Here is a 72,089-nt window from a genome sequence, read left to right on the forward strand (position 1 = left end):
ATGAACATTGACAGTGGGTGAATCCACAGTCATTAACTGATTACAAGCAGTCTAGGTCCCAAGGCCATAGTTAGGTGTTCCTTGTATCGTTATTTCTTACAGTAGTCTACAGACATGTGCACAACAACTCCTGCACCTGCCGTTGTTGGGTGCAAACTGCAATGCAGATCAAGAAATGAGTAATTTTGGAGAGGTGCGTTGTCTTTTCCAAAAGATATAGTTAACGGACAAATGTTCCTTTATGTTTATTTCACATTTATTTCAATGGTATCAAAATACAGGCTCCACCCAACGAGATTCGTTCAATTCGCATTGAACTTCATCAGGGCTGAAAATGACAATGCAAAAGACATAAAAATTCACAGAGACACAAAAATAAACATGACATGACAATAATCAAAACAACTTAAAAAACATGTTGCATGGTAAGACATACAAGATAATATGACATCACTCATATACACAACTGAAAAAGAGGCTGGCAAAAACAGAACAAGCCTACCCATAATACATAAATGATACATTCTTAAAAACAATCATGTAGTACTAAACATAAATATTTACATCACCAAAACAGAGCACCTAAAATATGCAAAGCAATTAAAAGGTATAGTGTATACCCCATGATGACTAATTAAAGATGAATATAAAGCGTCAAGCCAAACGCCCTATGGGGCCATTGACTATAGCCATGCCTGACCGCACCAACCTGACGGGAGGAGGCATCGCCATCATCCACAGGAACACCATTCGCATCACGACCAACACCGACGACACCCTGACAATCGCCGAACACCTGCACTTCCAGATCCACACCGACCCCAAGACCACCCTCAGAGGCACCCTCATCTACAGACCCCCGGGACCACGCACTCAATTCAGCGAAGACATCGCCGACTTCATCAGCCCGCACGCCCTTCCCTCCGCCGACTACATCCTCCTCGGGGACCTCAACTTCCACCTGGAGAACAACAACGACCGCAACACCACCACCCTGCTGGACAACCTCGCCAACCTCGGTCTCAAGCAGCTGGTGACCACCCCCACCCACTACGCCGGACACACACTCGACCCCGTCTTCTCATCCAGCAAGGACATCATCTTCAGCCACGCCACCGGACTCCACTGGACGGACCACAGCTGCATCTACTTCAGCTTCAGAAGAACCACGATCCACCACCACCAGCAACAGGCTGCACGAAGAAGCTGGAACAAGATCACAGCCGACCAACTCGCCACATCCCTGAGCCAGCACCCTCCCGCCAGCTCAGCGAACCCCAGCCAGGCCGCCGACAACCTCACAAAGTGGATCAGCGACTGCGCAGATGACCTCGCCCCACTGAGGACCCCGCCCAGCAGACCCGGCAGCAAGAAGGCCCCATGGTTCACCGACGAACTCAAGAACTCCAAGAAGAACTGCCGAGCCCTCGAGAGAGCCTGGCGAAGAGACCCAACACCGGACAACATGACCACCCTCAAGCTCACCACCCGAAAGCACCATCAACTGATCCACGCCCCCAAGAAAACGGCATTCAAGGAACGGCTGGACAACAATGCACACAACAGCAAGGAACTCTTCAACATCGTGAAAGAGCTCTCCAACCCCAACGCCGGAAACAACGACATCACCCCATCGCAATACCTCTGCAACTCCCTCGCCTCCTACTTCCACAACAAGATCGCGGACATACACAACAGCTTCAGCACACAACCAACGCTCCCCACGACCGCACCAACGCCCCCCCACCACCACCCTCAGCGCCTGGACCCCGATCAGCACCGACGACACCATCCGCACAATGAACTCCATCCTCTCGGGATCTCCTACCGACCCCTGTCCTCACCACGTCTTCAACAAGGCCGACGCTGTCATCGCACCCCATCTGCGGGACATCATCAACACCTCCTTCGACACCGCAACCTTCCCGGAGAGCTGGAAGCACGCCAAACTCAGCGCTCTACTAAAGAAACCATCAGCGGACCCCCCCGAACTCAAAAACTACCGACCCATCTCGCTCCTCCCGTTCCCAGCCAAAGTCATCGAGAAGACCGTCAACAAGCAACTGGCCGCCTTCCTCGAGATGAATGGCTCCCTCGACCTCTCACAGTCGGGCTTCAGGGCCAACCACAGCACCGAGACCGCCCTCATCGCTGCCACCGATGACATCCGAGCCCTGCTCAACAACGGAGTAACAGCGGCCCTCATCCTCCTAGACCTCTCCGCAGCATTCGACACCGTCTGCCACCGCACCCTAGTACAGCTCCTCAGCAACGTCGGAATCCAAGAGAAGGCACTGGAGTGGATCATCTCCTTCCTCGCTGGAAGGACACAGAGAGTCCGCCTACCCCTGTTCAGGTCAGAGGCCACCGGAGTCATCTGCGGCATTCCTCAGGGCTCTTCGCTCAGCCCCACCCTCTTCAATGTCTACATGAGCCCCCTTGCGGCCATCGCACGCCAACACAACCTCAACATCATCTCCTACGCCGACGACACACAGCTGATCCTCTCCCTCACCAACGACCCCGCCACCGCCAGAACCAACCTTCACAAAGGGATGAAAGACGTAGCCGAGTGGATGATGACCAGCCGCCTGAAACTGAACTCAGACAAGACGGAAGTTCTCATCCTGGGCTCCTCGCCCTCCGCCTGGGACGACTCCTGGTGGCCCCCCGCCCTGGGCACCGCACCCAAACCGACAGACCACGCACGCAACCTGGGCTTCATCCTGGACTCCTCCCTCTCCATGACCAGACAAGTCAACGCCGTCTCCTCGTCCTGCTTCAATATCCTGCGCATGCTACGTAAGATCTTCCGGTGGATCTCCACCGAGACCAGGAAGACGGTCACCCAGGCCCTCGTCACCAGCCGACTGGACTACGGCAACGCCCTCTACGCCGGAACCACCGTCAAGCTCCAGAAGAGACTCCAGCGCATCCAGAACGCCTCAGCCAGACTCATCCTCGACATCCCCCGACACAGCCACATCTCCGGACACCTGAGAGCTCTGCACTGGCTCCCGGTCAACAAGAGAATCACCTTCCGTCTCCTCACCCACGCACACAAAGCCCTACACGACCAAGGCCCGAGATACCTCAACAGCCGCATCAACTTCTACACTCCCACACGCCAGCTCCGACAAACCAGCCACGCCCTCGCCGCCGTCCCCCGCATCCGAAGAACCACAACAGGAGGAAGGTCCTTCTCCTACCTGGCCGCCAAGACCTGGAACTCCCTCCCGACCCACCTCCGCCTGACCCGGGACCACCTCGCCTTCAGGAAACAGCTCAAGACCTGGCTGTTCGAGCAGTAGCAGACCCCCCCCTCCCCAAGCGCCTTGAGACCCTCCGGGTGAGTAGTGCGCTATATAAATGCCTTGATTGATTGATTGATTGATTGATTGATCATAATGCCGTCAAACTTACAACTGTAAGCTAAACGTCCAACACCGACTCGCTTGTAGATTGCAAGTAAAGAAAACACAAAGTACAATATCATTTCTACCACTTTGTGTGCAATATTCATATTTGGGTTGGAAGTATTAGAATAATTGTAAATAATGCTACGTTTAGTGCTGAGTTAACAGAAAGCAAATGTTGGACCAACCCACCACCCTAGTGTGAAGACCTATACGGAAAAAAGAAAACATACTTTAAAAGTACAGATAATCAATGGTCCAATTGTGGGGGAGCGAGAATGATAAGTAAGTACAAGCACACAAAACTCGCAATATTTCCCCAGAGTTCCATGAGTAAGAACCACTCTTTGCTACAATCAAAATAGAAGGAGTTGCATGTTGGGGCTCAACTGTGTGGGCCCAACATCAATGCCCTGACATCAAAAACGAAAAGGAGGGACCATAAATAGAGGCACAGCCACATCAACACAAAAGGCGTTATATGCTTAGAATCCTATATAGTCTGCGCATAAAGAGCTTGGACCTCACTGCTTAGAATCGCACAAGATCAGACACTTAAATCTGAGTGCATACCCGTATATGACAAGGCATTGGTTGCATCTAGTAGGGAAGCAAGGGCAAAATACAACAAAGATGAAACAGTAATAAAAGCGATATGGAAAATCACCACACGATTACTAGAAAGGAAAAACAAGCATTTACAATGCAACGGTCTCTCCTTTGCAAAAGTTAGAGCTATTGGCTTTGTAAATGACAAAATATTTATTTATGTGTTGGTTTTGAAAACAGATAAATAAATGGCATTGTCATTTACAATGCCAATAGCCTAATCTCTTGCAAATGCCACACACAAACACACAGACCCACACACACACACACACACACACAGACCCACACACACACACAGAGCCCCACACACACAGAGCCCCACACACACACACAGAGCCCCACACACACACAGAGCCACACACACACACAGAGCCACACACACACACAGAGCCACACACAGAGCCACACACACACAGCCTCACTCACACACAGTGTCTCAAACACACACTGTGTCTCAAACACACGCTGTGTCTCACACACACTGTCTCACGCACACACTGTCTCACGCACACACTGTCTCACGCACACACTGTCTCACGCACACACTCTCACACACACACTGTTTCACACACACACACTGTCTCACACACACATAGTGACTCACACACACCCAGTGTCTCACACACACACACACACACACACAGTGTCTCACACACGACTCTCCACTCTTGTCCCCCACCCCCCTGTTCCTACCCTGCCCTGTCTCCAGCCTTGTCCCCTCCCTGGATCTCTCGCTGCCCGGTGCCAGCCTGCTCCGCCTTGCTTCACTGCCAGCCCCCCTCTCTCCCCTCGCAGCACCGCTATATATATATATATATATATATATATATATATATATAGAGAGAGAGAGAGAGAGAGAGAGAGAGCGTGAGAGAGCGTGAGAGAGAGGTGAATACTATAGGGAACTCTGGAAGAGCTGCTCCTTTATATAGACAGCATCTACACCAGGCTTCTCCAACGAGTAGCTTGTGAGCTACCAATAGCTCTTTGAGTACCCGTAAGAAGCTCTCCTGTGTGCAATCGGCCTACCAAATTAGATTTTTCTTGGTTGAATTAATATATGTATACAAAAATTGAAAAGTGTGTATTTGAGATGAAAATGTAAACATGTCTGATGTGGTCAGTATTAACATTCTAATAATATTAGAAACGGGAGACGATTTTCATTGATCTTAAGTAGCACTTACTACAGAAAAGGTTAGAGACCCTTGATCTACATCAACACAGACACTCGAAATCGGGTCACCGCAACATTTGAGTTGAGCAGATCTCCACATGTGCATAGTGCAATAGGTTATGTATTACCAGGACATATGGAATTATGCAGCAGGGGAGGACCAAATTCTGCAATAAGTTTGACAAAGTTATCCTGGCAGAAAAGGCAAAATATGCAGCATAATGCCGTACATTTTGTGATAATATTCAATATTTTGCTATTTTTACTCATAGTATCACTATCTGGGCAAAGATGTCCCCTCGTTAGTACTTGTTTAACAACCAAATGCCCCAATAAGCAACTGAATGATGACAGTCTTGTTTTGCGAAGGGCCTTCCATTCGCCGAAAACCCTTTACAAATGTTTTAAATAACTTTTGAATCATTTGAGCTAAGAACATTTTTGGGGGTTAAAATCTTCAGTTTATACAGTGAATGAAGTATTTATGTGACAAATGCAACAACTATACAGAAACGCAATTGATACAGAATCACATCATTTCATTGGCCCTATTTATTACCACTGTTGAGTGTTGGGAGGGGCCATGACAGTGGGTCATGATGTCATTCCCCTTACTCTCATGGACAACTGTTGGATGCTGGGATGTGGGACTACATTTATGTTCACCGGCATGGCATAAATATATGGAGAATAGAAAGAGAGAAGGGCGGATGTTAATACAATTAATTGGGAGGCTTAAAGAGAAGGTAATATGGAAATGTACACATAGATGGAGCTGTCAACTCAACTGCCCCTAAGTCTCTAGGGGCACGTCCAGAGGGTCCTGGTTTCTCATCCAGCAGCTTTACACGTGTTAGAACCCGTAGATCTATGGTCTATGGGAAAATCCAATCTACAAGACCCAGCTTACTGCTGCTGAAAAGTTAGAAGTGCCTGAAAGTCTCTAGTTGGGACCAGTTAACAGCTGTGGGAAGCAGGGAATGCCCCCCGGCACGGGGCTGGCTGACCTCTGACCTCGAGCTGGTTGGTGTGTCTGTGGCACTCAGAATGCGGCCACTCTCAGCTGTTGCGCTCACAGCAGGCGCCGGGCCTCTGCTTGAGCTGTGCCTGCCCTATGTTAAGAGCAAGGCTCCGCTCCCAGTTGGCCGCGCCTTGGGATGTCTTTAGTCTCAGCAGTGGGGTGACGGAAAATGAAGGGGCCCCCTGCGGAATTTGAAAGGGGCCCGAGTCTCCCATATCTCATAGATGTTCATCGGTCTTTAGCTGAATGGATGCCCGTAACTGGACGAGGGCCTCCCCTGTATCGAATGGGCTGCCGGGTCCTGCTTTACCCTTCTGAGTCTCAGATATGGTATATGCCAACCCAGAGCAGATGTTTGTCTTCGCTGCTGGTGGGTGCCCTATACTCATGGCCAGTGCGTGCCCTGGGCATGCCCTATACTCACGGCTGGTGCGTGCCCTGGGCATGCACTATGATCATGGCCGGTGCGTGCCCTAAACTCACGGGTGCATGCCCTATACTTGCCCTATACTCAAGGCCGGTGCGTGCCCTATACTCAAGGCTGGTCCCTGTCTCCTTCAGATACTGCCCATCACCCGATAGGCTGGCCTCAGCTTCCTCGCCATAGCAGCTCTCCCTCCATACCAAAGCGAGGTCCCTCTCTCCGGCCGCCGCCACCTGACCAGGAAGCTGCTTACGACGCACCCCATAAAGCCCCCACCTTAAAACCCCCGCAGCCCGTGCACACATTCCTCCTGCCTATGCTGCCAGCGACGCAAAGACAGACAACTTCCCCAGAAAGTTTCTACCCACAGTAGACAACAACAATGCCTATTAAAAAAGGCAACTGGTGCGGGGGCAGTGCCAGTCTGGCTCTTAGAGCAGGTGGGAGGTCAACAAGCACTTTCCCTTCAAGGCAGGTTTTGATAATATCAGGTAAGTCTAGGTTAGGGTTCGCCCATTCAGTGCGGTTTATGGAGCACGGTGTTTGTGGGCCCCCCCTCAAGATGCACAGACACAGAACAGGCAGGAGACACATTACTTACAAAAACAATCCACTCCCCTGAACCATCAGAGTCCACCCTTAAAAAGCTGGAGGTGACCACCCAGCAAGTAGCCAGAGGGGGACCCCGAAGCTTACCTTGGTCACAGTGCAGGTGGCTTAGAGTCGGGCCCCTTGAGGGGAGGGGCCAGGGTGCACCCCTCCTAAAGAGTCACTGCACTCCAAAGAATGATACAGATCCTATAAAGGGGTGCAAGGAATCCTGGGGTCTCCAGCAGCCGGGCCTCTCAGAGAGCCCAGGTGGGCAGGCAGCAGCGGATCATCGGTTCACAGGGAGGTGTGTGGGGGGTCCCCTGCCCTTTGTCCACCGCTCCCCTGCTGGGAATAGGGATCCTCCTCTGGCTTGGTGAGCTTTGATGGCCACATCTGCAGGGCCGGTGCGCCGGAGAGCAGCGCTGGCTCCGCTTGGATAAGGGGAGGGCGGGGGCTTCTGTCTGTGGGCTGGGGGGTACAGGGAAGAGGTGTCTGCCCCCCTCTGTATAGAGAGGAGGGGGTCCAGGGGGTACAGAGGAGAAGCAAAGCTGCAGAATCTGAGGTGCTGGCAGAGGCAGGAGGAAGAGGGGGCGGAGGGGGGCAGGGTGGAGAGTGGGAGGGAGGAGGGTGTGAGTGCGCGGGGTGATTGATGGCGGCCCTGCGGAGCTGTCTGAAAATGACCAGCTCTGATCGGTTTCAGACCAAATTCTTCATTTCAAGGCTGAACCGCGGCCCTGCCAGCTCAGCACATGCAGGCGGCTCCTCCTCCTGCCCCCCCACGGGCTGGGGCAGCCAGGGGAGGGAAGTGGGAGTGCACCGAGGGGTGAGGAGGTGGGGAGGAGTACAGAAGGGGCAGGGAGAGAGACAGAGGGAAAGAGAAGAGGTGGGAAGAGACGGGGCAGGAGGAGGACACCAGGGGAGGGATCGTGAAGGGAAGAATTCAGAGAGCAAAAGGAGAGAAGGGGAGGGTGACTGGGATGGGACAACGGTGGAGGGAAGAATGGAGAAAAGCATGGGCTGCCGGTGCCGGGAGAGACTGGAAGCTGCTGATCAGAGAGAGGAAAACAAGCGCTCGCCATGTCTGTAAGCCCTGTCATTTTCAGACTGGGGGGCGTGTTTACCTTTCTCCCCTCTTCGCCATTGGCTGGAATGTAAACAACGGGCGTGTTTTTGACTTGTTTACATTCCAGCCAATGGAAAGAGGAGAGAAAGAAACGTAAAAAACACGCCCCTCAATCCGAAAAAGACGGGGCTCAGAGCAACAAAATGACATCACTGAGCCCTCTTCTCCAATGGCTGGCCGCCGTTTAGGAGGGCCTCGCTACTAAGAAACATAAAATCTCACCAGCAAGACTGCGCATGTGCGCAGCCTATGCTAGCCGAGATCTAAAAACTAGTAGGCCCTGGGTTCAGTAAAACTGAGTGCATACATCTTGATTGATCACAATGGCAAAGTTAGTGAATAGTAATTAAATGGATTGAGATTAATCCATGTGTATGATGCCGCAGCAGGCTGTACATAGAAAGAGCAACAGGAAATCAGGACGAACACCAGGGGGTGTGACTGTCCTTGTCCGAGCGCTAATCTGGGTCGTGGCTGTTAGCACTCAGCCAGAAAGCAAAGCACAAGGTTAGTAAAGAGGACATGCACCTTATTTATAGGTGCCCTTTTCATAGTAAGGGCACCTAGAAAAATTCTGTGTTGATTGCATAAAATGAACATTGACAGTGGGTGAATCCACAGTCATTAACTGATTACAAGCAGTCTAGGTCCCAAGGCCATAGTTAGGTGTGCAGACACACATGGAAAGAATCTAGGCATAGGGAGACAAACCAGTCTGGCATGACCCAAATCAAGGAGACTGATGTAATGCTCAATTCTTACGAAGGACATTCAGTCTTTTGTCATTGAGAATTAGCAGTGGCAGGCATTTTAAGGCTTTTCCTGCAAGGGTACATTCAGGAGCAATGGAGGAGAAGCCTGTGACATAAACTGGCTTTCTTAAATGCAGCAAGGATAAATGCTCTACATGTCAATTAGGAGTGACAGAGGAGTAGCCCAAAATATTATAGGTCCTAGGCTGCCCAATAAATACCTCTTGAGTCCACTCAGAAGCAACATGGTAGAAGCCCACAGCATGCACTTGTTATAGACAGCCAGGTTACATGCCTTATTTGAGTTGCTGCTATATGTTTGTTGCCTTTATTGGGAAGGTGCTACATGACCGTACAGCATTTACAGGGCAAAACAGTCTGTGTGGTTCTGCACATTTAGTTAAGAAAGAACAATGCCTTTACTTCCTTTGTAATGTCCAGATAGTCTAGGATGCTTCTTGTCATTTCTGGGAGAAAGTTCCATGGTTTAGCCGTTTGTAGAGAGAACAAGTTCACATTCTGCAAAATATCCTCCTTATGACTTGATTCTCTTGAGGGATCACAGAAATGCTGGAGTGCATAATCACTCCAATATTTTATACTTTATTTCATGCAGATGGTGGGATGTCTATTTCCTTAGACCTGGTAGTTGTAGGTTGATGGATTCTCTATTGCCAACTTATGAGGATCTCAGTTTTGGAAGAGTTACGTTTATAATGATTGTTCATAATTTATCAATGTGCACAGAGGCAGTCTCTGTCAAATATGGACAATTCTAGCTTTTTAAGGTATAGTTCTGTGTGTCAACAGCATTATTGTAGTAGGTGAAGTTGAAATAATTAACAGGTGGATTCGATGTGTGAGATGCAGGTTAAATAGTTGTTGTCCAATGATCGAGTCTTGGAGTACTCTAGAGTGTGTGGGGAAATGAGTTGATATGAATGGGGTAGTGCCACAAGCCTCCTCCTGCCTTACTATAGCAGCTAGATATCCAGTTCAAGATACCTACTTGTATGCATAGCTTCTGTAGTCTCAGTACTAGAGTCTGGAGGTGGTGTCCCGTGGCCCGTAGGGACATTGTCGTCTTCACTAAGTTAGCATGAGCACGTTGCAGCCTGCCTGCTGCTTTGCGAACGTTACTACACGTCTTTATTTTTTGTAAAATTTGCTATGGCTGCTTTCACATGAGAATTCATTGCTGTGGTCACTCTCTGCATGCTCCTGGGATTTTGACTGAACATTTTGTGCAAGGTCGAACAACAATGCCCCTTGTTATTTTGTTCTGGCCAGACCTTAGCCCTTAGACAAAACATAACGATGCAGCTGTTGTTTGGGCAATGCACTTTGGTTTTCTAGTGGGATACACCAATAGGTAGCACACACTTGGGGAGAAGAGCGAGACAGCACCTATGATGTAGATCTACCATCTATAGGCTAAGACACAGCTTTCCAAACTTTTCATGTTGGGGACACACTTTTTGGACATGCATCATTTTGGGACACAGTAAGGCAGTGTAGCGAGCGAGCGTAGCATAGCGAGCCCGAACCATCTAAGGGGAGTTTGGGGGGTTCTCACTCACTCTGTCTATCTCAGTCTCTATATCTAACTGTCTCCCTTTCTCTGTCTTCCTCCCTCTCTCTCCCTCTGTCTCCCTCCGTCTGTATCCCTCTGTCTGTCTCCGTCTGTCTCCCTCTGTCTACCTCCCTCTGTCTCTCTCTGTCTGTCTCGCTCCCTCTATCTCCCTCCCTCTGTCTCCCGCTCTCTGTCTCCCTCTATTACCGTCCCTCTGTCTCTCTCCCTCTGTCTCTGTTCCTGTCTTCCTCCCTCCCTCTGTCTGTCTCCCTACCTCGCCCTCTCTCTCTCTCTCCCTCTGTCTGTCTGTCTCCCTCCTTTTGTCTCCCTCCTTTTGTCTCCCTCCTTTTGTCTCCCTCCTTTGTCTCCCTCCCTTTGTCTCCCTCCCTCTGTCTCCCTCTCTGTCTCTCTCTGTCTCCCTCCCTCTGTCTTTTTCCCTCTCCTTCCCTCTGTCTCCCCCTGACTGTCTCCCTCTGCCTCCCTCTCTCTGTCTCCCTCTCTCTCTGTCTCCCTCTCTCTCTGTCTCCATCCCTCTCCCTCCCTCTGTCACCCTCTGTCTCCCTCTCTCTCTCTCCCCCTGTCTCCCTCTCTGCCTCTGTCTCCCTCTCCATCTCTGCCTCTCTGTCTGTCTCAGTCTCTGCCTGTCCCTATCTGTCAGTCTGTCCCTGTCTCTGTCTGTCCCTGTCTCCCTCCCTCTGTCTCCCTCACCCTCTCTGTCTGTCTCTGCCTCTGTCTGTCTGCCCCTGTCTCAGCCTCTATTTGTCTCTGTCTGTCCCTGTCTCTGTCTCTATCTCTGTCTCCCTCCCTCTCTTTGTCTCCCTCCCTCTCTCGCTGTCTCCCTCCCTCTCTCTATCTCTCTACCTCTCTCTCTACCTCTGTCTCCCTTCCTCTGTCTCACTCACTCTGTCTGTCTCCCACTCTCTCTCTCTGTCTCCCTCACTCTCTCTCTCATTCTCTCTCTCTCTCTCTCTCCCTCTCTCTTTCTCTCTCCCTCTGTCTCCCTCCTTCTGTCTCTATCTGTCTCCCTCTTGTCTGTCTCCCTCCCCCTGTCTCCCTCCCTCTGTCTCCCTCCCTCTGTCTCCCTCCCTCCCTCCCTCTGTCTCGTCTCTCTGTCTCGTCCCTCTGTCTCAGTTCCTCTGTCTCCCTCCCTCTGTCTCCCTCCCTCTGTCTCCCTCCGTCTCCCTCCCTCTGTCTGTCTCCCTCTGTCTGTCTCTCTTTAACTGTCTCCCTCACTCTGTCTCCCTCTCTATCTCCCTCTGTCTCCCTCCCTCTGCCTGTCACCCTCTGCCTGTTACCCTCTGTCTGTCACCCTCTGTCCGTCTCACTCTGCCTGTCACCCTCTGTCACCTCACCCCAGCTTACAGGGCACACACACACAGCCGCAACTGAGTACTTCGCAAGACCATTTACTTGCTAATGGGGTTTTGTTGTGAATCGCCTGGCCCCCAGAGATCAGAGTGTCTCGGAGTTGCGCTGCTGTGGCAGACTCCGAGACACTCTTTCAAAGGATTGCCTCTTAATTAGCAGTAGTTATGTGCTAAGTGCCCTTAATACGAGTGTCATCCCGCGACACACCCACCATTTGCAGGTGACACAGTACTGTGTCGGGACACACAGTTTGGAAAGCTCTGGGCTAAGGTATGGGGTCTGCTGACAAAGCCAAAAGATCTTCTAACATATAATAATACTGCTTTGTAGCAAGGGAAGGGAGGTTAGGCTCTATTGTCTTTCCATGATGACATCTCCCTTCATGATCTATGGACTAGTTGCTACGCTGACTATATTTGTACTATGCATTTTCCTGCTTGTTGTGGCAGGCATACTGCATGTTAGTAAAATACATATTTTAAACTTTTTTGTGTCTCTGTCAGATCTTATTGTGGACAAGCACAAGAGTGCGAGTTAAAAAGTGTGTCTTGTGACTGCAATTCCTGAGAGATCTGGGGGGTCTAATCATTTATTTCTTTGTGAGTGAGTAGGAGAGCAAGTGAGAGACTATAGCTAGATGGTCCTGGGTTTGTGGGTACTAAGGAGGTAGGAAGACTCAGTCCCTATACACCAAGGCCTTATAATCCTGCGCATAGTTCTGTGTTTGTGCAGAATCCCTGCAACAGTGGAAGCGTCAAGAGTAGCAGACATGCAGCGGCAGTAGAAGTGCTACTCCATATCCACCCACTGACATTTTAAGTTTATCTAGATACCAGGGTGGATTCTGTGCTTGAGCATAACACTGACTGGTGGTCAGAGAGTATATGGTTGGTGATCTCGATGGAGCAATCTTTTCAGTTAATTTTCCTAAGAATGGGCCCTGGGACATTAATCAGTAGCTCACTAGATCTAATGGGATAAGGCTCTTTTTTGATGAACAAGCTGCTAAAGAAGTTCTTGAGATTGAAAGAAAATGTTCTTGTTGCCAGAAATTTGCCAAATATGTCTTTTGTTTAGGGGTAGCAAATTTGGTAAATAAGATGTCCTTACAGGTTTGTGCCAGAGAGGAGTTAGATGGCCTGCTTTCCGTGAGCTATTTGAAGATGGTCAAAGACTATGCCACTTGTTTTGTTTGTCACTTTAATCATAGGCTGAATGCTGGTCGTCTTGTAACTGAGGTAATCGTACAGGTTGTTTTGGAGGAAAACATATTTGCAGTGGCTTATGAGTCTGATATTTTGATGGCAGTGCACTTTGGATTGCAGAATTGTGAGAGGACTATCTACATTGGAGATCCACAGGAAATCATGAAGTCGTTTTGCATTCCTGGGTGCCTGATGGTTGCTAGAAATCATGTCACTAGTTGGCAGAGGTATGCACCCTGTCAAGATAGGGACCACAATTCTAGTCAGGGTAAGTCAGTCAAAACTTAAATCAGCCCATGCTCACCCTCTGGTAGATTGGTCAGCCTTAGCATAAGCAGTCAGACTTAGCATAAGATCTAATGTGTAAAGCTGTTGTTTATATGTGGGTACAGTAACACAGTAAAAACTCCACAAAAAAGACTCCACCATGAGGTAAGAAAACAGTATCTCTATTACTCTTCACAACAATATAAAAACAATAAGAATCCACGTAAACCATCCCAAGTTACGGATACTTCAAGAATGTACAATGCTGAAAGAGCCTTTGTACTTTCAGTAGGTTCCTTTTGGCTCCAATGGGGAAATGACAGCGATCCACACCTTGGTTCAGGAATAGACTTTCTCCCCAGGTTAGCGCGAAGTAATGCTTCCAAAGTTATTACAATTGAAATGCAATGTCAAGTTTGCGGGAGACTGATCTGCTTGCTCCGTTTGGGGCCATCTGTGAGAGCGCTGGTAGGTGGCAGGGACCTAATAAGTCCCGGAGGGCACAGTACCTTTCTCGGAGGATTGCGGCAGTGCCGTCTGCCTCGGGCTCGGGACCTACATTACTGGAGTCTCTCCTTGCTAGATACGATGCGGTGATTGGAGTCACGGAGGGCAAACATCAGTCTTTCCTTGATGGGTGCTGAGTCACGCTGGACTGCCTTTGGGTGCTTCATCGAAGTCGGCAAACACGATGGCCTGCACTTGTGCAGGCATACAAGGTGGTTCTTGATCGGTGCACCGCGCTGAAGCTGCGGAAGACCAAAAGTGTCTGACAACACTCTGCAGAGGACCAGGACTGGTTGAGGGCATGTCAGGTAGCGTCAAACTGCGAATTAGCAGAGCCTAGCAACGGTCGTTTGAGCAAATAAAATCTTTGATGGCCCGGAGATTTCCTGGACAGGGGGCGAGACAATAAGCTCTTGAAGTTACTTAGGTAAAAGGTTGGAGAGAGTAGGTCCAGTCCTTCTCGCTGCCCTGGTCAGAGGCAACAGGCAGAGCGGGTAGCAAAGTGGCAGTCCCTCCTGTAGCCCAGCAATCATCAGGCCAACACAGCAAAGCAGTTAGCAAAGTGGCAGTCCCTCCTGTGGCACAGCTGCTCTTCTTGGCAGAGTATTCCTAGGACCCCAAAGTGAACTAGTGAGAGGGGGTCGTAGACCCAATACCTATACCTATACCCACATGTGTCCTTGAAGTGGAGGTGACAATGATGCAAAGCCTTTGTGGTGCACAACTCTCCTTTCAGCCTAGCTCTGTCTGCCAACCTATCTATGGAGGGTAAATCAGTGATTTATGTGAGACCAGGCCACTACCTATTCAGGTGTATGTATCAGCTCCTCCCTCCCTCTTGCCCAGGAAGACCCATCAGTATGTAGATGCAGCCGAGTCACCTGTACTTGTGGCTGTCAAGAGGGAATGCACAAAGTGTAGCTGTCTCCCTACCCCAGAAGTGTATTGGAAACAGGCTGTAAGGTACACAAGAGAGCTAAGAGGATAGAAATGTCTACTTTCTAACTACCCTTAATGACATGTGGAACTTACCAGCCCTCACAGGTCACGCAAAATGTGGTAATTGCATCTTATGTAAGTCAACTGTTGAAGGCAAGACCTTCTCTTTTGGTACAATTAAATATGAGAGACACTACTTCACCAACTGCAATTCAACAAATGTAGTTTACGCAATTTTCTGTCCATGCATGCTAATATATGTAGGACGAACAAGTCAGAAGATCAAACTCCGGACGGGACCACACCGAAGTAGGATCCGTTGTCAAACAGCCAATGCGCCCCTTGTAGAACATTTCCTGGACAAAGTTCACACAGAAAATGAATTTACATGGACGGTGATCACACAGATAAAAGCCCCCCCTCGAGGAGCAGACATTCCCCAACTCCTAAACAAAGAGGAACTGCACTGGATCCTGAGAACGGACAGCATACGGAAAGGCCTGAACCGAGTGGAAGACTGGACCTCACTGCTGTAAACAGATCGAGTGACCCCACTCGTAAAAGAGACTTCCCAAAAATAATTTTACTCCTGCCTCGAGACCAAAATGTAACTTATGTATAATTATCCTTGTTGCTTATGAATATATATAAGTCGCTCTATGCACTGTAATTTTCCAATTGTCACAATTCACAAATCACCTGTTCGCCAGCCCCACTCCAATATGGCCGCCGCACCACCCTCCCAATCCGGTTCACTCATGACGGTTTACACTAACCTTCCGAGTCCTTCCTTTATCTTTATTGTTGCCGGTTTTCATAAAACAGTGTCCCGCGAGCACAAAGGCAGCGATCACCGCCAGAACCCCACCCTATCTGCCATCGAGCAAGATACTACAGAGTAAGTACCGCTGCACAGATGCACCTTTCCTCCGCGCTATTTGCCGCCAAGAATCCCCGTGTTTACTCTCATGCTCCTTTTTATCTCATAGAATCACTCCCGGCCCAAGCTAATTGCTGCCGCGATTTCTCCTTTGAACAATCACACCGCTAAGTAAGTACTGTTAGTCTGCATGCTTACCGCATGATCCCCTGTCGCTGCCCTTGATCTCCACCACACCAACTCCCCCTTCTTTTCCCACAGTGTTCCCCATTAGTGCCCCGCCGTGCCGCCCATCACGGCGACAGGCCGGATAAGTAAGTATCCGTTTCTCTAACCAAAATGCACACTACGCAGTCCTCCATAGAACCGTAATTCCCAACCCTTATCTCGCCCACCCACATAGAACTGTTCAATTCTGCACAGTGAGCAGAACGAAGTCTGCATTTTCACATTTCCACTCCGGAAAACGCGTGAATCTTACGCAGGTAGTTATCCGACCCTAACCGACTTTCCTTCCCACCCCATACCACCCTGCCTTGCACTTAAATTTCGAATCACTGCGCCGAAAAGTTTTTAATTGCCTGTCACATACACCTGCAAATTCTTCTACCAACCTTCGTTACTGCAGAAATCACGGCCACTTATCACTGCGCCGCATCAAATGTTTCAAGATCGAACTTTGTGTCAGCCCTAAATGCGTTGGTTATCGATCCGACAAACACACTTTTTGATGCACACTCACTACCGGTACCAGGCCCACCACTCCCACGTGGCAACTATAAATTGCACAAATCTCAGTTTAGTCACCTCGGCTTATTAGAGCTCATTTTTCGCCTTGTGGAAACACAGTGTGACAGTTTTCGCATGATGCAACATCTGTACTCAATTTATGCCTAGCAACTTAACGGAATCTGCATATGTTTCTCTTTTTCCCCCCGTCTTTTCTCCCACTACTCCTTTTAATGTTTTTTTGTTGTTGTTTTTTTTGGTTGCAAGACTTTTATTCACAGTTGCCAAAATAACACAGCATTATGCCTACAACCCTGAGGCCGGCAGCAAGACTTCAGATTCACTTCATAGGTATATTACACAGCTGTTTAGCCGACAACCTCCGGTCCGGCAGCGAAGTCAGTCAAAACGGCAACACATGCGTTCATCGTTTTCTCTGCACATACAAATGTTCCGTCTCACTTTTTCTCTTTCTTGTAGAAATACAAACATAACTCAACTTATGACTCAGTGAGATGTGTTAAACAGTATAGTACATCGCTACCGTTCCAGTAATCATGCTCTGTGGTGGTTCAGTGTGGACTCCTACAGTACCCATCCCTCCCCCAAGCTACTCGCTTTAAGCATATGTTCTGTCATGTTAGTAACCCCTATTGTATCCGTCTAGTGCCGTTATCTGCCGTTTAATGGAGCCACTCAGTCTATCTCTTCCTCATCCTCTGAACTCTCAATGTCCTCCTCCAACAGTGGCTCACATACTTCACACCGATACCGGTTCCAGGGCTGCCATACCTTATTCTATTTACGAGGGTTGGCTCTCATTTTATACACAGCTCGTTCAGTCAACATGAGCGCATCCATGTTCCTGCACCACTGCGCCAGACTCGGTGTTTCCACTGCCCCCCACTTCTGCGCTATATCTCTCTTTGCGACCATGACACCTAACCTGTTCCACTGCTGGCCCTGGCGTTTCAGATCATTCGGGCTCCATATACTTAGCAGGCACATACGGGAGTCAGGTGCAATTGGCACTTCTAGAGTCTGTGAATTGGTTCTCATCACCCGCCGCCAGTAGTCTGAAATGGCCGGGCATTCCCAGAGTGTGTGCAAGAAGGTGCCCTCCTCCCCACAGCCCCTGAGACAATACAAGTGTTCCGCCCTGTGTAGCTTATGTAATGTAGTCCTCGTAAAATAGATCCGGTGCAGTATCTTAAGCTGCACCAGTCGGAATCTTGCCGATATACTGGCTTCTCTCGGGAACGCCAATGCAGCATTCCAGTCCGCCTCATCCATTTCTCCCGCAATTTATCCAGTGGGTCAGGCAGGTTATTTAGCAACTTGCGGTATGTGAGGGAGGTCGCGCTAGTCTGTATGTAGTCCGTCAGGAGACGATCCTCCAACGGTGAGTATTTCGGGACCTCTGTACCTGCCGTGATGGCTGTTGTCAGTGCGTGTTTAATTTGGATATAGCGATAGGTTTCGCTGGGACCCAGGTTGTAGTGCTGCTGTAGGTGCGAGAACGGGACCACTCCCTCCTTTGACCACATGTCACCCACCGTGGAGATGCCTATATTGTCCCATTGAGTGAATCCCTTGCTGCGCCGTAGGTGACCCAGTGCTTTAGTGTCCCATAGTGGTGTAATCTTCGTTATGACTCCCCCCCATTTAAGCCGCGCCTGCGCCCTATGCCATAATGTCACTGTGTGTTTAGTCGGTCCCGATAACTTTGCTGCTAATCCCTTGTGGTAAAGTGGTGCCAGCAGGCTGTGTGTGCCCAGTTGTGCCCTGTCGCGAGGTAGGCCGGGTCGTCTTGCGGGGCGTGTATCCACTGGTTGAGAACTTTAAGTTGTGCTGCCCAGTAATACAATTGATTCAGAAAAGGGGGTGGTGATGAACAGAGTGCCTGAATTAAGCAGACCACTCTTACCCAGTCCAAAGATCAGGGCTTGATCCATCACCGTTTTTTAGCTCACTGCACCATCCCAGCTCAGAACTTGGCTATATGCAAATTAGTCTGTTCCTGTCCCAGTGCATGATGGGAACAGGGCAAACCAAACTACCAAGCCAATTCTTATACTGGGAAGGAAACAAGCTTCCGGGGACCGGTTTCTGCCATTTCAGGCGTCGTCGGCCCGGCTTGCTTGAATCCTGATGGTGCAATGAGCAAGGGACTCACATCTGAGTATACCCTTCCACGCTTATGGTGGACAAAATGATTCAGAAAAGGGGGTCGTGATGAACAGAGTGTCTGAATTAAGCAGACCACTCTTACCCAGTCCAAAGATCAGGGCTTGATCCATCACCATTATTTAGCTCACTGCACCATCCCAGCCAAGTTCTGAGCTGGGATGGTGCAGTGAGCTAAATATTGGTGATGGATCAAGCCCTGATCTTTGGACTGGGTAAGAGTGGTCTGCTTAATTCAGACACTCTGTTCATCACCACCCCCTTTTCTGAATCAGTAATACAATTGGATATTCGGCAGGGCTATACCACCGTCGTACCAGCTTCTGTTAAGCTTCAGATGTGCTATATGGGCCGGGCGATCGCCCCACAGCAGTCCAGTCACCATAGCCGTCACTTTTTGGAAATAGCGTGGCGTTACGATGCTTGGCGCGTTTTCGAGGACATACAGAGAACACGGCAGCGCCATAATTTTAAACAGCGCTGCCCTCCCTAACAGTGTCAGTGGAAGGGTCTTCCAGTGTCGCACATCGCTCCGTAGCCGAGCAAGCGGCGGCAGCAGGTTTTGCTAGTAGAAGTCTGTCGCGCTACGCGTGACGTGTATCCCTAGATATTTGAAGGAGGTGTCTGCTATGGCTAGTGGGCAGTCATTGGGGAGATTTGGAGAGGGACCCCTCAACTCATACATCACTGATTTCAACCAGTTGATCGTATATCCCGATGTCCTACCATGCACGTCACACAGCTTCAGCAGTTCCGGGACACCCCTCTCCGGGTCTGTCAAATATATCAGCATGTCATCAGCATAGAGGGAGACTCTGTCCTCCCAATTGTCCCCCCATCTGATCCCTTTCAGTAACGGAGTTGTCCTAATGACAGTGGCCAGTGGTTCCAAGACCAGTGCGAACAATAGCGGCGAGAGCGGGCACCCCTGCCTCGTTCCTCTAGTCAGTGGTATCTCGCGAGAGATGTGGCCATTTGCCGTCACATGCGCCACCGGTTCTGTATATAAGAGTCTGAGCCAGGAAATACATTTGGGACCAAAGCCCATGTGGGCCAACACTGCAAAGAGGTATTGCCATTCCACCATGTCAAATGCTATCTTGGCATCCAGAGATAGGATGGCAGTCGGTTCCGTCAACAGTGGTGCGTGCGCCACTGCTCCATGAACTCTACGAAGATTTAACGCTGTGCTCTTATGCGGCATAAAGCCCGATTGGTCTGGGTGGATCAAGTGTGTAAGGTGGGGCAGTAATCTGGTTGCTAAGAGCTTCGCCAGAATCTTGGCTTCTGCGTTCAGGAGTGATATCGGACGGTACGACCCACATTCAGTGGGCGGCTTGCCCGGCTTCGGGATCGCCACAATAGTCGCCATCCGTTGATCGAGAGGTAAGATCCCTCTTTCGAGGCTATCCTTATATATAGCCAACAGAGGTGTACTTAGTTTCTCCGATTCCGCCTTATACCACTCGATAGGGATTCCGTTGGGGCCCAGCGCCTTGCCAGAATGTATCGCGTTGATGGCCAATTGCACCTCCTCCGACGTCAACTCGGCCTCAAGTTCTTCCACCGCTTCTTGTGAGAGAGTCGGTGTTGGCACATCATGAAGCGCCATTTTCGCCACCCCTTCCGTCACTTCGAAGTCAGATGTGTAGACTTCTTGAAAGTGATCAGCTAGGATTTCTACTATCTCTGACGGTCGTGTATGCAACATCCCGTCACTATCGGTCAATTGCAATATAGTCCTACTTCCACCCTTCTTCTTGTCCAACCAGGCCAGGAGTTTACTATCCTTATTCCCCACATCATAAATTCTATGTGCGGTTGCCTCTATTTCACCTACCGCCTGTCGCCTTAGGTGGCCGTCGTGGAGTTGCTGACAAAGTTGAAGTGAGTGCAGTGTGTCCGCAGTCGGGTCTACCATTTGTGCTGCGTTCGCCGCACTACGTTTCAATTCCAGCTCTAATAGCTCCTGCCGTTGATTGCGCTTATGTCCAGCTATTGTCGAAATTGCTTGCCCTCTCAGGACTGTCTTGTAGGCCTCCCATAACACTGTGGGGGACTCAACCGAGGCCGTGTTTTCTGCAAAGTAGTGCCGGGTCATCTTTTTCAGATCTTTCCGTATGGATGGAACTTTTAAGTACCCTGGGCGAATCGGATATATTCTTTGGCGGGCCCTCTCCAGACAGGACAATGTTAGTGTCAATGGCGAATGATCTGAAATGCCCCGAGGTCTAATCTGTGCGTCATCTATGGTGAGAAAGCCTCCGCCTAGGGTAAGAAAATAGTCAATTCAATACGAGACAAACTATTATGTGTAGTGGTATATTGAAGTCCAGTGGGATGTGTAAGTCGCCATACGTCTATTAGACCCTGCGCCTCCAGAAAGTCACTGAACCGGGAGGGACCTGGTGTCTGCGATCGAGTAGGGAATCTATCCTGTGTGTTGTGTGCCACTGCATTGAAGTCCCCTCCTATAACCAGATCACCCTCCGGGAGCTCCAGAAGGAACTTCCCTAGGTCGGGAAAGGCGACCGAATGAAGTGCTGGTGGAATGTAAACAGACACGATAGTGAGTGGCTTGCCCTCCCACTGCCCATGTGCAGCCGCAAAACGGCCGTGGTCATCAATTTTGGTGGTTTGAAGGATGAACGGGGACAATTTCCGAAACAGTATGCCCGTCCCACGTGACCCCGAGGTGAATTCTGAGTGTGCTATCATATGGTACCCCCGTCTATCCAATGCCTTACAAGCATTGCCTGTCAGATGCGTCTCTTGGAGCAGAACTAATGCCGGACCCAGTCTTTTAATACTCTGCATAACCAGTCCCCGTTTAATCTTGTCCCCTAGACCTCGTACATTCCACGACAGTAGCTGTAGCGGTGTCACCGGAGTTATCCGATGGCCACCCTCTAATGCCGTGGTTCCCAAACTGTGCGCCGCGGCACCCCGGTGCGCCGTCATGAGTAGCCAGGGGCGCCGCGCTCACGTTAGGAAAAGCAAGCTTATTGCAGCTGATTTCTTTAGCGAGCTCCCTGGAGCCTGTCCTTTTACACTAAAACTAATGCAGGTGATAATGGGTGTAAAACGGAGGTTGGGCAGAAGATCGGCATGGCTTTCGATTATCATTAATTATTAATCAAATGCATTGTCATGCCGATCTTCTGGCCAACCTCCGTTTTACACCCATTATCACCTGCATTATTTTTAGTGTAAAAAACAGGCTCCACGGAGCTTGTTAAAGCTGCCAGATAGAAAGCCTTTGCTAATTGGCTTCGTTTGTCTGATTTCTTTAACAAGCTCTATCTGCACACTTCTGCCAGGTTTCCAGGATAAAGGACCCTCGTCACCCAGGGGCTGGGGCTGAATAAATCCATTTACATGTAAATCGCCACTCTTTCCCTGGTCCAGCAGAGTCTGACTTCCTGCGAATGTAGAAATAGTGAAAATGTTCAGTTACGCTGACAACAAACCACAGGGAAGACTGCCCCAGCCAGCTGGGTTGAAATGCACTTTAAATGAAACCTGCAGGAGAATGGAGAAAACCGCTCTGGCATTTGGTTCGGTGGCATTATAACATCATTTTCTCAGGCGCCAGATCAACGGAAACTCCCACCAGGCCACTTTTGCAGGTATTTTAAAAACCCAATGGCTCAATAGTTTGTCACAGAAATATGCCTTGGAGCTCAGCACTGCGCTGCTGTTTGGAATGACTTGGATGTGTTGTGTTATTGCACTTATTGATTCTCGCATTAACCCCCACAAATGTGCCTTTCCAGGCATACCTTTGTGAATGAGGAGGTCTGCCAGCATTGGGAACACAGACAGGTAAAGCAACAAAGTGATGGAAGGAATGCTTAACTTAATGCCAGCCATTGGCGATCGTTCAGGAACACATTCCAAACCATGGTTTTCCCCCCACTGTGCAACTCTGGACAGAGACCTGCCAAATGCAAAACAGGTTTGGTCCTATTCCAATGGGAACATTCAAGTTCAATCTGCCAGCCCAGGTACCTGCAAACGGGAACACAAAGACCCCAGACCAATTTCCACCTACTTTGACCTCACGGAACTGTTGTTGTTTTTATATTTCTGTCTTTTTATCTTTTATGGCTGTGATTACTGCCAGATAAAGATTTATGTACTACTATACTATACAACTCAGATCTCACCAGTGTGGCATACCGTGAGTCCTGTAGCACCATCAGCATGGGACCGACGTGTGACATAGCCCTTGCTTTTAACAGCACCTACTGATAATATGATAGAAGCAATACTTAAATAGCGGAGGGGTAAAAATTGCTATTCCCACTCCAGTGAGTGCAACAGTAGGGAAAATGTTGGATAGCGGAGGGGTAAAAATGACTAATCCCACTCCAGTGAGCGCAAAAGTAGGGAAAGTGTTGGATAGCGGAGGGATAAAATATACTATTCCCACTCCAGTGAGTGCAACCGTAAGGAAAGTGTTGGATAGCGGAGGGGTAAAAATTGCTATTCCCACCCCAGTGAGTGCAACAACAGGGAAAGTGTTGGATAGCGGAGGGGTAAAAATGACTATTCCCACTCCAGTTATTGCAACAGTAGGGGAAGCATCGTTTCTCACTTAACAAGTTTTTATTAAACAACGGTTATATTTTTGTTTTGTTACAAATATGATTATAATACCTTCATTCTTCGTTGCATCCCAATTAATTTATGGAAGACAACAGGAAGTACTCCCGAGGTCGGGCTTACATCCCCTCCCACCGGTAAGAAAATGGTGGGGAGCCACGGCCAACTGCCGATTAGGTTAAGGGAGCCGCAGGTCAAAAAAGTTTGGGAACCACTGCTCTAATGTGTTATTTGGTGTGCCGTGTGCCATTGCTGTCCTGGAGGAGCTCTAACATATGTGGTGGGCCTCCGTGCAGTCCACACCTAAACCTAGGATCCGTTATGTTGTTGATAAGGTATCGTATGTTACTGTAATGAGTCAAACGATTTGAAAACAGTACCTTGCCCTGCGAGATAAACAACCCAAAAACAACACCCCCCCCTGAACTCCCCCCCTCCCTGCCCTCCTGCTACACGGACATTGAATCGCCTGCCCCCCAACTTAGCAGAGCGCATTACCCATCCCCCACACAAAATACTTTCTCGTCGGGGCAGCCCCTCTTACCCTCCTCGGGGGCCCCTCGCCCAGTGTCCAGTGGCAGCCCATTCGGCACGAAATATTAACAACAATTGTCTTACTTTCCTCGGGTGTCTATTGCTCTGTGTCTGCGTCTTCGTCCACGCCTTCTCGTGCTGGTGATAGTTCCGCCTCATCACGACCTGAGTCTTGGGAGCCTGCACGGTCCTCTGCATGCTGATTTCTATTTCTCCTGTGTGAGCGACGAGGCTGGGTGGCTGGCCTCCATCCCTCCAACCAATCCTGAGCTATTTCAGGAGTGTCAAAAAACCAGGTCTTGTTGTCCGCCACAATCCGTTACCTGGCCGGGAACAGCATCGAATATGGAATCTCCCTCGCCTGCAACTCTCTTTTCACATCCATGAACGTTCTGCGGCAGCGCGCTACCTCCGCCGTATAGTCCGGAAAAAAGGCCAGCGTGGAATTCAGAATTTTGACAGGAGGGGACACCCGCGCCGCTTGCAGAATGGCGTCTCGCTAAAATGGGTCTTGGAGCCGCTCCAGGCTTCGGTCGGCCTCCCGGTACTCGGTGTGCTCTCTCAACCGAGAAGAAGGTGAAGAGACCCTTCGGTTGGAGCTCTTTCTTGACGAGGTCTTCCACGAAGAGATCCATCGCTCTAGTACCTTCGGATTCCGGAACCGCTATGATCCTGATGTTGTTTCTCCTGGAGCGCCCTTCCTGATCGTCCAGCCTCTCCTTCAGCGCTTTATTCTCAGCCGTAATGCGCTCCATCGCCGTTTGCAGCTCCAAGACATCCTCCACTAAAGGCTTCGTGACCACCTCCATCGAGCTCACTTTTTCAGACATTTTGTGGAAGTCCGCTCTTATCAGGGTGATCTCAGTGGAAATCGTGCCAACCGTCGCCTGTACCTGCGTCAATGCCCGCATAACGTCGCCTTCCAGTCACCGGGGGATGAAGTGCCTTTGTCGCAGGCATATTTGTCAATCCGGGTCTGCGTCGTGCCACCTTTCGATCCCCTGCCCGCCATGGTGGCTTCACAGTGTCGCACGACATTCACGATTGCCCTGTGCACCCAGGTGTTTTTGCCGTACAGGAGGTCACTGAAGGAACCCCCAACAAACTTATGCTTCTTCTGTTAGCTGCTGCTCTCTCACCTGTCTTGCAGACGGCTGTGCCCACAACAATGTGCCTACTGCACCGACCAGACCATTGGCACGGTTTGTCCTGCGGTGCCTTGTGGTACAATAAGTGTCTTGTCTGGGCCGGTAGATGTTCCCCTTCACTGCTGTGTTAGGCCCACGGGTAGCTCTTCTCCTCCAAGGGGGCACCCTGCCCAGAACGTGTTGCTGCCCCACGCTATTGGCTACATTCTTTCCCCCATAACTAGGGGTGGATTGGTATTTATGGAACTCCCTATGTTGCCCACTGACAGTGGCTGTCTTCCGCCACTACTTCTCACATCCCTTCCCCGTCTGAGCGCGTGTGGGACTCCCCAATGGTCACCAGGAGTCGTGCCCCTTCTGGTCTAAGTGCCGTTGATGTCCTCGTGGCCACTCACCGGCAGGCGGATGTGTCTCAGCACGCCAGATACCCCTCGTTGTTGCTGGTGCCTGTTGCCCACCTCGGTGGCGCCACCACTGTCTGTTTCTGTGCCCCAGGTCAGCGTGTACCTCAATGCGGCCGCCGTGTCCCAGCACTTATTCCCAGGTCACGCTTTGCTCAGACCTAATAGAGAGCCCGGGGGCCCTCCGTGTTCATCAAGAATTGCGTCTCCACTGGTTAAGGCGCCGCTGATGCTGTCCCGGCGATCATTCACAGGCACGGCAGGCTCTGTCTCAGTATGCCTAGTGCCCCTCGCTTTTGCCGGTATCTGCTTTCCCCCGCTTAAACACCGCCGTCTTACTCTGTGTCCCGGACAGCGCTGGTCTCTTATGCGGCTGCCGTGTCCCAGCGCCTGCTCCCGGGTCTTAGTGTGCTCCGATATATGATCGAGCCCTGGGGTCCCTAGCTCTCACCAGTCTTCCGGTGTGTTTGGCATACTTCGCCTGGCCTCCATTTATGTGTATTACTTTAGAGCTCACTCGCCCAGTCCTCTCAACCTAGGGGCATGCATGGGTTAGTAGGGTGAAGCAGCCCCCGGCCGGGTATTGCTCGGTTGATCGGAGCCGGCGCCTGGGGCAGTTGTTAACTCAGCTAGTGTTCCCGAGGGGATGTCGGCCACCTCGGTGCCTCAGTGATTGTCCACCTCCTCTCTGGCAATTAGAGACGCTGCATCTCCTGGCCGGCCGGTGCCCTTCAAAATGGCGGTGGTGCCTACTCTCGGCTGCTTCCGCAATTCCTGCCCGCAGTCCGGCTCCTACGAAGGGAAGTCGCGTCTTCTGTATAGCGGTGCAGACGTGTCCACACTCACCGCTTGTGCCGATGTACTTGGCTTGTCACCCGTCCGGTCGCCGCGATCTCCACTCAGCGGCCACCGGGCATTTCCGGCGAGTCGTATCCACGCAGTTGGCACTTCCGGTTGGGTTCGTCACGGACGTTGTCTTCACAGGCCGCTGAGGTGAACGGCAGTATCTTTTCCACCCGATCACGCTTCGCAGTCGGAGTTTCGGCCGCTGGTGCTGTCCGGTCCTAGGCTTCGGGACCCTCCGAAAGAGACCTTGGTATTGTCGGATAAGTTCACGGATCTAAGGAGAGGCCGCTCTACTCGCGGAGCTCGTCTCCTAAGCTGCCGCCATCATCGGCTGCTAGCCACGCCCCCTCCTTTTAATGTTTTTTATGTAAATGTCATATAGGCCAAGTTGAAAATGTTCTCAAAGACAAACATGATTAATATTTTTGTCCTGATGATGATGCCTTTTATTTGAGTGGTGGTATCGAAACGTCGTCGACCAATGAGCACCATATGTACCAAATAATCTCATATAATGTTACTTACAATGGTGTGTTAAAACAGAACCAAGTCTGTTAAACTGAATACTAGTACAGACCGCCTTGTGCGCCCTTGCATAAACCTTCTCTTCTTGTTTTGTCTTGTCTTTTGTGGGTCACGGGTCGTGCCCACTTGTTAATATATGTTGCTTATATGAACTATTTCACACACTGAAACTAATAAAATCCTGTCCGGCTAGACAAAGGACATACGTACTATCCAGTGTATGCCTATCATTTCCATGATCCTGATAAACTAGGGTCCACTGTTCCTTAAAATACACTTTCTAAAAGTGGCATTTTAGATTAGTAATACCAAATCCAACTTTACCACTAAAGAGGATTTGTCATTACCAATTCAATGATAATAAAACATAAAAGCAGATACTACTCCGCAATCAGGAATTACACTTAAAAAGTGTATTTAAGGAATTTTTTAGTCAATATTTAGTATTGCCATAGGGCGAAAGGAAGCAATAGCTAGAGGGTCTGTCCCAGGTTTTAATAAGGACACCAAGGAGGACTCCCTTAATGTGGAGCAGAGTCTCTGCTCTAACAGCGCAGTCTCATACAATGTAAGCAGTCTGGGAGCCAGCTTACCCTGAAATGTTTTATAAAATTCTGCTGGTAGCCCATCCGTCCCTGACGATTTGCCAGCGAACAAGATCGTCACTGCTGCTTTCACCTCTTGGATCCTAAGGGGGGCCTCGTGGTCCGCATGCAGAGAGTCTGGGAAGGGGCCTATGTGCTAAGAAGGTATCCAACACAGTGGGCAAAGCCCCTGCTTGGGATCTGTATAGATCCGCATGGTAGGGTGTAAAGGCCTCATGTATTGCCTGCTACAAATGGAGTAGACCCGTAGAGTAATCACTTGTGGTAGTTTGGGGTCTCCATTAGCCAACCATGCCAGCAATCCATCAGAACGATGAGCCTTCTCTCAGAGGAGATTCAAAGTGGGAAGGAGTTGGGGAGTCTGCGGCCACTTGTTGTTCGTCTTCTCTGTACTCCCGCTCAATGGCATTAAGTTCCCAGAGAAATGTGGGTTTTACCCCGACTAATCTTTGCATGCAGTCTCCCTGTGGTACCACCCTAAAGGCCTCCCACTCCACCGCCAGGGAAGGAAGCTGTGCCCTCACTGCAGGAAGAGAAGTCCTGGATTGTACGTGCCAAGGTGTCTCTAAAGGGTGGATCCCACAGGGTTGAGGGCTGTAGCCTCCAGGTCACAATTAGGGAGGCCTTCTCTCCCACTGCAAACCAAGCCATAAGGGATTGTGATCAGAGAGCTCTCTGTTGAGGTTATCTGGGGAGATAATTAAGGGACAGATAGATTGTGAGCAGACCACTCAGTTCAAGCTCGCATAGGTCAAATTGGACTCACCTGCTGCCCCTCTCAGGCCAGACCTATTTCTGAAACTACAGGACTGCCTCGCTACACTTTTGCCATTCCTTGCAAACGTAAAAGAGACTCGTGGTAACCAACTTCTTAGATGAAAACCACATTCTGGGCATTTCACAAAATTGTTTTAGGTAACAGCGCAGTACTGAGTCAGCTCCTCTCGCAGTCACCAAACAACTCTGCGGTATCTTGGCTGAAGGCAGTTCCTCTGTACTGATTCTACATGACCTAAGTGCTGTTTTTGAAACTGTTTGTCACAACATCTTGCTCCAGCGCCTGGAAGAGATTAGGGTCGGTGGCTCTGCTTTTACCTGGTTTTCTATTTTCCTTGCTGAGTGCTTTTTTCAGATGGTGTCTCCACCTTTTAGCTCCAACTGGCACACTTTACACCAAACATGTCCCCTAGGGCTCCTCCCTGAGCCCCACGTTGTTTAATAGCTACATTCGCCCATTGGCTCAGGTGGTGAAAGCTCTGGGGTTCACGTTGGTGTCTTATTCTGATGACACCCAGCTTGTGTTCTCTTTTTCCGACACTCCTTCATCAGGTCTGGTCAACTTCCAAAAAGGTATGAAGGCTGTTGCAAAATGAATGGCGGCTAATTGTTTGCAGCTAGAATACCACTAAGTCGGAAATTCTTCTCGTAGGCACGGATGTTCACGCTTGGGTTAGACTACTGGCAGCCCTCTTCCATTGGGACTCCCCCCTGTCTCAAGTCGGTTATTAACAATCTAGGCGTTTGGGTCGATGATGCCCTAACATTTGAAGCACAGACGAAAGCGCTGACAGGCACATGTTTTGGGTTGCTACGTGGGCTCAAACCCATTCTGGGTTTTTTCGATCCCCACACTCGTCAAGTCATCATTCAGGCTGTTAATATCTCCCAGTTGGACTATTGCAACATTCTATACCAGGGAGCAAATAAGCCTGTGATTAGTAGGCTCCAGTTGGCTCAAAATGCAGCTGTAAGGTTGCTGTTTTCCCTTTCTAAATACTGCTCAGCTGTGGATGCCATTAATAAATAACACTTGCTCCAGGTGGATAAGCGTATTCAGTTTAAGGCATTGTGCGTGGCTCATAAGATCTTCTGTTCTCAGGGGGCTCTCATCTTATCTAATTTGTTGACTCGATACCTCCTTTCTCGGTCTTTGCACTCTGCTGATCATAATTTAGCTTGTGTGCCACGTGTTAGAAGAGCAAGGGCAGTCGGCCGGTCCTTTTGCACCAAAGCCCCTGCCCTCTGGACTGCCCTCCCTCTTCCTTTAATGTGCTCTCGGAATCACTTGTCTTTAGGAAATTGCTGAAGACCTGGCTGCTTACCATCTAAATGTCCTGCTGGTCATTTTCATTTCCCCAGGTCTCTCTTTTACAGTTGTGGCTTTCTGACGAAACTAGTGCTGGGAAGCCCCATTGCTGAGGCAGCCACGCGCTTTACAAATCACATAATGAAACATTACATAGACCTGATGGCCTGGAGAGTAAAAAGAGTAGAGACTCACGCCCAGGTTAAGGTAACACCATGCACAGGTCAAGGCCCATTGTTGTAGCCATAGCTGTAAATTTCTAGCCTCAGTAGTTGTTGAGGGAGTGGCGGTTGAGATCGGTCCAGTATTGGGTCAAGAACCTGTTGAAGTCTGCCCCAGTAGCCATGGGCGGTGCACCATTTAGCTAGACTAAGGGATAGTTGCTGCATGAATTGAGACTGCTCTGTGTTTGGGGTGTATGTTCTTCCAATTAGTACAGGATAACCATTTAGTCTTATTTCGAGGAAAACGTGTCTGCGCTCTGGATCTATTTCTTGCAACAGTATGTCGACTGCAGGCCCTGCGTTTTTCCATATGAGTGCGCCCCTGGCAGAAGCCAGTTAGTTAGTCATGTAAACCTTACCCCGTCATCTCTTCTGCAGTCAGGTCCCCTCGGTTTGCGTGATATGTGACACCTGGATCAAGGCGATGTGCACCCCTTCTCACTTGAGACAGGCATGGACGCTGTAATGTTTAGCTGGCGTGTGCATACCACAGATATTCCAAGACATTAAAGTATAAGACTGACGTGTCATGGATGTAAGATGAAACACCCTCCCAACTTGCCCCATGAGAAGGTGATTATAACAGGAAGCTGGGAAAGAGGGGGAGGAAAGGAAGGGTGCCCCTCTAACCGTAAATGACAGGAGAGTGATAGTGGAAGCTTCATAATCTTGAGCGTCAAGGTAACATAACACACAACAAGATAACAACACTGTGGGCAAATTCCTACCGCCCAAACAACCAGTCCAGTCCATTTTGTGAGAGGGGTAAAATGAGGGGAAAGTCAGCCAGACCTGCTTCGTGGCCGGACCCCTGGAAGAATCACAGGGAAAAATTGAGCGTCCACCATATCTTATGGGGAGGCTGTTGGTCCTGAACTGGCATCAAGAGTGGGCTCCAGCGGGACTTGTGGGTAACTCATATACATAATATTGTCTGTTGGTGGGTCACCCTCATCGTTAAATCTGTGGCCAGGATGTAGGAAGTGTGAGAGCTACCTTCCTTGTGTTCGACAAGGAATCAGAGTGGTGCCCTGGGGCATCCCGAAGGGACGCCGCCACTTCCAACGCTGACTGACGGCTATTATGAACCTGCTCAGGTGACTGTGCCCTCGGGCCGCTGAGCATCTGGGGTGACGTCGTCTGGGATATCTGCAATGGTCAATCCCACAGTTCTGAGTCTCTCAACTATCCCCTAGTTTGATAGCCCTTGGTTTCACAGCTTCCAGCCAATCCCAGACCTGCCCTCGGGAAGACCAATGATACGAATGTTACTGCGTCTGGCTCTGCACTCCATGTCCTCAGCTCAGGCTTCCAGGAGTTGCGCTTGCTGCTTGAGATCCCACAGCTGTCTCAGAAAATTGGACGTCTGGGATTGGAGCTCCGCCAAAGTCTCTTTGGTGAGGGTGACTCGCTCAGACAGTTTCTTATGGTCTTGTCAGATCAGACTAATGTTCTGTGCGACAGCATCTACTTTAGATTCCAGGCGGACCCTAGAAGTCTCAATTGCTGCCAAAATGGTATCCAGTTTATCTTGTCTGTGAAGGTCCCCCAGATACTCCAAGTGGTGTTCCGGGGGCCTAGCAGGCAGTTTCTTTGATTTAGTGGGCTGCGTGCACCCCATCGCTTAGGCTAGAGGCCTAATAGTGTTCAAGTTCTGGCGTGGCTTCCCCACTTGGCGGGGCAGTATTCATAAGATAATTTGGGCAGCTGACCAGTTCCTCAAGGGATAGCCTCAAGTGGCCAAGCAAACTCTTGTAGGGGGTCATTCCACTTTGCACCTCCCCTCCCTGCCTTGGTATAGGGCCTGCTTACCTCGCCCCCAAAAGGGAGGGAGGGGGTCCCCCGGAAAGGGCAGCTCATGCAGCCTCAATGGAGTGGGTCAAGTGACGACCACCCTTGTGGACCACTCTAACTCTCCCTCAGCTTTCTGGTGACTCAGTATGCAGGGAGACCGACTGTGTGCAGACTCAGGACTCCAGGGGGGCTCTGAAAGTAAATGCAGCTCACCGCTGTTGGTTATTCCCCCAGGGCTGCGTAAAGCCAGAGCACCCAACACTTTAGATAGACAAACCTCGGGCAGCTCCCCACTCTCTGGGCCGCCCCGTGAAAAGTCGATGGGGACCCAAGGCCCTCTCCTCACCGCTTTCGACTATTCTTCCGGGTCTATCTCCATCCAGGTACTTTATCTCAGTGGAGAATGAAGACCTGCTGATCTCCAAGGCCTGGACGACACGCACAGACGCCTCAGCGGCCGCCGCATAAAGCCAGTACTCCCCAATCTCGAGGCCGGCGGTTCTCTGGTAGCCCTCTTTTCCCAGAATCATCACTAGTGAAAAAAATCAGTCGGAGACCCATGGCTCACACCACGCCGTTGTCTGCTATTCCCCCCGGGGCGTAATCAATTTGAATCCTGAAAATAAGATTGGTGCAGAACAATGGCCAGTATTTTTTAACTGGTATGAAGAACCTAAGAAGCATAAGCCAGAGTCATGAAAAACTCCAATACCAAATAAGTCATTTGGGGAACAGAGCAAGGGCATATGTCTTCCTCCTATCTCCAAATCCCTGAACCACCTCAGACAGATTAAGAAAATGAGGATGTTTTGGAAATTCTAAGCTTCCCCATGCCGACAGGAGATTGCAGGGGTGCAGTAATGACTGTATATGAAAACATGGCAACACAGGCAGTACATGCAATGAGACGGGCACAAGGAAACATGCAAGCTGGCACCACGAGTACGACAAGACAGTGAAGCACTAGAGAACGATGTGCAATGTGTTAAGACGTGAGGCTGCCTCCACCATCCTGCTTACCTAATCCAGGCTTAGACTGCTCCTTTTCCTCTAGGCATGGGATGGTCTGGATCAGTTGTCTGACTATTACCAGAGGCAGCTTGAGACTTATTGTACAATCTATGGGCCACTGACTAGATAGAAACAACCATGATGATCAACACATCTCATCTTCCAGTCATGCTTAGATGAGGAACTCCTCTCAGAATCATCCAATGCTGATATCTCTTTAAGAGACGATCGTGCCCCAGTGGCATAGTAACTGTCCATGTCCTTTGGTGCCCTATTGACCTGCCTGATTGAGGAAACAGTTCCCTAGCATACATAACAATCCTGAAAAGTTCTGTGAAGAATTGCAAATGGGTTTTGAAGTATATAAGCCACATTTGGCATATGTGAAACAGTTGTTGAGATTGGTGTGCCAAGAGAAGAGCAAGTCCGTTTGATAGAAAAAAGTGACTGGCTGCGATAAGTCCTTCAGGATCATGCAAGTTTCACATTGGAAAATTATAGGTTTGTGAATCCTGTGATGGAAGTTTGCCCAGTCAAGGCAGACTGGATGAAAATTTCTAACTGTAAACAGAATCGAGGCGAATGACTGGTATAATATTTAGACAGGCCCAAGGATTGTTTTAATTATAATCAGGCATTGTCCTACAGAACAAGGTCAGGAAGCTGTAGGTGCTACCATAGTACATGGATTATTACTTAGCATATTGAATCAGCCGTGCATCCCTTTTGGAAAACTAAGAATTTAGCAGAGTTGGTTTGAGTGGTCCGGTACTGTAATGAAGGAGTCAAACAAATCTAAACTAATGTCTTTACAAATGCAAATGTTTCAACAGTTATGTAGAAGGAACGAGTGGGGGACCTCTCAACCTGAGGGGGGAACTGGGTGATCAAGGAGGAGGGTGGTCAGGTCAAAGCAACAGAATGGTGTGAGGAGAGCAAACCACCTCAGAAGGGTCACATTTTAACTGTGGTCAATTAGGACATTATAAAGAGAGTGCCCCAACCTAACCTCAGGGTTTCCTTCTCAATTGAACCATCCTGGGTTTACTCAGGTCAAGCAAAATCATATATTTAAAAATATATATATTTATTGATTTTCCAAAACACAATTGAAATAAAGCAGCAGTGCAAAATCAAATATTTGACATTGTATGTCATGCAAAGTCATTATCCAGATAGATAGATAGATATGTTTATTTGCACAATTAATTAAAATCATTGCAATTCATACAAAAAGGACATAAAAAGCACTTTCCACTCTCAATTAAAAAGTTCAGCTTAAAAAAGAAGAAGGTCATAGTTAACACAGCGGAGGTTCGTTGGGGACATCTACTGATAAAATTGAGTTTAACTTGGTCATGAATTTTACAAATCGGGAGGACATCTGAGCTGAGTCCCCCTTCATACACTCCTCTAGGGCTTCTTGGCCTGTCCGCACATTGAGAGTTCTCCAGATGGGGCACAACCAGGAAATTTGAAAGGGGAGTAGGATTCTACAGATGCACAAAACGTGTATTACATTTTCGACACTGAGAGGGCGTATCTGCCTTATACCTCCGTCCATACTTATACGCCATCAGGGGGATTAGGCCACAACGTAGTCCCATTAGATGATGTTTCACCGATGGATGACAGATAATGCAGTAAGATTTTAAGGTCATAAAGTTTTGATGTCCAGCTACCATGGGATAGATTTTTCAGGGCTGATGCATCGTGTTCCACAGAGAGGATCTTTGCTTGTTTAGTCAAAACTTTAGCGATCACCCCTATGGGCAGGGAGCTTGCCCATAATTCATGAGCTTCTAGTGCGTCCAAGCAGAATATTAAATATGTAGTCCAGGAAGTCCTGGAGTTATTTAACAGTGACCATATACAGCTCTTTAGTGTGGAGTCACAAGCCATTTTAGTTTTTACACAATAGGCATTAAATCTTGCTTTCATAATCCAGTGTTGGGAAGACAGGCAGCACTCCAAACGGATTTGGGCATGAGAGGTCGAGTTGGGTGAGTGAAACACTCTGTGAAAACAAGCTGATTGCACTCTATCCAACCAGATGAACATTTGATCTTTAAAAGTAATGGCACCAAAAGCTATAGTGGGTAGTAATTTGGCACCTATAACCCTGATTAATGGAGTGAAGTCTGGAGAATGGAGCGCTTTCTTCGTTCCTAAGAAGGCCCCCTCCAGGATGCGAGCCATACCTTGCATTGCTGCGATTTGCAGACCGGGACTCCCTCTGTGGTCTATCCAGACTCCAAGATATTTGTATATGGCAACTACCTCTATAGGTTTCCCAGCGATGTACCAGGGGCGCAGTCTTGCCTGACGCCTCGAGACTATCATCACCTTAGTTTTAGAAATATTAATCTCCAAAGCATTTGTTTTACAGTACGATGCCAAGGAATCAAAAAGCCGTTGAAGGCACACCTGGGTTTGATCAAGGAGAATCGTGTCATCTGCATATTGCATTGACAGGATTTTAACAGATGCGATTCTTGGTGGGAAAGCTCGAGAACGGGCCAGCCACTCAGGCAAGTCTGAAAGGTACAAATTAAAAAGTAGAGGGGCCAAAATGCATCCCTGCTTTAGGCCTCTGTTGGTCATGATTGTATTAGTTGTAGACCAATCAGAGGAAACTTTTATTTTTACACAGGTATCGGTGTAGAGAGCGATAAGGGCATTCAATAGAAACTGAGGAATGCCCCATTTGATTAGTTTTTCCCAAAGCCTGGGGAGGACAACGCTATCAAATGCCTTCCGAAAATCAATAAATCCCAAGAATAGCGATTTTCCCTTTGTTGCAAGGGTACCCTCAATCATGTGGGCTAAGCAGATCAGATTGTCCTCTGTGGCAGCCCTTTTGGAAACTAGTTTGAGTAAAAGGTATTAGTTTATGGTCTTCCACCCAGCTGGTCAATTCTTGTAACAAGTCCTTGCATAGGCTTTCCCAGCGACGTCAAGGAGGACAATCATCCGATAGATGTCAGGATTAGACGGCTGATCTTTTTTGTAGATTGGGACGAGGAGAGAGCCTTGCCAAGAATCAGGAATAGGCCCGCCCATTCTAAATGCCTCAAATAGGGGGGCAAAGAGTGCTGCCCACTTATGAGTAGAAGCTTTATATATCTTTGTTGGTAAACAATTTGGGCCCAGTGCCCCACCAGGGCGAATTTGCTTTATAATTAGTGCAACTTGTTTAGGGATGATCTTAATAGTGGGTGGCGTTCCAATATGGGGATTAAGGAGAGTAGAGCTGTGATAATTAGGCCAGTTGTTTCAACGTAAAGTGCTTCAATATGAGCCTCCCAATCAGTGGGGGAGATATTTTTTATGGTAGATGGTTGATCCGATCTAACAGCCTTATTTACCCATCTCCAGAATCTCCTTTGATCCTTTGATTTTATAATTTCATAGGCAATTGTCCAATGATGTCCTTCTTTTATCCTCTGAGAGGTGAACCTTGCCTTCCTATACTCTTCACTAGTAATCAATAACTTCTCTCGTAAGGATTTGTAATCTTTGTTATTGTAGGCGCATTTGCGCAATAAGTTATCAATTTGTGTTCGATACTCAACATAGTTTGTTTGTGTTCACTGGAGTGGGGTATAGTTGAGGGGGAATTGTTTGAACTTGAAAATTTCTTTATAGATAAAAAAAATTTGAGGCCCTCCACTACCTGTTCCGACGATAGTGCTGTCAGCTGGTCGCTAGACTCATGGTTCAGGTTTTCCAAGAAGTTGTCCACCTTCTCTTCAATTGTTTTTTGTTGGTCCAGGGTCCACTGTAGTTTTCTAACAGGTTCCAATATAGATTCTTTCCCAATCAAATAATTGTTTGGGTGTTAAGTCTGCCAAGATAGAACTTTGCACGCTAGGACGACGGGATCACTTTCCAATGAGGGGGTTACCACAAATTCCTGAGCAAGATGAAAGTGGGAAACCGAGTTCCATATGTAATCCAAGGTAGCCATTCTGAAGGGGGATACATGGGTATAAGCAGCGGGCGAGTCTAAATCGAGTTTTCCATTTAAAATGTGGAGCCCTAGTTGGTTTAAGCACTGTGCCACCTGTGTCCCTTGATTATCCTTCCGTTGGTACTGGTACCTTATGTCCGGGATGGCCCACATTTAATTGTCCAATGAGGAGAGGAGAGGAGAATCCAAGCCTGTCTCCATTAGGTTAGCATTAAAATCTCCCATTACTAGCCACATATCGTTTGGGAAGTACACAAGAAGATCTCTCAAGATAGGAAGAATTTTATTCAGGGTTGACTATCGCTTGATTTTGGAGGGATGTAGATAGATACAGCCGAGGATCATAGTTTGTTGTTTCAAATTATTTTTCCCAAGAGGCTGTGTCCGGATATTAATGAAAATATAATCGCCTTGCCCTTTACAGAGTGGGGAGACCTTTAGGGCCAGGTTGTTCTTCAGAGCAATTAATACTCCTCCTGACGCATGGCCGCCTACTTGAGATGCTATTGCACGAGATTCATAAACAGTATAGTCCTCCCAGGCAATGGTTTGCAAGGACCAAGTTTCTTGCAAAACAATAATGTCATGTTTTTTCACAAAAGAGGTAGTTAGTCTTTCAGCTTTTTCCTTGGTTAGTCCTCGAATGTTCCAAGAAGAGATTCTAAGGTGATAAGCAGCATCCTTACTGGTTTGATATCCTGCAGATGTCTTTTTTGCCTCACCCCAAGGCCTGAGAGAGCCAAGACCAATCTTGAAAGTTCTGTCGTTTGAGAGCACACTGGCAGGAACCTGCTGCTTTGGATGTTTTTATTAGTAGCACGTTCTTTTTCCAGGGTACTATTTGGGTACCCGCTAGGGAACCACACAGAACTGAGGTAGGCAACTGCCTGGTTATGTTACTCTTAGACAAAGTTGGAATGATGAAAACCATTAAGGCATTAGGAACTCTGTCATTTAGAAAAGTAGGGTACTTAACTTTGGTCACAAGACTAATCTGAATACCCCATTCACCCAAACGATCTTTATTCTTCAGTAGGGCAGAGGCCATATCTTTGCTGTGGAGGGTTGCTACCATGGTCTCATTTATTTGGCCCTAATCTGGGGCGACAAAAGTCACACTTTCAATGTCTGTTGTTTTTATATTTTTCTAGTCCTGGAAGGTACGAACACAGCTTTAGGAGGTTTCCTCTATTGAGGAAGTCCCATTTCCCTTGGGATACATACTCTGGATACAGCGTTAATTTTTTGCCTTCTTGGGATGATTGGATTGTTTCAGCATTGTTCAATGCAGCTTTATTTTTCTGATGTAAGAGTTTTATTACTGAGTCATCTTCGGGCATCTCGATCTTAAGAGGTTGATTTATTGGTTTGTTCACGTTAGAACAGTGCAGACTGACCTCATAGGGTGCTTCTTCCTCTTTTGTACGCCCTTGGGGGAACTACCGCCTCTGGTCCACTATTTCGACCGTATTCAATGCCTTCTCGTTTCGTTTCTTTCTGGGCCCATCTATAAGAATAACTGGTATGGCTATCTCCTCTGTGAGTTTTCTTATGTTATAGCCCTCTTTCTCAATTTCACGTAGCTGTGATGAGTCGTGGCGGCCTGTGGGCTCGTGAGGGGAATCCAAGTACATGGGCTTTTTCACACCATGCTGAAGGGAGGGTCGATTGCTTGATGGCTTTGTAGGTTTATCCAAAGTCTTTAGGAATTCTCCACAGTGGCTATTGGGTTCTGTTTTTTTTCCTTACATTTCCCAATAGTTTCCTTTGGGCTGAGTACAGTGCATTAGGCGAGTTCGGGCTTGCATTGACCCACAATTTACACTCCGATAGTTTGTTCTGGAGAGCAGGTGGCTAAAATTCCTCCTCCATGGATGGTATTACTAGATGCAGGGGCTGTATTGGCTTTCGATTCAGTGTCATCGGCTGTGAGCTAGCGTAATAGCACTCCATTCTTTTTCCTGGCATTGTTAAATTTCTGTAATCTCTTCTTGTTTTTCCTGGAGAGCGGTTGTCCTTCAGCCTTGCAGTAGCCACCTTCAATGGTTCGATGGAATAGGGCAGATTATCAATGTCTGTTGCAGTTTTAGGTTGGGTGGTGTTGACATGAATTACATTTTCTTGAATGGAGTTATCAGCGCCATTTATTGTGTATATTTTGTTTAGAGTGGGCTTGTGATCTTGTTTGTCGACGATTTTCGAGCATTTGACCGGCTGCTCTTGTGTAACAATGGTCTGCTGCTCTAGGCAATCAAGAGGGTCATTGACGTAAACTGGATTCTTGTTTTAGGGTCAGTCTTGTTGTCCCCTGGGTGCTCCACACTGTGAGATTGTTGTTTTCTTAAAGTGGCCAGTGTAAGTGCTGGCCCAATGGTGGCTGGGAAGGAGCAATTTTCGGCGTACGTCTACATCCTCATTCTTCAGGTCCTCTATTAAAGTGGACATTATTTCCGGGAGAGTTTCTAATTTTTTTAAATATCGGATTGCAGCTACACATGCTGTTGCTTTGACTTAACGCTATATTATTTTAGGCTATGCATATCAGGGAGTTTAATTGGTCTAGTTTGGTGTCAATTTTGGTTATTAAATCAGCTATCAGCTGTAAGATATTTATTTGGGCATCCAGTTTGTCTGCGTGCATATGGGCAGCACTAGCCATTGAATTCAGGGCTTGGTTGGTATCCGAGAGTAGCACCTCGACCTTCTGTGTAGTAGGAGTGTAAAATGGCTCCCTGAGCCGAGGTTCTATTTTTGGAATATCACTGACCTTACTTTGACAATGTAGAGGAGTTGGATTTGAATTTAGGAAGCTACTAGTTGAACACGATTGCTTCCTTCTGTGAGTTTTATTTACGTTTTGTTGTAAATGTTGCTGTTGGTTGAAAGCTTCTTGGCTGGCTCTACTATTGTTTGTAACCATAAGAGGGGTGTTAAATAAGCAACCCCTAGTATCAAACCGATATAAATCTTTAAGATTTTTTTTAGGAAATTGCCCACAAGGTGCTGAGGTTGGTGTAGAGGCAGGCAAGGGAAAATCAAACTTGAGCTTTTGAGTACCAATCTTCAATGCGCTATTGGATTGTATTGCTTCTGTTTCTGGAGGCGATGGACTCGATAGGCTTATGATCTGGGATACAGGGCTCACTAGGCTTTTAGACGAAATCCAAAATTGGTGATTTTAATGATTTCTAAGCTGAATCGTGGGTTGAGGCAAGGTCATTGTCCTCTTGAGGGTCCAGAGACACCATCCACCCTGTTGTTTCTTGCCCTGGCTAACTTCAAATTGTCGGGGCTACTACCAGAGTGTCTGGACAAACTCGGAATTGGCTTATTATTTTGCAAGTCATCCTGATGATTTTCTTGAAATGATCTTCGGGGGAGAAGTGGAGCTAGTTGTAGAGGGACTGAATCCCTCCCATGAAGGATGATTTCTGGGTAAAGAGCAACCTGGGGAGATGTACTTATTCGAGTGTCCTCACGTTGATAATGGGAACTTAAGCTCGCAAATCTCATGGAGAGGGTTTCTTGCTTGTGACTTTGGGGTTCTTTATCAGGCCACTTAATATAGTCTTTTATATCACCAGTGTCTCTGGTGGCCACAAATATTCTGATTGACTGACACCAGGACGTGTCTTGCTGCACTTTCTTGTAGGGTTCTTGATTTCCTTCAATCGGGTGTACCGGGGAGTTACAGGACCTGCCCGATATGGTCATCTCAGACACTTCGTGCGCCTCCAGCTTTCCCACATATTGGGATAGTGTCTGGTTCTCTCGCCTTCCTACTTGGGAATACAAAATCTTGGCTTTCTGTCGTTTGGCGGTCTTATGGGGCAGATGGGAATTTTGCAACTGCGTAGAGTTTCTTGTTCGCATTTCTCCCCCCTAGTTATAACTGGAGGTTTTCTTTTACAGAGGAGCTACTGTTTTCAGGCGGTGATTCCACCTGGCCACTCCTCTTCACTCTTCTTCAAGCTATGGGCTGGGTAACAGTTAGGCTCTGAAGTCCATGGGCCACAAGTTCAAGAGTTCACAAAATCTCTGAGGTCACCCAATATCGCTTGGGCTTAGTTTCTAGGTTAGAAATTGTGGTGGCTAGCGGCGATGATGGAGCGATTATGCAGTGAAACAAAGAGTAGGTGACACAATGAGGAAAACAAATATCTGGCAGGCAGACTGGCTATAAGTAGGCAGTAGATGGCAGTAAATAGCGGGAAATAAAAACTGGCTAAGTGTTTCACACCAGAGCAATAAGAACAGTAGGCAAGACTACCGAGAGCAGAGCACTCTGATGAGCCGCAAGCTGCGTCCAACCTAGTTGGGCTGCTTCTGCAGACTCACCGGGCACGCACTCAGCAGCTGCCTCCAAGGCGACCACGCTCAATTGCAAGCGTTGACTCACTGGTGTTACTACTGTCCTCTGCTGGATCCTGCGTCTTCGGTGGTCTTTACGAATTCCAAGCAGCAGGGAGCCTGCAGCCTACAACTCCCACAATCCAGCTGATGCCAATGCAACGCTGATACTTGCTGCAATTTGAATATTGTGTCCTCCATCTAAGGGCACCTTACGGCCCTTTGTTACTGCTTATTCTCACCAGTTTTCACTTATTGCTTGCAATCGAGCGCGTTGACCGCGCTGACTCCTGCCCCGGCTCCCGTAATCACAGAGTCCAGTGCGGTGCGGGGCCGGGCAGGACAGGCGTGCATGCAGTGTTCAATCGCAGACACGATTGCTTGTACTGGTGGGGGTGCCTAAGTTCTCACCGATCTGACCTCCCAGCCTCCGCTTGCTCCTCCTCCGCTCCTCCGAGTCTGCTGCTTGCTGCTGCGCCAAAAAATGGAACTTGCTGAGGTAAGAGAAGTATCAACCGTGCGTTATCCAGATTACTAGGACAGTCCAAGAAGTCCTGACTCTACTATAAGTACTCTAAATCCTTTGATACAAGATTAATGCTAAGCCTAATTCATACCTCATTGACACCGGCCCTTTAAAACCTCAGGGTTCCCTTGAGTACCGCTGTGAGACTTGTCTGCCAATGCAGTCAGCATCTAATATCTAAACGTTCCCTATGACAATACTGATCCATTTCCGTTACACTGGGTGTCATCGCTGACAAACATGGCTTCTTGTTAAGCCCTCCTTCACCTGTAGATCTAAATTTAAACTCTGTAGATCTATTGGATGGAGACTTACTGTGTAAACCGAACTGTACTATTTTATGTACGAGTAGTGCAGTGTTCTTAAACATTCTGCAAGCAAAAATGAGGTTCTAGCTGTGTTGTGTAAACCGGATATTGAGGACGTTAAACGTGAATCTAAAATGTTTGAAGATTTAACTGAGTAGCTTGCACAAGTTCCCTTCCCTTTGTGGTCTGCCCCTGCAATCGACATGGAATGCATTCTCTCCATTAACCGGTTAAGAGTGAGGTAAATCCAACAAAGAGATTACCCCCACATTCCACAGTATAAAGCACTCCTAAATTACAAAAAGACTTTTACGTTTTATCTTCATGAACAAAATGGGAATTCTCTTGCAGTATTAGTGCAGGATTGTGGGGACAAGAAAAAAACCTACTGCCATTTATTCCTGTTCTCTCCCCTTCGGGGCTCTTACCTTGCTTGTACTCTGTTGCCACTTCTGCACTCGGAATATTATGTTAGGTTTAAACTACCAAAAAAACTGTGTAACTTCCCACCTCTAGATTGTCCTGATATATTTTACGGATGTATCCTTCCCACATACTTTATTGTACTGTTGTTGTATTTCTATCTAGGACCCTAATTCAATATTCCTAATTTATGCCCTTGTATGGCTATAATAAATAATATCCTTATAAAGGCATACGAATCATATCCATATTTAGTCGTAGCCCATGCAGCCAAATTAAGCAAGGCTACTTCCCCAGACTCCTAGAGAGTACAACGCGTTCTTTAAACAAAGCAAACCTCCAGCAACCTGGGAAATCCCCATGCTTCTGTTTTGATTTGTCCTAGAACTCCTGTGAGCACTGAAAGAACGGCCAGTTCTTAGTGACATCTTTATTGACATCTTATGTCCAACCTTACGTCAAACCCGGCACCTTTCAGGTATAAATATACCAACGTTGCCTTAAGCAAACACACAGTGGTTTGGAGCAGAGCGACTATCTACTTGCCCGAGAGCCCAGCTGATGCGAGAGCCCACGGACGCCGCCCCTCCCCTTTGACGCACTGAGAGAGACGCTGTCTTTTTCTCCAGCCGAGAAAATCCAGCTCCGGTGTTTTCAGCCGCCCTTGCGGGTTGCTGGGATATCGAGTCCTGAGAGAGAGATACCAGACCTCCTGCTTTCTATTACCCAGGTACGGAGCTGACTAAACCCTTAAAGAGAATTCTTGACTCAGATTCTTGGCAAAACCAACTTAACTTAAACTGCTACTTACTTACTCCTTCCCACGTATTAGGCTTAGGTCAGGTACACCGGGGTAGGCGTAGATTAGAAGCACCAGTTGAGTACGTTAGTCAATGTATTTATGTATGTATATATTTTATCCATTTTAAAGTATCATATGGCTTAGAAACCATATCAATGCTTTTACAGTATTCTTTCATAATACTCCTTTTACTGTACGCACTTTACTTCATGTTAAGTATTGCAATTGTGGCAATTCATTTCTCTTGCACGAGAAAGAAGACTGCTCAATAAATAACACCTTTTATTGAAAACGCCCGTCTCTCTATTTCTCTGCACTCTGGTGAAACTAAGTATGCACAATTGACTGAGTGAAATAGCTGTCTATTGTTTTCACATGACTCTAGAGATACACTCTTATTCTGAGGGAGCAACGTTGTCATGTTTATGGTTGTCAGAAGCTAATCCCTTCTTGTCTATCCAGGGAAGTTAAACTCCTCCTTGTTTAGTCGAGAAAGTGTCTAGTGACCTCTGAGCTAGCTGGCAAAACTAATTAAGTCTAATATAGTCAGTAGAGACCTAGTCGACCTCAGTCCTACGTCGACACCGCTGTTTATATTATTCCAATGCGCAGAGCCTATTGGGAATATAGGAACTACACTACATGGCGCCCAACGTTTGGTAAGGCGATAAATCTAACGCAAGACGTTAGAGTAACTCAGTCGTGCTTTTTCACACAGACCCTTTTCCCGTAAAAACTCCAATAGACGTCTGGAGTGGGTAAAAGGTTAAAATCCACCGGGACTTTGTAGGAAGAGATTCCTATGTATAGTTTTTGGTTTAGTCAACGTTGAAGGATACAGTGTTCCAAAATATTGTGCACCTAATCTTTGTTTCCTTGAAACTTGCTCTGCAACAAAAAACTTTCTGTCAGTAAAATGCCGGACGGTGACGAAGAAAGAGATGCTACAGCGTCTCAACTGTTGTTAGATGACACAACTCTCCAACAGAATGACCCGAATGCTATAATCATTCCGGTAAATGTAAGAAAAACTATAACTATTAAACTTATAGAAAATGGACTGACATCACGAGGTGGTACAGTCATATTCGTGGTAAACGCCCATGAATATTGGCAGACAGAGGTATTCTATTCATGGATACAGTTTCCAGCAGCAAACGCTGTAACAAAAGAATTCCACTATTACAAAATAGAGGTACCTCCGGATGAATACACTCCTTTCGAGGAGGTTGAAATCCCACTAAATTACCAAGAGCACCTGCTCTGGTTTAAAGGTGCCCTAAAACATCAAAATCACATCACCAGGCTCGGTCCACTAGGTAGACCAGGAGCAACGTGGCCGGTTCTAACCAGCTACACACCACATCCAGACATTGACAAAATGTCAGTCCCGGAACTTTTAGCTCAACTAAAAATACTAATTAAGATACATAGACAATTGGTCCAATATGTAATGCGGACTTCAACAGTCCAACCAGCAATTAACATTCCACAGCTGACCCCTCATCAGGGGAACACAAACAAAATTACACCACAGAACATACAATCATGTCTTGGTAAAACACTAGCAAAACGGGAACAAATTCCATTCTGGTTAGCACAAAAAATTACTCAAATAGAGGCAGTATTTCCTGATACTACAGCCAATGAGAAACACAGAATTCTGACTATCTGTCTTCCAATGGGGATCGCACCACATGTGGAGGACTGTGACACTTGGGGCACAGTCTTTGCTTCCATCTACACAAAAACACATGGTGTTCCGTCCATGGCGGTTATACCAGATGTGCTAAGACAAATTCAAAATGAATACGGTCCAGAACCTGCTTTAACTCTGGGTATGAAATTACTGAAAGACTTCAAGCAGGTCTCGGCTATATTATTAGCCAACATAAAAGGAGAAGCAGCATCTGTGGTGATCCGCCAGAAATTGAAAGAAACAGATATAGCAGAACAACCATTTGAACTTGCCAGAATCATAGAGAAATCCTATGAAGAACTAGGTAGAGATAGTTTGGGTGGGAAACCAGTAAAACCCCAACTACTTGAAAATCCTGAAAAAACTTTTATTACAAATAATCTAAATACTCCAAAAAAGAATTGGGATGGTAATAAACAATCCACTCCCAAAGAAAAACGATTCCAGTCCAGAGGAAGGTCTCCTGAACGGAGAGAAAGATCTCCGGACCAAGGAAACAAGTCTCCCCAGAGGGAGCCCTCTGAGAAAAGATACAACCTTAGAGATAGGGATAAATTAAGAAAACCTGATAGATATCAAGATATTGATACACGTCCCTCTCGATCTTTTCAGACTTTCTCACAGAAATCGGAAAGAAGAGGACGTTCAGAACACAAGGAAGAGCACGCCAAGTCCAAAGACAAGGAACCTGCTCATCAAAGTAAAAAATTACAATTTCCAAGAAAGAAGGTAGCCAGTATTAAAATAATTAAACATGCAGAGGATACTGAAGACACAACTGAAAAATGGAGAGTGGGCCCAGACAATGCTAGACAGCGCAGCAGAAGTGACAATAGCTCGCAAGATCTTGATGAATCTTCTGGAGACAGTGGACACGAATGAATACATTCAAGTGGAAACTGCAGATACCAGAGTTAGCAAACTTCATAAAATATACGAAATAACACTACGTATAGAGGGGGACAAGACCAGGTAAGTAAGGGGTCTCTTTTGGGATAACCTTTCGAAAGGCTATGACATCCTGTTAGCTGAGAAAGACTGGCCACCAGAGTGCCCTCATGGCGAAGAAATGATTATGCCTGCCTTCTCAAATCATATTCCAATTCATAAAAAATATACACTTGCAAGAAAATGGGCAGTAGCCCAAGCTCCTGCATTATATAAAAATCATGTAGGATGGGATGAGGACTCTCCTCACAAAATCCAGTTAAAAAGTCAACCCACTGCACAAAGGCAGTATCCTGTTAAACAAGGAGCTAAAAAGCAAGTCAAGGAGATCTTGGATCAACTTGAATATCAGGGGGTGATTGAAACATGCACCTCACAAATGAACAATCCTTTGTTTCCTGTCTCCAAGCCAGACGATTCATATCGTCTAGTTTTGGACTACAGACACCTAAACTCCTGTTGCAAAACATTTGCAGTACAAAACTCACACAGTGCAGCACTAATGAATAACATTGAGCGCAAAAAATACAAAACGACATTAGACATCTCTAATGGATTCTTTTGTCAAAACATTGCACCTGAAAGCATGTATTTGACCGCTTTCTCAATAATGGGATCGCAAAAACACTTCTGTCGACTCCCACAGGGATTCAAGAATAGCCCAGGATTATTCTCAGCAAGAGTAACAGAGTTACTACAAATATATGATGATGAAGCATTATCTTATGTCGATGACATCTATCTAACAGATGATGACCTGGAGACTCACTTGAAAAGAGTGAACACCATAATACTTGGTTTCACAGCTGAGGGTTACAAATTCAACTTTAAAAAATCAAGAATTGCCCATCTAACTGTCCTATTTCTAGGATATGAATTATCAAGTGAAGGCAAAAGCCTAGCAGACAACTTCTTAGAGAAGTGTGCTGTACTCCAAGCACCTAAAACGCTGAAGAACTTACAATCAATACTAGGTTTCCAGAATTTCGGAAGAACATACATTCTAAATTATGCAGAGAGGGTTAAACCTCTCTATGAATTAATAAAACCTGATTTCAAACCAATCAATTGGACTCAGAAACACACAGAAATTTTAAGATCATTGCAAACAGACATGTTAGCTAAAACAAAATTGCAAACTCGCGAAAACATACGCAACCTTGTAATCCGAGTCATCACAGGAAGACGCGGATTCACATACCTAACCTCTAATGAGGGAGAAACGGTACCAATAGCGTACAAATCACACTTGTACACACAAGCTGAAATTAAATTCAGTTCTAATGAAAAAATTCTAATAGCGGTTCAAACTGCTGTAGCAAAAGAAAGAGCCCAAGCCCAAGGCAGAAGAATAATTGTTTTAACAGCAGAATCAGCCCTTGAGGCATTAACAAGCCCACGCAATTTGACTGCTGTGGCATTAGATCCAAAATGGATGCAATGAGAAAATTCTCTTGCTGCAGAAGACGTGAAATACTATTTTGACCCGAAAATGAAAAAACTTTCTTTAGCCCACTCCGCCACCCCAGTTCAGACATGGCTATATGCAAATCAGTCTGACCCTGTGCCTCATGGGAACAGTCCAGCCCGAACTGCCAAGCCATGTCTTGCCGGGATCAGAAAGAACTGCCAAGCCATGTCTTCCCTGGATCGGAAACAAGCTTCCGAGGACCGGTTTCTAGCATTCCAGCCTTCTTCAGCCCGGCTTGCTTGAATCCAGTGGCAAAGTGAGCAAGGGACTCACGTCTGAGCATACCCTGCCACACTCATGGTGGCCAAAAGCGGTACAAAAGGGGGTGGTGATGGACGGAGCATCTGAATCATTCAAACACTCACACCCAGTCAAAAGATCTGGGTTTAATCCATCACCGTTCTTTAGCCTACTCCGCCACCCCAGTTCAGACATGGCTATATGCAAATCAGTCTGACCCTGTGCCTCATGGTAACAGTCCAGCCCGAACTGCCAAGCCATGTCTTCCCTGGACCGGAAACAAGCATCCTGGGACCGGTTTCGGATTCATAATCCTCATCAGCCAGGCTATCTTGAATCCAGTGGCCAAGTGAGCAAGGGACTCACGTCTGAGCATACCCTGCCACACTTAGGGCGAACAAAGCGATACAAAAGGGGATGATGGACGGAGCGTTTGAATAAATCAAACACTCACCCCCAGTCAACTGATCTGGGTTTAATCCATCACCATTCTTTAGCCCACTCCGCCACCCCAGTTTAGACATGGCCATATGCAAATCAGTCTGACCCTGTGCCTCATGGGAACAGTCCAGCCCGAACTGCCAAGCCATGTCTTCCCTGGACCGGAAACAAGCATCCTGGGACCGGTTTCGGATTCATAATCCTCATCAGCCAGGCTTTCTTGAATCCAGTGGCCAAGTGAGCAAGGGACTCACGTCTGAGCATACCCTGCCACACTTAGGGCGAACAAAGCGATACAAAAGGGGATGATGACGGAGCGTTTGAGCAAATCAAACACTCACCCCCAGTCAACTGATCTGGGTTTATTCCATCACCATTCTTTAGCCGTTTAGCTGCTAGCGCGTATGTCTGATGATTTTTAACATTGCACGGAACATTTTTAAAACTTGTGGCATTTATTTGTGAATCCTGCACTGCTGTTGGGTAACTTGTCAGCTTACCGGCACCAAGCGCTTTGTTTCCAGGCTCGTGTGCTCCGACCCCGGTCCACCACAGCTGACGCTGCTTGAGTGGAGGGCGGACACACACGGCCTGACACTCCCCCTGGCACGCCTGACGCCTCGGCTAGGCGGCAGGCGGAGCATTACTCAACCAGCAAACAGTAAGCGCGCTGTCGATTGTGAGGGCTGCTAGCACGTATGTCTGTTGGTTTTTAACATTGCACGGAACCTTTTTAAAACTTGTGGCATTTATTTGTGAATCCTGCACTGCTGTTGGGTAACTTGTCAGCTTACCGGCACCAACCGCTTTGTTTCCAGGCTCGTGTGCTCCGACCCCGGTCCACCACAGCTGACGCTGCTTGAGTGGAGGGCGGACACACACGGCCTGACACTCCCCCTGGCACGCCCGACGCCTTGGCTAGGCGGCAGGCGGAGCATTACTTAACCAGCAAACAGTAAGCGCGCAGTCGATTGTGAGGGCTGCTAGCGCGTATGTCTGTTGATTTTTAACATTGCACGGAACCTTTTTAAAACTTGTGGCATTTATTTGTGAATCCTGCACTGCTGTTGGGTAACTTGTCAGCTTACCGGCACCAAGCGCTTTGTTTCCCGGCTCGTGTACTCCGACCCCGGTACACCACAGCTGACGCTGCTTGAGTGGAGGGCGGACACACACGGCCTGACACTCCCCCTGGCACGCCCGACGCCTCGGCTAGGCGGCAGGCGGAGCATTACTTACACCACCATGTACCGACCGAGCAGCGGGCGCGCCGTAGGCGTGCCGGAGGTGCGCCAGAGGTAAGCCCGTCTGCGCCAGTCAAAGCCCAGGGCCCAGCACGATCGTCTATAGTCCTGTGGTCCCCCCAGATACACCAGGGAATCTCTCCTCCAACTCAGACCTACCGCCCAGGCCCCCTGTGCACATTCCTTCATTGTGACAGACCCCTGTATTTCCTGCTGCCCCTGCTCTTTCGATCTCATGAATCCGAAGCCCCCCGAGCCCCCCAAGCCCCCACACGCCTTCCTTAACATGGCTCTGCTCAATTGCAGATCCCTGCCCAAGCACGCTGTCGAGATGTCTTTGCTTCTCCAGGAATTCTGTTTTGAAGTTTTGTTTCTAACTGAAACCTGGCTCTCACCTGACTCTAACTCAGATGTAGTCCAAGCCCTCCCCCCCGGCTTTCTCATTCAACGCCTTGATAGACCATCTGGGAGGGGAGGAGGACTAGCAATCATTTTTAAAGATCACCTGACCTGCCGTCTTTCTGACAGCCCGTTGTTAGATTGTGAAAATGTCTCCTTTCTTATTCAAATTTCCCCCCTTAAATCGCTATCAGGGATCCTCATCTACCGTCCTCCAGGCCCCCTGGGACAATTTTGTAGTTCTCTCTTAGAATCCTCTCTTGCCCGTTCCAGTACCTCCCCCAATTTCACCATTTTTTTTAGGTGATCTGAACCTCCATTTTGATAATCTTGGAGACACATCTGCCACTGAGCTGGCTTCTGACCTGGCGGCCTACCACCTTCACCCTTTGAGCTGCCAGCCTACCCACATAAAAGGCCATCTTCTGGATCCCATATTCTCGAACATTTCCAACCTGGTAACACTCAACCCAGTTCTGCTACTCTGGTCCGACCACTTTCTCATCCCCTTCAGCTGGCATATTCCTGCCACCATCCCCCCTAAACCACAGCCTAACACCTTAGAGCGTCGCTGGTCCAAACTTGACAAAGATGAATGGAGACATCTCTTGGAACTCACCACCCCTGACCCTGACCCTGACCCTGACATCACAGTAGCAGACATTACATTCTCGGATTGGATTAAGAACTCCCTTGACTCAACTCTTCCCAAGAAACCGGCCTCTACCCATAGGGGCAAACCCAAATCCCCTTGGTTCAACAACGACCTGCGCCTCCTAAAAAAACTTTGCAAAAAAAACTGAAAGAGCGCGGAGAAAAGAATTTGCACCGCAAAAAAAGAAAGAATACAACTATACGATTCAAACCTATAAAAAGGCTCTCAAAGCCACCCAAGCCGCCTTTTTCGAGGAGAAAATTCGACCCTCCACCAGCTCACCTAGGGAAACGTTCCGTATTGTAAAAAAGCTCCTTAAAATTCCAGACCCTCCCCCTCCTCCGTAACCCTCAGGCAACCGCTGCAACGAGCTGGCCAAATATTTCAACGACAAAATAGAAAATATTCTAAAACTCCTCCCCCCCAACCCGCCTGTACGCCCTTCAGAACCGATATCTGGCCCATATCAACATGGTGGCTCTCTTCTTGTATTCCCTCCCATTACAGAGGACTCCCTCCTCCCCATCTTGCAATCTATTAAAAGCGGCTCTTTAATGCCCACCTCCTGTGAAGGCGAACCCCATGAGATTATCTTCTGGATTCCCCATCACTTGACTAAAGCAATTGGGTAGTAAGGTATTCCTGCGCAATGTCTGATGGTTTAGGTGTCTTGAGTGTGATGATTTGCACTGTGCTACCAAGGGAGTCTAGACAGCCACCACCCTATACTGCCTGATTGCAATCTGTTATAATTGCATAAAATACGTCTTTTTTGGTTGGTCTCCCTGAGCAAACAAATATATAATTTCTCTCATATAAATTCACAAAGTTCATAGATCAATCAATTCAAACAACGACAATTATCCAAATAGAATGTCCGTGGTCTGTTTTATTCTTCCTTGATTGTTTTACTTTTCTCCACATGGACTTGTAAGACAGATTTCTCCAAAGCATATATCTTGTATTTAGATCACAACACTACAGCCAACATGCATGTTTCGTCTTTGGTACATCCCCAAAAAGACTTCATCAGGGCTGTGAATACAAAATACAAACAATACCCAATAAGTTACCTCCCCATTCTTGATGGAAGCTAAGCCTAAACTCCACCATACGGGAGCCATGTGTGAGACTTATACCCCAAGGGGAAAATGGTAAAATATTTTTTTCTTTTCTTCCGACATGAAAAAAGGACAACAAAGAAGTCAATGAAAAAGGGAAAGAAAGAGATAATCACCCATACATGTGATATAATGTAAACACAGTTCAACCCATGTGGTAAGAATTAAAATTAAAACTCAAGAAAAAAGAGGGTTAATTCATATTTTCAGCCATGATAGGCAATCTACAAATTCACCGATTCAGCATGCAATGCAGCGTGGATACCAGCCTATTATAAAAATTATTAGGTCCACTCACCTACAACAACAATTTCTGCACTATTAGTTTCCGTATTTGTATAGAAGCGAGTAGGAACAACTAAAAACAAAGATCATATATGTCAAAAAGTCTTTCCATACAAACTATCCGCTTATACACCAAAGAGTCATTGGGCACAGTGTCCCATGCTTATTCCCTTACCTTATCGGTAAATCAAAAAGACACACATCGCTTATTCGCCCAACATCTTATTCCATGTGACGATATTAGTCTCCTGTTTAAACAGATACAATTACTAAATTTAAAATCACATCTATAATGCACCAAAATTTCGTTACACATACCACTGGCATTTGCTTTGCATATAACCAAGTCCCCTTATTTACAAAATTCAAACCAAATAGCTTAATTTATTAAATAATCGCTCATAAATATGCCATGAAAAACTCAGTCATGCATATCCCTAGTTTTTTCACTATATCTGACAAGTTTCCTTTATTTAAAGGGTTCACCCCAGAGCGAGTATCATTACTAAAATCATAAACATAATCCAAGTCTATATTCTTGGGAATGCCCAAATGATATACATTAGTGAGCATATCCAGACATTAAGTACAAACACGTACGGACCACTGCTCGATCTTTAAAAGCCCTTACCGTCAGTATGACATTTCCTCTTGCCTGTGTGATCCGCAATTCAGTTGGCGTTCTACTTCGCCGCCATGCTATATAAGCGAAACTGAAGACGGGCTATTCTTACACGGCGCTCCCCGATCCCGTGGGCGCCATCTTAAAGTGGTTAATCGGTTCCAAAAGGAGCCAAATGAAGCTCTATCTATAAAGAGATGCTTATACCTAATAGAAAATACCATTAGCACTAAGTAGTGTTATTAACAGTTAAAACCTGAAGATTTATGCAAAGACTTTAAAAGGACGTATACGCCGCAAAGCCAACCAATAAAATGCGGCATTCTAAATGCTATAATATTTAATCCAGGCCATATATTATATTACTTGTGGCCAAAAATCAATGTAAAAATATTCCAGCATCAATTTATTATTATAGCTATTTTACCCAAACATCAGCTCATCATTATTATTCATGCTGCCTGCATGCCTCCAGTGAACCACTGTCATGAGCAAAAATAATAAAATAAAACACAAGGGGTGAATAGAGATGTATAGTGCAAAACCCAAAAAGATGTATATAAAACATTAGAGCCAATCTGTAGAGAATTACAGCCTTAGGTCAGATATACGTTAGCACAAGGACAAGATGATATCTTGATCAATTAATTCTTGTCCTCATAGACCTTAAACAGTTTACACTTCATACATATTGTGCACATTTACATAAAGCAACAATTGGTTTGTAACCTCACTTTTTTACACAGTGTTTAAATTACTTCATGAGTCAAGGATATAACATTTCCAGCACAATTGTAGTATGTATCCTTGCACCTATTCACATTTAAAACCAGATATAATATACCCAGAATGATTTATGAAGGTACAGTTTAACATCCCAAAAAATATTGCAATTCCGAGTCAATGTTAATCCCCTGTTCGACCGCACGCAATTTAAGTATCCATTTGGCCTCACATTGGCGGACCTTAAGCTCCCTATTTCCACCCCGTTTATCACCTGGGATATGTTCTATGCCATGAAATGTAAAGGACAAATTTCCTATCTGACTCGGACAGCTATTTGCATGGCTTGCTAGGGGATATCTGAGGTCCAATTTCTTCAGAAGCCCTGAAGTGTTCCGCAATTCTATCCTTTAAGCACCTAATTGTGCTACCTACATAGATTCTTTGGCACTTACATCTGATTGCATAAACAACATACTTGGTGCTGCAGTCAATACGTTGAAAGATCTTATACTTAGCCAACCCATTATATTGAAACTCTTTAATGCCGTTTTCAGCGTATCTACACATACTACAGTGCCCACATTTGAAAGAACCCATGTTGTGGGCATGGAGCCATGTTGGTCCTTTGATCTCAGATTTGGGGTAACTTGGGCTAATCATACTGCGGATCGTTGTACCCCTTCTGTACGAAATACTGGGTTTGTTTTTAACATATGTGTTTATGCTTGGATCAGACTTCAATAAGTGCCAATGTTTGTTTAGGATGCCATAAATTTTGTGAGACCAAGGATGGTAATTTGTTACCAATCTGATGACATCAGTTTTTTTATTCTTACATTTTGGTCTTTGTGTCATTGTTTCATTCCTGCTTAGTTTTAGTGATCTTTTTTTGACTGCAACAATGGTATCGTTACGATATCCTCTCTCTTGAAAACGTACCCCCATATCCTCAATACAACTGTGAAAGTCCTCATCCCTACTATTATTTCTCCATGCTCTATACATTTCATCATACGGGATGGCATCAATCTGCACTTTGGGGTGGGCGCTACTGCCATATAATGTCGAGTTATATGATGTACTTTTTGTATATAAACGGCTATTGATTTTACCGTTGGTCACAAACAGTTCCGTGTCTAAAAAGACAACACTCTCTTGGCTAGACGACATTGTGAATGACATGTTAAATTGGTTGTTGTTCATGTAACTTACAAATTCATTCAATTTCTCAGTTCCACCTGTCCAGATAATGTGGTACTGAAAATTCTGGACTCGTGTAATAAACTTTGTCGTAGCATGACGATTTTTATATCAAAAGACCGAGAATGACTAGTACACTATGTACAAGCATTTTCGTCATATTCCAGTAACGGTTTCACCTCGAAATCGTCATTTTCGTACTGAACCCTTGGCTTCCATTTTGTTAACGGCAGCCATTTTGTGGATTGCCCTTACAGTAGGCCCTCACTGTGGCAGAACAAGTATTTAAGGACATAACCTTAGCATGGGTTTGTGCTGACTCCTGCATGACCTGGCGAAAGCTGACTCCCTTGCCCGAGGCTGACCTCGTTGAGCCAGTTCCTTGTTAGGCAGCTGGTCAGATAGAGATCAAAGAGCAGGACATTGCAATGTTTATTGTACACGCACACACCCCTTTTATCTTGCTCCTATCCGTTTCTGTTTCTTCTTTATGGTCTATTTATGATGTGGGCTGCGGGCCTTTTCATTATGGTTCTTGTCCAGCTTGTCTAAAGAAGAATGTTTATTATGGGTTTGTTTGATGATTAATTTTGGGCTGGACAAACTGAAAAGTGGGTTTGTGTGCACGTCCTGGGAGTGACCAACAATAATGTACTTCAGAGAGAAAATGTGTGCCTAGGGCATAATAAATGGTATAAAAGGTCTGTGCTGAGACCATTCAGCAGACTGCCTCATTCAATTGCTAAGGCAGTTGGGTGACGTAGCCTCACTTAATTGTGTTTAATAAAGATGTCTTTTTCATATTTTCAGAGTCTGTGCCAAGTTCTTGTTATATTAGTAAGTATTCCCTGGGAGCGAAATTTACCAAGTTCTTCAATAATTAGACAATCATCAATGTATCTTCCATAATATAGGATATTTTCTTGCCATTTAGCTCCTCCTGGGCCCCAGACAAGCACCATCTCAAACCTCCCCATAAAGAGGCATGCCAGAGATGGCGCAAATCTGGAGCCCATCGCAACTCCACATTTCTGCCTGTACCAGTCCTGATTGAACAAGAAAACATTGTGCTCCAAAATGAGCCGTGACATTGCAATCAACATGTCCGAGTGTTCCATCATAGTTATTGGTCTTTTATACAAAAAATATTTCAGTGCTTCAAATCCCTGTTCATGTCTTATATTCGTATACAAGGATACAACATCCAATGTTACTAAAGTCATAGTGTTGTCCCAGTTAAAATCCACCAGTATATTAAGTACATGCCCAGTGTCTCTAATGTAGGAGGCTAGATTGGATACATAAGGTTGTAAAAATATATCAACAAATTCTGAAAGTCGTTCCAAAGGGCCCCCTATGCCAGAGACAATAGGCCTCTCTGGTGGTCTAGAGGCATCTTTGTGGATTTTTGTCAATGTATAGATACAAGGTTATCGCGGTTTCACAATCTTAAGATATGCATGTTCGTCATCATTCAACAAATCTTTGATATTCCACTCCCTGAGCTCCGAATTTACAATGCGTGTGATTTCAAGCATAGGATTACTGGCAAGTTTCACATAGCATTCTACATTCTCAAGTTGACCCAACAGCTCAGCCTCATACATATTATCTTTCCCCATAAAAACTATATTTCAACCCTTGTCAGCTTCTTTGATGACAATTTTACTGTTGGAGCTTAATGATTTAAGGACAAATTGTTCACCTTTAGTTAGATTATGTGAATAGAAGGGTCTACTGTTTTTGTTTCTCATTTGATCTTCATATTTGTCAAGTTCTTGATTAACAATTCGGTGAAAGACCTCAATGTTGTTCCCGCTAGAGAGTTGTGGCGTCCATCTGGACTTCTGTCTTAAACCACTATCATCGCTCGCGTCTGTGTGTAATTCATGATCTCTCAGAACTTGATCCAAAGTAATCGGATCCTGCTCATTTTCAGTTATAGATAACAAAAAACAGTATCCCTGATATCTTGAATGGATTGGTTCCCCACACATACTTGTGTTTGCTGTAATGGTTAATTTATTTGAACATTTGCAAAATATTTCTTTATCTTTAGATTACGCACAAATCTATACAAATCAATTTTCACATTGGCCATGTCACATTTCGGTGTAGGGCAGAAACTCATACCCTTCTTAAGCACAGAAATCATATCTTTTGATAGAACAACATTGGACAAGTTGATTATCTGAATGTCATTTTTCAACCCGGTATCTATTGTTTGTTCTTGTTCCACAATCTGGTGTGCATGCCCTCCCTGGCTTTTGGATTTTCTCCTCCCCCTTGTGCCTCTTTTGGTCTTGGCGCTCCTCCCATTGGGAGATATTTGGTTCTTTGTTGCCCATACGAATACGTTGTATTTCTTTTAAAAAAGAGTTACCAGGGCTCCCCCCAGTTGCACCTTCATTTGTCAGATCATCACCCAGACTGGATACAGTGCTGGAAGAGGCTGTGCTATGTCCACTTATAAGCAACATTTTACTCCCTGCTCTCTGTAAATCTTGTTTGACCAAGTTGTCAAAATGCTTAGCAAAGGTAAATACCCTACCACTGCTATAATCACGTTCGTCTCTCTTTAGTTTATGCGATTTCCTTTCTTTAATATCCTCTTCATATTTCATTAATACCTCTTCTAGTATAGTATAGTTCTTTTTAGATACCTCTTCCATTTCCAGCTCCTTTATTTCTTGCTCCAGTCTGTCAATTTCTGCTACCGCCTTCATGACCTTTCTGTCTGCGTTTTCAATTAAAATGTTCATTAAACGCATTAAATTGCCAGTAAGTTATTTTTCCCAACTCAAAAGGAGATCTTCCTCTAAGTCATCGTAAGTTGGGAATATCTGTGCACGTAGTCCCCTTGGTATCCTTTCCAATCTAAGATATTATTTAAGCGTGGCACCATCCCACCACTTAGAAATTTCGGTTTTTCTCAACCTCTCTAGCCTAATGAATTTCGCTTTTAAACCTTCATTTGGTTTATTACCTGAGGTCACTGCCTTACTAATCGGTACTCCTGCATGCAGGTTTTTAAACAAATCCTCCGCTACTTTGCTCCTGTTATTCCTTGAAGACATTATACCGTTATTAATGCACTAAACTAGTGACCACCAGAACCTGCTGCAACCTTTAGTTTATGAATTCTAGCAATTCGGTAGTAAGGTATTCCTGCGCAATGTCTGATGGTTTAGGTGTCTTGAGTGTGATGATTTGCACTGTGCTACCAAAAAAACTTACTGGCAATTCAATGCGTTTAATGAACATTTTAATTGAAAACGCAGATAAAAAGGTAATGAAGGCGGGAGCAGAAATTGACAGCCTGGAGCAAGAAATAAAGGAGCTGGAAATGGAAGACGTATCTAAAAAGAACTATACTATACTAGAAGAGGATATTAAAGAAAGGAAAGCGCATAAACTAAAGAGAGACGAACGTGATTATAGAGTGGTAGGGTATTTACCTTTGCTAAGCGTTTTGACAACTTGGTCAAACAAGATTTACAGAGAGCAGGGAGTTAAATGTCGCTTATAAGTGGACATAGTACAGCCTCTTCCAGCACTGTATCCAGTCTGGGTGATGATCTGACAAATGAAGGTGCAACTGGGGGGAGCCCTGGTAACTCTTTTTTAAAAGAAATACAACGTATTCGTATGGGCAACATAGAACCAAATATCTCACAAAGGGAGTAGCGTCCAAGACCAAAAGAGGCACAAGGGGGAGGAGAAAATACAAAAGCCAGGGAGGGCATGCACACCAGATCGTGGAACAAGAACAAACAATAGATACGGGGTATAAAAATGACATTCTGATAATCAACTTGTCCAATGTTGTTCTATCAAAAGATATGATTTCTGTGCTTAAGAAGGGTATGAGTTTCTGCCCTACACCGAAATGTGACATGGCCAATGTGAAAATTGATTTGTATAGATTTGTGCGTAATCTAAAGATAAAGAAATATTTTGCAAATGTTCAAATAAATAAACCATTACAGCAAACACAAGTATGTGTGGGGAACCAATCCATTCAAGATATCAGGGATACTGTTTTATTGATATCTATAATTGAAAATGAGCAGGATCCGATTACTTTGGATCAAGTTCTGAGAGATCTTAACTTATACACAGACGCGAGCGATGATAGTGGTTTAAGACAGAAGTCCAGATGGACGCCACAACTCTCTAGCGGGAACAACATTGAGGTCTTTCACCGAATTGTTAATCAAGAACTTGACAAATATGAAGATCAAATGAGAAACAAAAACAGTAGACCCTTCTATTCACATAATCTAACTAAAGGTGAACAATTTGCCCTTAAATCATTAAGCTCCAACAGTAAAATTGTCATCAAAGAAGCTGACAAGGGTGGAAATATAGTTGTTATGGGAAAAGATATGTATGAGTCTGAGCTGTTGGGTCAACTTGAGAATGTAGAATGCTATGTGAAACTTGCCAGTAATCCTATGTTTGAAATCACACGCATTGTAAATTCGGAGCTCAGGGATTGGAATATCAAAGGTTTGTTGAATGATGACGAACATGCATATCTTAAGATTGTGAAACTGCGATACCTTTGTATCTATACATTGCCAAAAATCCACAAAGATGCCTCTAGACCACCAGGGGGGCCTATTGTCTCTGGCATAGGGGGCCCTTTGGAACGACTTTCAGAATTTGTTGATATATTTTTACAACCTTATGTATCCAACCTAGCCTCCTACATTAGAGACACTGGGCATGTACTTAATATACTGGTGGATTTTAACTGGGACAACACTATGACTTTAGTAACATTGGATGTTGTATCCTTGTATACGATTATAAGACATGAACAGGGATTAGAAGCATTGAAATATTTTTTGTATAAAAGACCAATAACTATGATGGAACACTCGGACATGTTGATTGCAATGTCACGGCTCATTTTGGAGCACAATGTTTTCTTGTTCAATCAGGACTGGTACAGGCAGAAATGTGGAGTTGCGATGGGCTCCAGGTTTGCGCCATCTCTGGCATGCCTCTTTATGGGGAGGTTTGAGATGGTGCATGTCTGGGGCCCATGAGGAGCTAAATGGCAAGAAAATATCCAATAATATGGAAGATACATTGATGATTGTCTAATTATCTGGACAGGTGGAACTGAGAAATTGAATGAATTTGTAAGTTACATGAACAACAACCAATTTAACATGTCATTCACAATGTCGTCTAGCCAAGAGAGTGTTGTCTTTTTAGACACAGAACTGTTTGTGACCAACGGTAAAATCAATAGCTGTTTATATAGAAAAAGTACATCATGTAACTCGACATTATATGGCAGTAGTGCCCACCCCAAAGTGCAGATTGATGCCATCCCGTATGGTGAAATGTATAGAGCTCGGAGAAATAATAGTAGGGATGAGGACTTTCACAGTTGTATTGAGGATATGGAGGTACGTTTTCAAGAGAGAGGATATCGTAACGATACCATTGTTGCAGCCAAAAAAAGATCACTAAAACTAAGCAGGAATGAAACACTGACACAAAGACCAAAATGTAAGAATAAAAAAACTGATGTCATCAGATTGGTAACAAATTACCATCCTTGGTCTCACAAAATTTATGGCATCCTAAACAAACATTGGCACTTATTGAAGTCTGATCCAAGCATAAACACATATGTTAAAAACAAACCCAGTATTTCGTACAGAAGGGGTACAACGATCCGCAGTATGATTAGCCCAAGTTACCCCAAATCTGAGATCAAAGGACCAACATGGCTCCATGCCCACAACATGGGTTCTTTCAAATGTGGGCACTGTAGTATGTGTAGATACGCTGAAAACGGCATTAAAGAGTTTCAATATAATGGGTTGGCTAAGTATAAGATCTTTCAACATATTGACTGCAGCACCAAGTATGTTGTTTATGCAATCAGATTAAGTGCCAAAGAATCTATGTAGGTAGCACAATTAGGTGCTTAAAGGATAGAATTGCGGAACACTTCAGGGCTCTGAAGAAATTGGACCTCAGATATCCCCTAGCAAGCCATGCAAATAGCTGTCCGAGTCAGAGAGGAAATTTGTCCTTTACCTTTCATGTCATAGAACATATCCTAGGTGATAAACGGGGTGGAAATAGGGAGCTTAAGGTCCGCCAATGTGAGGCCAAATGGATACTTAAATTGCGTGCGGTCGAACAGGGGATTAACAATAACTCGGAATTGCAATATTTTTTGGGTTGTAAACTGTACCTCCATAAATCATTCTGGGTATATTATATCTGGTTTTAAATGTGAATAGGTGCAAGGATACATACTACAATTGTGCTGGAAATGTTATATCCTTGACTCATGAAGTAATTTAAACACTGTGTGAAAAAGCGAGGTTAGAAACCAATTGTTGCTTTATGTAAATGTGCACAATATGTATGAAGTGTAAACTGTTTAAGGTCTATGAGGACAAGAATTAATTGATCAAGATATCATCTTGTCCTTGTGCTAACGTATATCTAACCTAAGGCTGTAATTCTCTAGAGGTCGGCTCTAATGTTTTATATATATCTTTTTGGGTTTTGCACTATACATCTCTATTCACCCCCTGTGTTTTATTTTATTATTTTTGCTCATGACAGTGGTTCACTGGAGGCATGCAGGCAGCGTGAATAATAATGATGAGCTGATGTTTGGGTAAAATAGCTATAATAATAAATTGATGCAGGAATATTTTTACATTGATAAGTTTTTGGCCACAAGTAATATAATATATGGCCTGGATTAAATAGTATAGCATTTAGAATGCCGCATTTTATTGGTTGGCTTTGCGGCGTATTCGTCCTTTTAAAGTCTTTGCATAAACCTTCAGGTTTTATCTGTTAATAACACTACTTAGTGCTAATGGTATTTTATATTAGGTATAAGCATCTCTTTATAGATAGAGCTTCATTTGGCTCCTTTTGGAACCGATTAACCACTTTAAGATGGCGCCCACGGGATCGGGGAGCGCCGTGTAAGAATAGCCCGTCTTCAGTTTCGCTTATATAGCATGGCGGCGAAGTAGAACGCCGACTGATTTGCGGATCACACAGGCAAGAGGAAATGTCATACTGACGGTAAGGGCTTTTAAAGATCGAGCAGTGGTCCGTACGTGTTTGTAATTAATGTCTGGATATGCTCACTAATGTATATCATTTGGGCATTCCCAAGAATATAGACTTGGATTATGTTTATAATTACAGTAATGATACTCGCTCTGGGGTGAACCCTTTAAATAAAGGAAACTTGTCAGATATAGTGAAAATGCCAGGGGTATGCATGACTGAGTTTTTCATGGCATATTTATGAGCGATTATTTAATATATTAAGCTATTTGGTTTGAATTTTGTAAATAAGGGGATTTGGTTATATGCAAAGCAAATGCCAGTGGTATGTGTAACGAAATTTTGGTACATTATAGATGTGATTTTAAATTTAGTAATTGTATCTGTTTAAACAGGAGACTAATATCGTCACATGGAATAAGATGTTGGGCGAATAAGCGATGTGTGTCTTTTTGATTTACTGATAAGGTAAGGGAATAAGCATGGGAAACTGTGCCCAATGACTATTTGGTGTATAAGCGGATAGTTTGTACGGAAAGACTTTTTGACATATATGATCTTTGTTTTTAGTTGTTCCTACTCGCTTCTATACAAATACGGAAACTAATAGTGCAGAAATTGTTGTTGTAGGTGAGTGGACCTAATAATTTTTATAATAGGCTGGTATCCACGCTGCATTGCATGCTGAATCGGTGAATTTGTAGATTGCCTATCATGGCTGAAAATATGAATTAACCCTCTTTTTTCTTCAGTTTTAATTTTAATTCTTACCACATGGGTTGAACTGTGTTTACGTTATATCACATGTATGGGTGATTATCTCTTTCTTTCCCTTTTTCATTGACTTCTTTGTTGTCCTTTTTTCATGTCGGAAGAAAAGAAAAAAATGTTTTACCATTGTCCCCTTGGGGTATAAGGCTCACACATGGCTCCCGTGTGGTGGAGGTTAGGCTTAGCTTCCATCAAGAATGGGGAGGTAACTTATTGGGTATTGTTTGTATTTTGTATTCAGAGCCCTGATGAAGTCTTTTTGGGGATGTACCAAAGACGAAACATGCATGTTGGCTGTAGTGTTGTGATCTAAATACAAGATATATGCTTTGGAGAAATCTGTCTTACAAGTCCATTTCGAGAAAGTAAAAGAATCAAGGAAGAATAAAACAGACCACGGACATTCTATTTGGATAATTATCGTTGTTTGAATTGATTGACCTATGAACTTTGTGAATTTATATGAGAGAAATTATATATTTTTTTGCTCAGGGAGACCAACCAAAAAAGACGTATTTTATGCAATTATAACAGATTGCAATCAGGCAGTATAGGGTGGTGGCTGTCTGGACTCCCTTGGTAGCACAGTGCAAATCATCACACTCAAGACACCTAAACCATCAGACATTGCGCACGAATACCTTACTACCCAATTGCTAGAATTCATAAACTAAAGGTTGCAGCAGGTTTTGGTGGTCACTAGTTTAGTGCATTAATAACGGTATAATGTCTTCAAGGCATAACAGGAGCAAAGTAGCGGAGGATTTGTTTAAAAAACTGCATGCAGGAGTACCGATTAGTAAGGCAGTGACCTCAGGTAATAAACCAAATGAAGGTTTAAAAGCGAAATTCATTAGGCTAGAGAGATTGAGAAAAAACGAAATTTCTAAGTGGTGGGATGGTGCCACGCTTAAAGAATATCTTAGATTGGAAAGGATACTAAGGGGACCTAGTGCACAGATATTCCCAACTTACGATGACTTAGAGGAAGATCTCCTTTTGAGTTGGGAAAAAGAACTTACTGGCAATTCAATGCGTTTAATGAACATTTTAGTTGAAAACGCAGATAGAAAGGTCATGAAGGCGGTAGCAGAAATTGATAGACTGGAGCAAGAAATAAAGGAGCTGGAAATGGAAGAGGTATTGAAGAGGTATCTAAAAAGAACTATACTATACTAGAAGAGGTATTAATGAAATATGAAGAGGATATTGAAGAAAGGAAAGCGCATAAACTAAAGAGAGACAAACGTGATTATACAATGGTAGGGTATTTACCTTTGCTAAGCGTTTTGACAACTTGGTCAAACAGGATTTACAGAGAGCAGGGAGTAAAATGTTGCTTATAAGTGGACATAGCACAGCCTCTTCCAGCACTGTATCCAGTCTGGGTGATGATCTGACAAATGAAGGTGCAACGGGGGGGAGCCCTGGTAACTCTTTTTTAAAAGAAATACAACGTATTCATATGGGCAACAAAGAACCAAATATCTCACAAAGGGAGGAGCGCCAAGACCAAAAGAGGCACAAGGGGGAGGAGAAAATCCAAAAACCAGGGAGGGCATGCACACCAGATCGTGGAACAAGAACAAACAATAGATACCGGGTTGAAAAATGACATTCAGATATTCAACTTGTCCAATGTTGTCCTATCAAAAGATATGATTTCTGTGCTTAAGAAGGGTATGAGTTTCTGCCCTACACCGAAATGTGACATGGCAATGTGAAAATTGATTTGTATAGATTTGTGCATAATCTAAAGATAAAGAAATATTTTGCAAATGTTCAAATAAATAAACCATTACAGCAAACACAAGTATGTGTGGTGAACCAATCCATTCAAGATATCAGGGATACTGTTTTATTGTTATCTATAACTGAAAATGAGCAGGATCCGATTACTTTGGATCAAGTTCTGAGAGATCTTGAATTACACACAGACGCGAGCGATGATAGTGGTTTAAGACAGAAGTCCAGATGGACGCCACAACTCTCTAGCGGGAACAACATTGAGGTCTTTCACCGAATTGTTAATCAAGAACTTGACAAATATGAAGATCAAATGAGAAACAAAAACAGTAGACCCTTCTATTCACATAATCTAACTAAATGTGAACAATTTGCCCTTAATCATTAAGCTCCAACAGTACAATTGTCATCAAAGAAGCTGACAAGGGTGGAAATATAGTTGTTATGGGAAAAGATATGTATGAGGCTGAGCTGTTGGGTCAACTTGAGAATGTAGAATGCTATGTGAAACTTGCCAGTAATCCTAGGTTTGAAATCACACGCATTGTAAATTCAGAGCTCAGGGATTGGAATATCAAAGGTTTGTTGAATGATGACGAACATGCATATCTTAAGATTGTGAAACCGCGATACCTTTGTATCTATACATTGCCAAAAATCCAACAAGATGCCTCTAGACCACCAGGGAGGTCTATTGTCTCTCGCATAGGGGGCCCTTTGGAACGACTTTCAGAATTTTTTGATATTTTTTACAACCTTATGTATCCAACCTAGCCTCCTACATTAGAGACACTGGGCATGTACTTAATATACTGGTGGATTTGAACTGGGACAACACTATGACTTTAGTAACATTGGATGTCGTATCCTTGTATACGAATATAAGACATGAACAGGGATTAGAAGCACTGAAATATTTTTGTATAAAAGACCAATAACTATGATGGAACACTCGGACATGTTGATTGCAATGTCATGGCTCATTTTGGAGCACAATGTTTTCTTGTTCAATCAGGACTGGTACAGGCAGAAATGCGGAGTTGCGATGGGCTCCAGATTTGCGCCATCTCTGGCATGCCTCTTTATGGGGAGGTTTGAGATGGTGCATGTCTGGGGCCCAGGAGGAGCTAAATGGCAAGAAAATATCCTATATTATGGAATATACATTGATGATTGTCTGATTATCTGGACAGGTGGAACTGAGAAATTGAATGAATTTGTAAGTTACATGAACAACAACCAATTTAACATGTCATTCACAATGTCGTCTAGCCAAGAGAGTGTTGTCTTTTTAGACACGGAACTGTTTGTGACCAACGGTAAAATCAATAGCCGTTTATAGAGAAAGAGTACATCATGTAACTCGACATTATATGGCAGTAGTGCCCACCCCAAAGTGCAGATTGATGCCATCCCGTATGGTGAAATGTATAGAGCTCGGAGAAATAATAGTAGGGATGAGGACTTTCACAGTTGTATTGAGGATATGGAGGTACGTTTTCAAGAGAGAGGATATCGTAACGATACCATTGTTGCACCCAAAAAAAGATCACTAAAACTAAGCAGGAATGAAACACTGACACAAAGACCAAATTGTAAGAATAAAAAAACTGATGTCATCAGATTGGTAACAAATTACCATCCTTGGTCTCACAAAATTTATGGCATCCTAAACAAACATTGGCACTTATTGAAGTCTGATCCAAGCATAAACACATATGTTAAAAACAAACCCAGTATTTCGTACAGAAGGGGTACAACGATCCGCAGTATGATTAGCCCAAGTTACCCCAAATCTGAGATCAAAGGACCAACATGGCTCCATGCCCACAACATGGGTTCTTTCAAATGTGGGCACTGAAGTATTTGTAGATACGCTGAAAACTGCATTAAAGAGTTTCAATATAATGGGTTGGCTAAGTATAAGATCTTTCAACATATTGACTGCAGCACCAAGTATGTTTTTTATGCAATCAGATGTAAGTGCCAAATAATCTATGTAGGTAGCACAATTAGGTGCTTACAGGATAGAATTGCGGAACACTTCAGGGCTCTGAAGAAATTGGACCTCAGATATCCCCTAGCAAGCCATGCAAATAGCTGTCCAAGTCAGAGAGGAAATTTGTCCTTTACATTTCATGGCATAGAACATATCCCAGGTGATAAACGGGGTGGAAATAGGGAGCTTAAGGTCCGCCAATGTGAGGCCAAATGGCTACTTAAATTGCGTGCGGTCGAACAGGGGATTAACATTGACTCGGAACTACAATATTTTTTGGGATGTTAAACTGTACCTTCATAAATCATTCTGGGTATATTATCTCTGGTTTTAAATGTGAATAGGGGCAAGGATACATACTACAATTGTGCTGGAAATGTTATATCCTTGACTCATGAAGTAATTTAAACACTGTGTAAAAAAGCGAGGTTACAAACCAATTGTTGCTTTATGTAAATGTGCACAATATGTATGAAGTTTAAACTGTTTAAGGTCTATGAGGACAAGAATTAATTGATCAAGATATCATCTTGTCCTTGTGCTAACGTATATCTGACCTAAGTCTGTAATTCTCTACAGATTGGCTCTAATGTTTTATATATATCTTTTTGGGTTTTGCACTATACATCTCTATTCACCCCTTGTGTTTTATTTTATTATTTTTGCTCATGACAGTGGTTCACTGGAGGCATGCAGGCAGCGTGAATAATATTGATGAGCTGATGTTTGGGTAAAATAGCTATAATAATAAATTGATGCTGGAATATTTTTACATTGATACGTTTTTGGCCACAAGTAATATAATATATGGCCTGGATTAAATATTATAGCATTTAGAATGCCGCATTTTATTGGTTGGCTTTGCGGCGTATTCGCCCTTTTAAAGTCTTTGCATAAACCTTCAGGTTTTATCTGTTAATAACACTACTTAGTGCTAATGGTATTTTCTATTAGGTATAAGCATCTCTTTATAGGTAGAGCTTCATTTGGCTCCTTTTGGATCCGATTAACCACTTTAAGATGACGCCCACGGGATCGGGGAGCCCCGTGTAAGAATAGCCCGTCTTCAGTTTCGCTTATATAGCATGGCGGCGAAGTAGAACGCAGACTGAAGTGGGGATCACACAGGCAAGAGGAAATGTCATACTGACGGGAAGGGCTTTTAAAGATCGAGCAGTGGTCCTACGTGTTTGTACTTAATGTCTGGATATGCTCACTAATGTATATCATTTGGGCATTCCCAAGAATATAGACTTGGATTATGTTTATGATTACGTTAATGATACTCGCTCTGGGATGAAACCGTTAAATAAAAGAAACTTGGCAGATATAGTGAAAATGCCAGGGGTATGCATGACTGAGTTTTTCATGGCATATTTATGAGCGATTATTTAATATATTAAGCTATTTGGTTTGAATTTTGTAAATAAGGGGATTTGGTTATATGCAAAGCAAATGCCAGTGGTATGTGTAACGAAATTTTGGTACATTATAGATGTGATTTTAAATGTAGTAATTGTATCTGTTTAAACAGGAGACTAATATCGTCACATAGAATAAGATGTTGGGCGAATAAGCGATGTGTGTCTTTTTGATTTACCGATAAGGTAAGGGAATAAGCATGGGACACTGTGCTCAATGACTCTTTGGTGTATAAGCGGATAGTTTGTACGGAAAGACTTTTTGACATATATGATCTTTGTTTTTAGTTGTTCCTACTCGCTTCTATACAAATACGGAAACTAATAATGCAGAAATTGTTGTTGTAGGTGAGTGGACCTAATAATTTTTATAATAGGCTGGTATCCACGTTGCATTGCATGCTGAATCGGTGAATTTGTAGATTGCCTATGATGGCTGAAAATATGAATTAACCCTCTTTTTTCTTGTGTTTTAATTTTAATTCTTACCACATGGGTTGAACTGTGTTTACGTTATATCACACGTATGGGTGATTATCTCTTTCTTTCCCTTTTTCATTGACTTCTTTGTTGTCCTTTTTTCATGTCGGAAGAAAATAAAAAAATGTTTTACCATATGGTGGAGGTTAGGCTTAGCTTCCATCAAGAATGGGGAGGTAACTTATTGGGTATTGTTTGTATTTTGTATTCACAGCCCTGATGAAGTCTTTTTGGGGATGTACCAAAGACAAAACATGCATGTTGGCTGTAGTGTTGTGATCTAAATACAAGATATATTCTTTGGAGAAATCTGTCTTACAAGGTAATGTGGAGAAAAGTAAAAGAATCAAAGAAGAATAAAACAGACCACGGACATTCTATTTGGATAATTGTCGTTGTTTGAATTGATTGACCTACGAACTTTGTGAATTTATATGAGAGAAATTATATATTTTTTTGCTCAGGGAGACCAACCAAAAAAAACTTGACTAAAGCACATCATTACTTATACGATGCACCAATAACCCACAGCACACTGGCCTATTTTGATGATGGTTTTGATCTTAGAAATTATATTGGGGTTGTTGTAGCTGGTTATGCTGTATGTACCTTAAATGACGTTGTTGAAAGACGATGTTTGCCTCTGGTTCACTCTGCCCACATAAAGGAGCTTGTTGCTTTGACCTGTGCATAAATCCTTACCATTAAAATAATTGTTACTTACATAAAAATAAGCATTTGGTGTTACTTATTACTTGGATTACTGTGGATGAAATGGGATTCTAAACTTCTGCAGCAAAACCTATCAAACAATGGGGTGTATGTACAGAATGTGTTGAATGCCCCTTTGCTAACAGTTAAAGTTGCCATTGTAACTTGTATTGCTGACCAATCCGTACAAGATGACATGTCTGTATGAAATGCTCTGGCATATTAGCTAGGCAGAAAAGTTGCATTATACCCATATGGCGAATCTTCCATGAATGTTTTACAATTTGATGCATTTCCCAAGCTTACTCTCGAGGATCTATTAGTGTCACAGGAGTTGACATCCTAATGCCTTGGCATGAATCAAACAAAACTGTGAAAAGGATCCCAAAAGAGCATGTAACAATATAAAATAAGTGGTGACTCTGAAATCCCTGGTTTCTCAACATGGCCAGCTTGTCGCATGGTATTTTCCATGTCTGAAAAAATTGTATGATTCATGCAGCACAAACCCAAGTGAAACACCAGTATTCCTTCTGATGTCCAGAACTAATGCCATTCCTGTCTCACCTGCCAAACCCATAAAATCGGGAAATGGATTTAGACCGTCCCTGCTGCCCACATGCCTCGCTGTGGGCCCTTCATCCATTTGTAAATGGACTTTAGTTCGAAGCCCAAGTCTTGATCCTATTCTTGTGTTCTCATAGTAGTGTGTATGTTTCTGGGTAGTTTGTAGCTCAGCCTTGTGTGTGCACCAATGTCAAAATGCTTTTAGGGGACTTTGTTCCCCAGTTCGGGGTGCCCCTCCACATTTCCAGTGATTGGGGCACCAACTCCTCCTTAGTTCAGGAAGTGTGCAAAGCTCTAGGATTTCAACAGCATTTCCAGTGTGCATATCCCCAAAATCAGCTGGTAGGGTAGAAAGATGCAGCTCCACTCTAAAGAGTAAAATAGCCAACATATGTTCAGAGACCTAGTTGAAATGGCCTGATGCTCTACCCTTTGGTCAATCTGAGCAATTCCCATGCAGAGGACTAAACTGAGGCCCCTGTGGGTATATCATGGGCCATCCCCTGATGCTCACATCAAACCCTTGAGGTTCACCTGCTGCTCTAGACTTAGAAATGGACGATGATTTAGGTTCAGAACATTGCAGACAATTTTCTCATGTCCAAGCTGTCTTGCCTGACTGCCCTAACAATGTCTGCCACCACCTGCTGCTCGGACAGTGGATCTTTGTGAAATTGCAGTAATGGATGTCTGATCTACATCCATGGTGGAAATGTAATTTCAAGTGCTGCCCAGCACCAACACTGCTGTGAAGTATTGACAACTCCCTGCCTGTACCCACTCATCCCACTGCAAGAGAGCACCAGGACCTCCGCATACCACTTCTGCTGTGCCTCAGGCCTCTGTCCCCCCCCCCCCCATCTCACTATTACTAACGTCGTTCTTGGTGACAGGCTGGTCACCCCCTACCAGATCCCACTGTAGTTTTTGCTGCAAGCCTTGTCCCCTTGATCACTGTTTGGCACTTCAATGAAGTCAAGGGTTGCACATGTATTCAAAGCAACAGCACTCTGCCTGTTTGCTGTACCAATGCTCTGTCTACCAGGACAACACTTACTTGCATCTAGTAGAGGGGTACTGACAGTTCTTGAACCTTTCTTCTTGCTATATCACCATTCACTTCCCCACAGATGGAGAGGGTGCTTGCCAATGATTCCTGGGCCCTTGATAGTGAAGTAAGTAACTTGTCTTAAACTGTACTTTCATGGGTATTAAATAAAAGAGAATAGCACCTACCCAGCACAAATACCCGTAGAGCACAAAGGTCTCCGATTTCCTGATAAATATATCATGCCTCCTGCCCTTCACCTTCTCTGGATGTGTGAGCCCAATAATGGCAGCCTCTTTATGGGCCATGAAAAACACTACACTGTCCTCAACATAATTTCTATGGTTTTTAAAAAAAAATTTTAAAAAATTGTCCTCATAAATGCCACCAGATAATGTCGACTCTAGATAGGCTCTCTCCAGGCCACTGACACAGACCAGCTGTTTCCGCCCTGGGGTCTATGGATAGCCAATGGAGATCACCCAGAGGTAGGTTGTTTCCTGAGCCAACTCCCATTCACGATGTAACTTGCCACTTTGGGAGGACAGGACCACTAACCTCTGGCATAATCATTGGACTCATTCGATGCTATTGCTCAGTCCATGCATTCAGGGCACACCAGATCTTATTGGCGCTTTCTATACCACACAGCATATCTAAATGACTAACCGCCATGATATTTCTTAGACAATCTACAAATCTGGGGGGGTTTACAGACTTCCACTCCCTACAAATCTCTCTCCTAGCAATAACAATAACATAGAAAATGAACTGTAAAGTACATTTTCGAATATCATAATCTTGGGGGAGACCAAAAAGAATCAATCTAGGGCTGAGAGCAATTGGGGATGATACCACTTCTTCTAAGAATTCACACACCTCACACCAGTAGCTCATAATGGCCGGGCAATCGACAAACATATGTCTGTCATCCGCAGCTGGAAACTTACATCTTGGACAGAAGTATACTTCTGCTGACAACTTAGATAGTTTCGCTGGAGTCCAGTAGACCCTATATAATGTGAATAGGTGGTTTCTTCTGCGATTGGATGGTTTTATAATTTTTTGGGAGAGCGTAAAAGAGTCTGTCCAAACCTTCAGTACCTCCCCGGCATTAAGGTCTGGAAAGTTATCCCATAGCTTCAGCTCCTAGATTGTCTTTAGCCCCCACAAATGTATTGTACCAATGCGCAACCTCACCTTTCCATCCCTTGCCCCTATCGATGAATCCCAATAGAGGTATTTCCTTATCATTGGCCCAAAGCTGCCTCCCCCACCAGGAGGACAACTGATAACATTTAAACCTTGTGATAGAACCCTCTGTTAGATTCGAAAGGGATTCCCAGCTTAATAGTGCCGAATTATTATACAAGTCCCCCCATTTTGTAATACCTGCCGCTCTCAATGGTAGGGCCAGTCGGTCTAATAGGCATTCTGGTGTACCTGGGGAGTCCCAAATTGGGGCTTGGGAATGGTAATAGGGTATATCAAGTGTTCTGCGTATTGATTGCTAGATGTTAAGTGCTGTTTTTAAGAGCTTCAGTCGAACCTTTTTAAAAAACCTCTGATCCCCGAATTTGTAGAGAAAAAACTCTAAACCGTGTGGCAAATCTAAAAGCATAGCCTGAAAAAGTCTATCATGAGATGAAGAGTCTAGTTTATTTGCTAAAAGTCTAAAGTTCTTGAACTGAAAGGCATAACAATAAAGAAGTAAATCAGGAAGAGCCAACCCACCTAGTTTCAGTCCCCTTCTCAATTTCCTCCAGGCGATCCTTGGGGATTTAGTTGCCCAATCCTTCCTTGGAGGTTCGCAATGTCCTTTTTATTGAAATTGAGGGGGATGGAATTAAATAGAAATGTAATTTTCGGCAAAATAATCATTTTGACCAGATTAACTCTACCATAGATGTTAAGCGGTAGGGTATTCCATCTGGTCAATAATTTCCTCACTTCCTTTACCACCATCTCCCAACTTACTTTCGAAACGTTGTCCAGGTTGTGGGTAACATAAATTCCTAAGTATCTGATTTTTGGTTTAGCTTCTGGTATCTGGGTTAGGTTGTTCCAGCTCATAATGTCTGTTTTGTCTTTGTTGATTCTATATCCAGACACAGTACCAAAGTCCTCAGCCAAATCAAACAACCTAGGAATAGCCTCGGCCGGGTTAGATGTGTATAGGAGGAGGTCGTCAGCATATAATGCTGTCTTAAGTGTCAAATCCCCTATTTTAAATGGTAAGATTACTGGATCTGATCTTAAGGAACAGACAAAGGGCTCAATATAAATATCAAA

This window comes from Lissotriton helveticus, chromosome 6, assembly GCF_964261635.1.
Source record: "Lissotriton helveticus chromosome 6, aLisHel1.1, whole genome shotgun sequence".
Lineage (NCBI taxonomy): Eukaryota > Metazoa > Chordata > Amphibia > Caudata > Salamandridae > Lissotriton > Lissotriton helveticus.